We start from the raw sequence: 62,862 nt of genomic DNA on the forward strand, positions 1-62,862 counted from the left end.
TGGATGGTGAAGAGGTTTACCTGTTAAAAGAAGGAAAAGAAATTTTCAAAGCACGTTACGAAATGACTGTTGATGGTACTTTGGTCCACGGTGAAGAGATCAAAGATAATCAGGGGCGCTTTTTCATTGTCAAAGTAATGAAGAAAGCAATGGAATGGGACTCCTTTGATCTTGATACCATGTGTGAAGGAGCTGCTATTTTATGGGAAAAATCTGATATCAAGATTATCTCTGCAAAAAATCAATTGGAATCTGGTACTGAAGCCAAAACACCGACACCTCTTGCACAGAGAAAAAGGAAAAGACAGCCAGAAAACTGGTTGGTGAACAAAAAGAAGAAGGCTGTAAATTCTGGAAAGGAACTTCATTATGAGACTAAAGTTTCTGGGAAAAAGACTTCAAAGATGATCAAAAAAAGAGAGATGAAACCACCATGCAACTGTCGTCTTAAATGCAGTGATACCTTTACAGAGGAAAAGCGAATTCAGATTTTCAATGACTTCTACGCTAGTGGCGATAAGAAAATCCAAACACAACAAATAGCAATGTTAGTTAAAGAAGAGAAGAAAAGCCGTGAACGCAAAACTAAGGATAAAACAAAGAAGAGCAGAACCAGAGACTTTACAAGAACACACTCCTTATTCATTGATGGTGAAAAACGGAAATGCTGCTCTGTAATGTTTCTCAATACTTTAGCAATAAATGACAAGAGGGTTAAATCTGCTTTGAGAAAGAAGACTGCAACAGGAACCCCAGCCGAAGATGGTAGAGGGAGACATGACAACCACAAGAAATGTGAGCAACGTGAAGAGTACGTCAAAGAACACATTAAGCAATTCTTCGTCGTTGAATCTCATTATGTAAGGAAAGATTCTAAATACGAGTATCTCGCCTCCGAGCTAACAGTAGCAGAAATGCACCGCATGTACAATAACTGGCGTATTAAAAAAGGGTATCCACAAGAAAGTTACCCATTTTATCACAGAGTCTTTCATGAATGTTTCAACCTGAAATTCCAACTTGTTAAAAAGGACAGGTGTGACACTTGTGAGACTTTCAAAAATCTTGACAACAGCTTAAAGACAGAGCAAATCCGTGCTGACCAAAAAAGCCATCTTAAAGAAAAAGATACTGTTCGATCATTGTAAAAAAACAGTCTAAAAGAACAAGCAAAAGATGACCCATCGCTATTGGTAGCAGCATTTGACCTACAGAAGGTATTGCTAAGTCCATATGGTCAAACTGGATCGTTTTACTATTCACGTCGTTTAGCAAACCACAACTTCACCATTACAAATGTAGCTGACATGGAAACATTTTGCTATTTCTGGACGGAAGCAGAATGCCAAAAAGGGTCATGCGAGGTTTCTACAAGTCTATTGCGATACATTGCAGAGAAAAGTTCAACCTGTATCAAGAAATTCGAGTTTTTCTGTGATCGTTGCGGTGGCCAAAACGATAACCGCATGGTCTTCATAATGCTGAGCTATGCCTTGAGTGTCTATGACATTGATTCGATTACCCTCACCTTTCTAGTGTCGGGACATTCTCAAAACGAAAATGATAATGCCCATTCTGTTATCGAAAGAATGGTATCCAAGAAAACCATTTACACCCCAGCCGAATGGAAAGCTGTAATCCAATGCGCCTTCAAAACCAACCGATGTGTTTTTACTGTGCTCGAGCATGGCGACATTATTGATTTTAAAAAAGAAAGAGCCTTTCCAGAATTCAGATCTGTGCTACAAGATAAAACGGAGGAAATCATGACAGAAGATCAGAAAACAAAACAAAAGCAACACAACATCAACATTGACTTGCCAAAACGCAAGGTGGACAAGATTTTCTGGTCAGAGATTGTCTCCATTAAATTCTGCAAAGAAGAACCAGATGCTGTTTTCTTTAAGTACATCTACACCGAGGAATATCGCAAGGCCATTTTTAAGCAACCCATCCGAGAATTGAGAAAGGGTGATGAAAGTCGAGATGAATTGCTGAAAAAGTATCACGAGCCATGTGGAGTAACTCAGAAGAAGAAAGACGACTTACTTACATTGTGCAAAAAACAACTTATTCCAAGCAGACATCATCGTTACTATGAAACCCTTCCAGTTACCAAGAAATCTGTCCTTAAGTAAGACCTTGATTATATGAAAGATTTCTAGTCCATGTTGATATATTTTATTCAATTATTATTACGACTGTTTTGTTTAGCCTTAACTAAATCTGCATAGATTTTCTTTAGCCTATTTACATTTTGTTATTCTAGCTATTTTTCAGTTTTCTGTATATTAAAACTTATATGATTTCTCAGATAATTTCCTCATAGATTATTGTGTTCAGGTGAAGCTACTTTTTTTAAACTCCTGAGTTACATAAATTTTGAAAGTTGTGATTTTTCAATTTCATTTTTATGAGAAACACTTTACATTCTAATTCATGGGTCTTTGACTTAATTCAGAGGAACCTAAATCATTTTGTATTCAAGTTAAAATTAGTTCATTTTTCTAATATATTTTAAAGGCCATTTTAGTCTTCTTTTAACGTTGTTGTGTTAAAAAACTTTATTCAAGCTTGATTAAAATCGTTTTTCTTTGATTGGTTTGGGTAATTGAGGCAAGTAACATTGAATTAAGACTTTTTATACTCTAATGACAGATTCTACTAATCTCCTGTAATAGTCTACAGACTATGACTGTTCTCATTTTTACTACAAAAGGACAAATCTTCGTCAAATCTTACATAAACTCTGAAAGTCTACCTAGGATGTTAATCACAAGAATCTCAACAAGTTTTGTACTACTTTAATCTAAGCTTTAACTAAACTTCGAAATGAAATTACCTCACAATCTTTTTCAGCACTTTCTTTGCGCTCTGTCAATAACTGCACACAGTTTTGATCTTATCTGGTTGGCAGTTTCAGCCATAAATCTTGGTACTATGTCTCACCAGCAGTCGAGCAGCAAAGTGAGGGGTTAGACCCCTCAGCATTCCACGCAAAAAGTAGACTTTTTACTAATGATTTTCAGTAACTTTGGGAAATGAGGACCAAGTTCCAAAATTGGGCTCTTCTAGAAAAAAATTGCTTATAGGAGGTGGAGGATATAACAATTTTTAGTCATTTTTACCCCCCGGACAAGGTGACTTTTGACCCCCGGCCAACAAGTTTTAACCCCCGGACAAGCATCAACTGACCCCCCGGACATCCAAAATTACCCCCAGACAGAGCAAATCTACCCCCCAGACAAGGCAAATTTTGAGGATTTTTTGCTACCCCCGGACAATATCCTCCACCCGGGGTGTAGGAAGATTTTTCTAGAAGCGCCCATTACATAGTTCTTAATAAAATGGAGATAAGCCCAACATCTTCATTGCGGTTTTCGAAGTAAAAAAGACTTAAGTCCAATTTCCTTAATAACTCAAGAACGGTATAAGCAATAAAATTGAAAATTTATATATTGAAAGATCTTTATTCAGTTATACTCATATCAAAAAAACAGCTAGCTAGACCAACATGGTCAAAAATGGCAGCCATTACAAACCTTTAAACTCGATTTTCTCAAAACTACAAAAATGGAGTTAAGGGTTTTTTATTTTGATGCGACGATATATCTTCTTGTATCATAGTTCTTCTATTGTATAAATATTATATAGCTAGGCTATCATTTTATATATTAAAATGTTTGTTTACATTTGACATCCCTTCATGGTGACTCACGAGTATTTTGCAGAACAGATCAGTGTCTATCAGTTAGAGTCACCATGCCCCTTTGTTGAGTGTTCTGTGTTTTGTCTTTGATGCCCATGCTCTTTGGGGCCTGGTAACGAGTTTGACCTTTCTGACCAGGCTCAATAAGAGCATGTGGATATCACAGAGTTCTGGTTGAAGACCATACATGCTGTACCATTGTTAGAGCAGAAAATATATTTAGTTTATGTCATTTTGTAAATGACTTGTGTTCTCAATTTCTTCTGTCCAGTACCATCCACCAAACGTTTTCAGTAGCTTTCGGGTTACTACATTTGATGGCAGAGGGCGGTTTGGTACATTTGGTACAGTCATGTAAAACAGCACGGATGGCGTCAACAACATACCCATGCTGATCTCTGCTTATTGGGCATTATCTGGTGGTATCAGTGCAATCCGGGGCAAACATCATGGAATCCGTCGTATATGAAGTCTTGAGAGGTGTGGCTGAGGCAGATGTGGAGACATTGTGGTCCATCGCCATAGCACTGGACATCAAGTTCACTGAAAGGGAAGGAATAAGAATTACGACGTTTTGTTTTACGATATTTGAACTCTGAAGTTTTGGAAAGTCAACAGGATGGGGGGAGGCAGAGTTTCTACGAGCCAAAAAGATCCTGAAGGGGAGACCTGACCCACTGGCTGACATCCCAGTTGAAGATTTCGAGGACCCATTTGAATCGATTGACCCCTTTGCAACACCTATATTTTCGTCCAAGCCACGACAGTCCTCCATGGCTAAAGTATTGGACCCCTTAAACGGACCCAACGTGAACAACACAAACCCTTTTGAGCCAGCACCACGAAGATCCCTTAATCGCTTTACGCCTGGGCGTTCGAGGCTTGGGAATGACACCGGGAATTCTGCCAGGTCTGATGAGTTTGAAGAGATGAGAAAAGTGTTTATGCGAGAATTCAAAATCATTGGGAAGCTGGGACGTTATGGGGAGAAAGACTGTATATCATACAGCAGTTTGTTGTACCAAATTGAAAGTGCCATTAAGAAGGGATAATTAATGCTGTAATCAAATCTGCAACACCGGATAATTATTTGAGGTCGTACCTTGAATCTCGACCAACAATGAGGATTAATGATCTTTATGTTGTACTTCGATCACACTTCCGGAAACAGGATGCCAATTCTTTGTTCTCTGCGTTGGGGGCTGAAAAACAAAAAGTAGGGGAATCTGCTTACGAATTTGTTATGAGACTGATGGCCATGCGACAAAAAGTCAACTCTGCCTCCCCCCATCCTGTTGACTTTCCAAAATTTCAGAGTTCAAATATCGTAAAACAAAACGTCGTAATTCTTATTCCTTCCCTTTCAGTGAACTTGATGTCCAGTGCTATGGCGATGGACCACAATGTCTCCACATCTGCTTCAGCCACACCTGTCAAGACTTCATATACGACGGATTCCATGATGTTTGCCCCGGATTGCACTGATACCACCAGATAATGCCCAATAAGCAGAGATCAGTATGGGTATGTTGTTGACGCCATCCGTGCTGTTTTACATGACTGTACCAAATGTACCAAACCACCCTCTGCCACCAAATGTAGTAACCCGAAAGCTACTGAAAACGTTTGGTGGATGGTACTGGGCAGAAGAAATTGAGAACACAAGTCATTTAAAAAATGACATAAACTAAATATACTTTCTGCTCTAACAATGGTACAGCATGTATGGTCTTCAACCAGAACTCTGTGATATCCACATGCTCTTATTGAGCCTGGTCAGAAAGGTCAAACTCGTTACCAGGCCCCAAAGAGCATGGGCATCAAAGACAAAACACAGAACACTCAACAAAGGGGCATATGGTGACTCTAACTCATAGACACTGATCTGTTCTGCAAAATACTCGTGAGTCACCATGAAGGGATGTCAAATGTAAACAAACATTTTAATATATAAAATGATAGCCTAGCTATATAATATTTATACAATAGAAGAACTATGATACAAGAAGATATATCGTCGCATCAAATACAAAAAGCCTTACTCCATTTTTTTAGTTTGAGAAATCGGTTAAAGTTTGTAATGGCTGCCATTTTTGACCATGTTGGTCTAGCTCTTTTTTTTTTTTATATGAGTATACTGAATAAAGATCTTTCAACATATAAAATTTTCAATTTATTGCTTATACCGTTCTGAGTTATTAAGGGAATTGGACTTAAGTCTTTTTTACTCGAAACGCAATGAATGTTGGGCTTATCTCCATTTATAAGAATCGTAATGGGCGCTTCCAGAAAAATCTTCCTACACCCCGGGGTGGGGGATATTGTCCGGGGTAGGCAAAAATCCCTCAAAATTGCCTTGTCTGGGGGGTAGATTTGCTCTGTCTGGGGGTAATTTTGGCTGTCCGGGGGTCGTTGATGCTTGTCCGGGGGTTAAAACTTGTTGGCCGGGGGGTCAAAGTCACCTTGTCCGGGGGGTAAAAATGACTACAAGATTTTATATCCTCCACCTCCTATAACAATTTTTTCTAGAAGAGCCCAATTTTGGAATTTGGTCCTCATTTCCCAAAGTTACTGAAAATCCTTAGTAAAAAGTCTACTTTTTGGTGGAAGCTGAGGGGTCTAACCCCTCCACTTGCTGCTCGACTGCTGGTGAGACATAGTACCAGATTATGGCTGAAACTGCCAACCAATAAGATCAAAATGTGTGCAGTTATGACAGAGCGCAAAGAAAGTGTGAAAAAGATGTGAGGTAATTTCATTTCGAAGTTTAGTTAAAGCTGATAAAGTAGTACAAAACTGTTGAGATTCTTGTGATTAACATCCTAGGTAGACTTTCAGCGTTTATGTAAGATTTGACAAAAGAATTGATACAATGTCCCTTTGTAGTAAAAATGAGAACAGTCATAGTCTGTGGACTATTACAGGAGATTAGTAGAATCTGTCATTAGAGTATAAAAAGTCTGATTCAATGTTACTTGCCTCAATTACCCAAACCAATCAAAGAAAAACGATTTTAATCAAGCTTGAATAAAGTTTTTTAACACAACAACGTTACAAGAAGACTAAAATGGCCTTTAAAATATATTAGAAAAATGAACTAATTTTAACTTGAATACAAAATGATTTAGGTTCCTCTGAATTAAGTCAAAGACCCATGATAGTGTTTCTCATAAAAATGAAATTGAAAAATCACAACTTTCAAAATTTATGTAACTCAGGAGGTTAAAAAAAGTAGCTTCACCTGAACACAATAATGTATGAGGAAATTATCTGAGAAATCATATAAGTTTTAATATACCGAAAACTGAAAAATAGCTAGAATAACAAAATGTAAATAGGCTAAAGAAAATCTATGCAGATTTAGTTAAGGCTAAACAAAACAGTCGTAATAATAATTGAATAAAAAAAAATCAACATGGACTAGAAATCTTTCATATAATCAAGGTCTTACTTAAGGACAGAGTTCTTGGTAACTGGAAGGGTTTCATAGTAACGATGATGTCTGCTTGGAATAAGTTGTTTTTTGCACAATGTAAGTAAGTCGTCTTTCTTCTTCTGAGTTACTCCACATGGCTCGTGATACTTTTTCAGCAATTCATCTCGACTTCATCACCCTTTTCTCAATTCTCGGATGGGTTGCTGAAAATGGCCTGCGATATTCTCGGGTAGATGTACTTAAAGAAAAGCATCTGGTTCTTTTTTGAAGAATTTAATGGAGACAATCTCTGACCAGAAATCTTGTCACCTTGCGTTTTGGCAATCAAGGTTGATGTTGTGTGCTTTTGTTTTTTTTCTGATCTTTGTATGATTTCTCGTTATTTGTAGCACAAGATCTGAATTCTGGAAAGGCTCTTTTTTTTAAAGGAATGGTTCGGTAATAAATTATTTTCTATTAGCTGTCTATCGGATTCTCCTTTTAAAAAGACACACAGATAAACTTTNGGCATTATCATTTTCGTTTTGAGAATGTCCCGACACTAGAAAGGTGAGGGTAATCGAATCAATGTCATAGACACTCAAGGCATAGCTCAGCATTATGAAGACCATGCGGTTATCGTTTTGGCCACCGCAACGATCACAGAAAAACTCGAATTTCTTGATACCGGTTGAACTTTTCTCTGCAATGTATCGCAATAGACTTGTAGAAACCTCGCATGACCCTTTTTGGCATTCTGCTTCCGTCCAGAAATAGCAAAATGTTTCCATGTCAGCTACATTTGTAATGGTGAAGTTGTGGTTTGCTAAACGACGTGAATAGTAAAACGATCCAGTTTGACCATATGGACTTAGCAATACCTTCTGTAGGTCAAATGCTGCTACCAATAGCGATGGGTCATCTTTTGCTTGTTCTTTTAGACTGTTTTTCAATGCTCGAACAGTATCTTTTTCTTTAAGATGGCTTTTTTGGTCAGCACGGATTTGCTCTGTCTTTAAGCTGTTGTCAAGATTTTTGAAAGTCTCACAAGTGTCACACCTGTCCTTTTTGACAAGTTGGAATTTCAGGTTGAAACATTCATGAAAGACTCTGTGATAAAATGGGTAACTTTCTTGTGGATACCCTTTTTTAATACGCCAGTTATTGTACATGCGGTGCATTTCTGCTACTGTTAGCTCGGAGGGGAGATACTCGTATTTAGAATCTTTCCTTACATAATGAGATTCAACGACGAAGAATTGCTTAATGTGTTCTTTGACGTACTCTTCACGTTGCTCACATTTCTTGTGGTTGTCATGTCTCCCTCTACCATCTTCGGCTGGGGTTCCTGTTGCAGTCTTCTTTCTCAAAGCAGATTTAACCCTCTTGTCATTTATTGCTAAAGTATTGAGAAACATTACAGAGCAGCATTTCCGTTTTTCACCATCAATGAATAAGGAGTGTGTTCTTGTAAAGTCTCTGGTTCTGCTCTTCTTTGTTTTATCCTTAGTTTTGCGTTCACGGCTTTTCTTCTCTTCTTTAACTAACATTGCTATTTGTTGTGTTTGGATTTTCTTATCGCCACTAGCGTAGAAGTCATTGAAAATCTGAATTCGCTTTTCCTCTGTAAAGGTATCACTGCATTTAAGACGACAGTTGCATGGTGGTTTCATCTCTCTTTTTTGATCATCTTTGAAGTTTTTTCCAGAAACTTTAGTCTCATAATGAAGTTCCTTTCCGGAATTTACAGCCTTCTTCTTTTTGTTCACCAACCAGTTTTTGGCTGTCTTTCCTTTTCTCTGTGCAAGAGGTCGGTGTTTGGCTTCAGTACCAGATTCCAATTGATTTTTTGCAGAGATAATCTTGATATCAGATTTTTCCCATAAAATAGCAGCTCCTTCACACATGGTATCAAGATCAAAGGAGTCCCATTCCATTGCTTTTTTCATTACTTTGACAATGAAAAAGCGCCCCTGATTATCTTTGATCTCTTCACCGTGGACCAAAGTACCATCAACATCAGTTCGTAACGTGCTTTGAAAATTTCTTTTCCTTCTTTTAACAGGTAAACCTCTTCACCATCAACAAGAGAATTTTCAGAGTTTCCATCATCCTCAGATGAGGATTCATCTGACAGTGATTTGAAGTTAGGAACATGTCGACTAAACTTTCTCTTTGAAACTGTTGGTAGTCCTAGTTTCTTGAGCACATCATTATGTTCAGCTATATTTTTCTGTTGTAGAAGTTCGATTGAGCTAATATCCTGCACGACCTATGGAAAGAAAAATTTTAGAAAAAAAAAGTTTACATATTGCAATTCTATTTTCCAAAATTTTTTTGTGCTCTAAGTTCTTCTGTCTCAGAAATCGAAAGGCTCAATTATAAACAAAACTTTTACTTGGAACACTACTTTTACAGACTTTGAAACGAGAGGCTCAATAGACTGCTTGCTTTAAGCCTAAAATACTACTGTATTAATTTCACTGTGACTGGTAACAAGCTTATGAATCTCAATCAAAAAACATTGCTTAATAATGGCTACTTTTTTACCTCACTAACAGTATTTGACTCAGATTCTGACTCTGAAGAAGTGAAGGAGATTTCATCATCAGCTAAGATAAAAACAAGCAAAATGTTACCTTCTACCTAATTTATTGTAACAGGGTTTAATAAAAGTGCAAGAAGGGTCTTGTGGAGAATATCCACAAAATGGGGGTCACGACTGGTAACAAAGTTGAGCTCTTAAATTGTTTTGTTGATTGTTGAATTGATTTTCTCTACGCCAATGAAGGTTTTTGATACTTAATTTGCACATTATAATGAAATGAAGATTTTACCAACTACTTTTTAATGAAAGTCTTACCATTTCCAACTGCAATTCCTTTTTCTGGGTCTCGAGCTTTAGCTATTTCATCTTGATCTGCGTTAGAATCTAGAACAAATCAAAAATGTTTTTGTTTAAAATTTACATTGTGTGATTAGCCTAATTTCAATCGTAATTTTCATTAACTTAGGGATTTGAGAACTACCATTTTCCAGCTTTCTGGTAATTACCCCCCTATTCTCCTAATCGTTTGATAAATTTTACACAATTATTGGCCTGTCAATTATTTTGAACCCCCGCTTATAACGAGCACCTGAAAATAGATGATAGTGTTTGAAATGTACAAACCGTCTGTCTGCAACCTTACCATTAACAGTAGAAGGGTTCATATTAGAAGGATCAGTAGCACCAGAGGAATTATCAAGTCTAGAAGGACCAGCAACATTAGAAGGATCAGTAAAATCTTCAGGATTAGAGGTGTAGTCGATGGAACATGAGATATCCTTCATGGAAGCAGGAAGATTGGATGAAAGAGTTGAATCGTTTGCTGCATTTTCTAGAAAAGAATAATCTAATGATTTCAAGGGGTAAGAAAAATTAAGACATGCTAAAAAAAGAATCAAAGCAAGATAAAAGAGCAGAGAAAGACTAATTTGGTCAACTATTCACAATTAGATTACGTTGTAAAGAGAAAAGTGAAACAGAAGGAAAATATTAATCGACATAAGTTACATACCTCTTTAAATAAGCAATCGATCTCAAAAGCAATAGTTTCTCCATCAATGTCCCATTGACATCAAATTTTTGGCCAGATCTACCTATCACTGTACCAAAAACACGCGCATCTGGCCATTTTTCACCGAATTAGAGAAAGACCAACGATCTTCAGCTCTAAGGCATTTAGCATTATCAAACCCGCCAAGCTTCTGTTGATACCCTGCTACCGATTCTAATTCTTTTCATTCTGTGTCTTTTCTTTTATTTCACTAAAAAAATAAAAAACTTTGTAAAACTTTGAAAATAATGTTTACAAACAACCAGAACCAACTATAATACTTTGCTTAACTCTTTGAAGATCTGAGCAGGAAAACTACTATTCCACTCTCTCTTGTCTTTCGTTTTGTTTATGTCCTATGGAAGCCATTGCAGTGTCAAAAAAGGCAGGAATGGACAAGCCTGGGCAGCTTTGTACAAACCTATTTTTTTCCTTAAATCCTGAAAAAACATAGAATATTACATAAATATTTGAAATATTTTTGTGTTAAAAAAGCCTTAAGTCCAAAATTGTTTCCACATTGGACTTAAGGCTTTTTTGCTCTAAACTGATGTGACTTAAGGCTTTTTTACCCTGAAAATAAAATGAAAAGTAAAATTCTTATTTTTCAAAAAACTTGAAATTAGGCCACTTTAGGTTGGTTTTTGATGGATTTAAGCCAAAAATTCGATAAAAAATGGGGTGTAGAGCATCGGTATGGTCATAACTCAATTTTCCAAAAAATGGAGTTAAGGCTTTTTTATTTTGATGCGACGACATGTACTTTATTCTTCTGAGTGCAAGGACGTAGCCTTCATGGTCATTTCTGAAGCCTTGGATCGACCTCTTGACTTCCCCTCGTACAGCTTGATGTAGATAGATGCATTTCTGAAGCGTGGTCAAATATCCTTGGTTGTGGACAAGATCTCTAAAACTGGTTATGAATTCTACGTAGCTTGATGGAGTGCCATCAAACCATGGTATTCTGATCCTTGGTAGACCTTGCTGTACAAACCATGTGGCGAGTGTATCTTCCATTTTATTACCAGCCAGTTGATACGGTGGTTTGTTGATGTCGAGCTCATCTATCCATGCATCGACCTTGTTAGAGTTGGTTGGTATAGATGAGTGATCTGTAGTTGTTTGATTCTTCGGTACTGCATCCTTTGCCGCATGTTCTTTTGGGGTGCTGATAATCTGGAAAGGTGATGGATCCACTCTGCTACGTTGTGGTTGAACATACGTCGATTTGTCGAATGCATTGGAAAATGTTGTGCAAGTAGGAGCTATGGTAGTCACGAATGGATTAACCATAGTTGTTAGTGGCAATGTTGGATTGGATTGAAATCCTGGCGCAGCTACGTTTAGTGTGCTTGCTGGTAGTGTTGTGATTGGAGCCAAATTCTCAAGCTCCTTGGTGATTTCCTTTTGTGCTTCGTCCATTCGGAGGAATTTCCCAAGTAGCCAATCTGATCCACCAGCTTCCGAAGGGGGATTATCTTTTAGCAGTTCAAGATAATCATCGATCTTTGATTTGATGTTGTCGGTTTGAAACTTCATGTCATCCATCCATCCTTCTGTATCATCACCAAGATCTTCAAGTTTTTGGTTGATGACGTGAGCTTCTTCCAAAACAAGAATCATCGAGTCGTACAATGAGCGAATTCTGGTACGACTGCCATTCATCTTCATGATTTCCTCAATCAAGTTGATTCGTTTGGTTATTGAGCCTTTCTTTCCACCTCGTTTTCTGCGAAGACTCGATATCTTCAGATCCACAGACATCTGGTCTCCAGTTTCACTAGTGACAGACATCGTTTGGTGGTTGAATGTGAGCAGTTGATTTTGTCAGCGACGATCGAAGTTGAAAATGTGAATGGAGCCTGACCAACAAGCTCTCTGTTGATGTGTTGACTTGACAGCTAGAGTCGAAGCAGTTGTACCGACGTGCAAGCAGCGGTCTGTACCAAGGTAACGTTAGCTTGACTCGAACTGAAAACACCAGATTGTTTCCAGTTGTTGACTTGACAGCTCGAAGTTGTGGTGTGAATAGAGCCTAACCAACAAGCTCTCTGTTGATGTGTTGACTTGACAGCTAGAGTCGAAGCAGTTGTACCGACGTGCAAGCAGCGGTCTGTACCAAGGTAACGTTAGCTTGACTCGAACTGAAAACACCAGATTGTTTCCAGTTGTTGACTTGACAGCTCGAAGTTGAAAGTGTGAATAGAGCCTAACCAACAAGCTCTCTGTTGATGTGTTGACTTGACAGCTAGAGTCGAAGCAGTTGTACCGACGTGCAAGCAGCGGTCTGTACCAAGGTAACGTTAGCTTGACTCGGACTGAAAACACCAGATTGTTTCCAGTTGTTGACTTGACAGCTCGAAGTTGAGGGTGTGAACAGAGCCTTGCCAATGAAGCTCAGTTGAGGTTGACGACTTGACGTGGACAGCCAGCGTCGAAGCAGTTGAGTTGACGACGTGACTTTTGATAGACAGCGTCGAAGCAGTTGAGTTGACGATGTGACGTTTGACAGACAGCGTCGAAGCAGTTGGGTTGGCGACGTGACGCTTGTGACAGACAGCGTCGAAGCAGATGAGTTGAACACTTCACAAAAAAAGTTGAAAGTGTGAAAAGAGCCTTACCAATGAAGCTCAGTTGAGGTTGACGACGTGACGTGGATAGACAGCGTCGAAGCAGTTGAGTTGACGACGTGACTTTTGACAGACAACGTCGAAGCAGATGAGTTGAACACTTCACAAACAAAGTTAAAGTGTGAAAAGAGCCTTACCAACGAAGCTCAGTTGAGTTGACGATGCGACGTGGATAGACAGCGTCGAAGCAGTTGAGTTGTTTTTTTTTTTTTTTTTTTTTTTTTTTTTTTTTTTTTTTTTTTTTTTTTTTTTTTTTTTTTTGACGACGTGACGTTTGACAGACAGCGCCGAAGCAGTTGAGTTGTCGACGTGACGTGTGACAGACAGCGTCGAAGCAGATGTGTTGAACACTTCACAAAATAAAGTCAAAGTGTGAAAAGAGCCTTACCAATGAAGCTCAGTTGAGGTTGACGACGTGACGTGGATAGACAGCGTCGAAGCAGTTGAGTTGACGACGTGACTTTTGACAGACAGCGTCGAAGCAGATGAGTTGAACACTTCACAAACAAAGTTAAAGTGTGAAAAGAGCCTTACCAACGAAGCTCAGTTGAGTTGACGACGTGACGTGGATAGACAGCGTCGAAGCAGTTGAGTTGACGACGTGACGTGTGACAGACAGCGTCGAAGCAGTTGAGTTGACGACGTGACGTTTGACAGACAGCGTCGAAGCAGATGTGTTGAACACTTCACAAAACAAAGTTAAAGTGTGAAAAGAGCCTTACCAATGAAGCTCAGTTGAGGTTGACGACGTGACGTGGATAGACAGCGTCGAAGCAGTTGAGTTGACGACGTGACTTTTGACAGACAGCGTCGAAGCAGATGAGTTGAACACTTCACAAACAAAGTTAAAGTGTGAAAAGAGCCTTACCAACGAAGCTCAGTTGAGTTGACGATGCGACGTGGATAGACAGCGTCGAAGCAGTTGAGTTGACGACGTGACGTTTGACAGACAGCGTCGAAGCAGTTGAGTTGTCGACGTGACGTGTGACAGACAGCGTCGAAGCAGATGTGTTGAACACTTCACAAAATAAAGTTAAAGTGTGAAAAGAGCCTTACCAATGAAGCTCAGTTGAGGTTGACGACGTGACGTGGATAGACAGCGTCGAAGCAGTTGAGTTGACGACGTGACTTTTGACAGACAGCGTCGAAGCAGATGAGTTGAACACTTCACAAACAAAGTTAAAGTGTGAAAAGAGCCTTACCAACGAAGCTCAGTTGAGTTGACGACGTGACGTTTGATAGACAGCGTCGAAGCAGTTGAGTTGACGACGTGACGTTTGACAGACAGCGTCGAAGCAGATGAGTTGAACACTTCACAAAATAAAGTTGAAAGTGTGAAAAGAGCCTTACCAATGAAGCTCAGTTGAGGTTGACGACGTGACGTGGATAGACAGCGTCGAAGCAGTTGAGTTGACGACGTGACGTTTGATAGACAGCGTCGAAGCAGTTGAGTTGACGACGTGACGTTTGATAGACAGCGTCGAAGCAGATGAGTTGAACACTTCACAAAACAAAGTTGAAAGTGTGAAAAGAGCCTTACCAATGAAGCTCAGTTGAGGTTGACGACGTGACTTAGATAGACAGCGTCGAAGCAGTTGAGTTGACGACGTGACGTTCGACAGACAGCGTCGAAGCAGTTGAGTTGAACACTTCACAAAACAAGTTGAAAGTGTGAACAGAGCCTTACCAACGAAGCTCAGTTGAGGTTGACGACGTGACGTTTGATAGACAGCGTCGAAGCAGTTGAGTTTTTGCAGTTAGAGTCGAAGCAGTTGTACCGACGTGCAAGCAGCGGTCTGTACCAAGGTAGCGTGGCTTGACTCAAACTGAAAACACCAGGTTGTCCTCAGTCGCAAAACTTGAAGCAGATTTCAAAGGAATTCGGATGTAGTTAGAGTCTTACTGTTGCAATCGAAGTCTTTGCAGATAGAGTCGAAGCAGTTGTACCGACGTGCAAGCAGCGGTCTGTACCAAGGTAGCGTGGCTTGACTCGAACTGGAAACACCAGGTTGTCCTCAGTCGCAAAACTTGAAGCAGACTTCAAAGGAATTTGGATGTAGATAGAGTCTTACTGTTGCAATTGAAGTCTTTGCAGATAGAGTCAAAGCAGTTGTACCGACGTGCAAGCAGCGGTCTGTACCAAGGTAGCGTGGCTTGACTCAAATCCAACCAATCTCCGTTGACCAAACCAGCAATCACCTCAATCCACCAGCCAGCTATCCCCTCGATCCACCAGCCAGCAATCCCCTCGATCCACCAGCCAGCAATCTCCGTTGATCCAACAACCAGATCTCCTTTGATCCAAACCAAGAGTCGAAGCAGTTGTCCCGACGTGCAAGCAGCGGTCTGGACCAAGGTAACGTGGCTTGACTCGAACCAACCAAGAATAAGAAAATATGATCTTACTCTTTAACAAGAAAGCAGCATTCTTCTTTCATCATTATGCAGCTACTAATTTTGAAATCTTTATGTAGAGAATGAGTGTTGTGAGGTTGTTCAATGATTTGATATAAGTTTCTTCTGTTAAAAAACCATTTCAAAATGTGGCGTGAGCTACCCTCACAACCTTCTCTGATTAAATGAAAATTTCCACAGCTTTTATAGCATATCAACTTGTCAAAATATCTAACAATGTCATTAGGGAATACAATCATACAAAAGAAATAAGAGGGATTTCTAGATAAGCTAGAAATCCCTAATGACTAGATAAATTACAAACAAATTCTTGTAAGTCATTTGGGAATTAATACGTGTATCAAATAAACTATTCATTTTAAATGTAAACAAAATTCCACATGTCATTTGGGAAAATGACGTCAGTTCAGCAGCAATTAAACACAAAGAAAAGCTTCTTTGGTGGAGCGTGCATCGAAGTCAGTAATAATACGTACAAACAAGGATAAGGAACAAAACATCACATAAGAAGTTGAACAGTTTTTTTCGGTGCTTTTGGCCCTTTTCTGCTAAAAACTCGAATATCTCAAAATCTAGCCATGGAGACCCTATAACTATACCTCTACCTAATAGTATTCTTTGAGGCACATCTGTTGTTTTAGAATAAAGATTTGCATTTTTTGAAGTTGTATAGCCCATTTCCAAGGGACCTTGTCAACTATGTGAGACAAATGACCCCACAATACATGTGATGTAGGACAAAAAGTACTTTTATGTCAGACATAAATGTTTGGTGTTCCATTACAGGAATTCTAGACACTGAAAATTTGTGGTCAGTGCCTAAAACGAAAGTATTAACACCTGACACCATACAACGAAGGACTCGAAAAAATGTTTCATTTGGGTTGGAAAAATCAAATCTTTGATTGGAAATTTTTACCTCCTCTTTATTATTGTGAATGGTCCACTTTCTCTGCAGTTCTTCAACTGATTGCTTTTAAACCCGGGGGGGGGGGGGGGGGGGCACTGGGTTTGCGGACTGACGGTATGTGCGAGCCAAAAATTGGCTTTTAAAATTGCACCCTTACAGTGCAGCAAAAATCAGTGAAAATCATACCCTTAGAGTGTATTTTCTCCCAAATTTTCGATCCCTTTCGTGCAAAAAATGGTCAAAATTCTAGCATTTTTAGTCAAAATATCTAGGTTTTTCAAGAATTTTCTGAAATTTCTACCCTTACAGTGCATCTCTAGTTTTTCCGACCCTTACAGTGCATTTTAAACATATTGGAAAAGGTACCCTTAGGACCCGCACATACCTGTCGGTCCTTTTGCCCAGCTGCCCCCCCCCCCGGGCTTTTAAAGTAAATAATATTCAGATATCAAATATACTATTTGCATTTCAGAACATAAACACTTACAAATTGAGATAGTCTAGAGATCCTCGACAAAAAACTTTCAAATTCTTTATCGGCATTCGGCCGATAAGGGGGTGGGGGGGGGTTCAACTACATACCGGTAAAAAATTTTATCAAGTATTGGGTGTTAATGTCTGTCTCTCTTATAGAACAACTGATAATAGTAATGCCGCTGGGGCTTAGTTGCATGTAATAACCTTTGTGGATCAATTCAATTGGTGGTATTGATCATCTATTACAGTGACATTGTGTTTATATTCAACTTATGTTTATATTGGACGTTCGTTCGCTCCTTCGTTATCTTGTGTTCACCTGATCGTTACAGTGGTTCAAATATATCTTGTGTTGGTTCAAGTTTGTCATCACTTAAATATCGTTTGGTGAATGTATCTACTTATAAAAGTTAGCACATAATTTGGCATTGGGATGGGAATCTTTTCAGCCAATTTCTGATTTCATCCACAAACTCCACTGAAAGCATACAATTTCACTTACTTTCACCTTCGCGCACAAATTTGCAACTTTAAAATAAAAGTACAGTTTTGAATTAGCTTTGATAAAAAAACTGTTTTTTCATTGGCTAAGTATGCTGCCGTTTCCTTCGAAATGTTGCAACTTCATTGCGTCTTTTTAACTTTTGTTTTGATTATCAATATCAATGCGGGTATGAACAAACTCAATGTTGATGCAAATAGACAAAAATTCAACGATTACAGGTGGGAGATCAATGCAATGGCGGACATGATTGGAGAAAAATATGTTTTTCGAAGATGTAAAAACTGGCTTTGAAAAGTTTTGGCCGATAACTGGGGGGAGGAGGTCTGAAGCTTATCAGCCCAATGCTGATAAAAAATTTGGAAGTTTTTTGTTGAGGATCCCTTATCATTGTAACACCCGGCGTATATGGATCATTGTGGAGGCAAAATAAGGTGGAACTATGTAGTGCCTTAGCCTGGGTATCCAGACTCAAAAGTCTGGTGCAACTAAAATAGTCTGGTACAGTTTGTTTGATACTGTATATGAGTGAACCCTTGCTGACAGAATCTCAAAACTTTGGAAACCCAGGCAGACACACATTACTTACCATGAAACCTCTTTTACAAACTAAAAAAACTTTCAAAACTACTGTAAACTACATCAAAACACGGTTTGTGTAATTTACAATGCACGATCCAACAATTCACGATGCACGATTCGAATAATTAACATAATATATGCATGGATCGTGCATCGCGCATCGTGAATCGTTGGATCGCGCATCGTAAATTACACAAACCGATCAAAACATCAGCCACATTTATGAAGGCCTTTTTTCCATCGGCCATTTTGTTTGGAAATGAGCTTGTGTTTTCATTTTCATTTGTTTATCTCTATTTTTCAGTGTTGCAACTAGGCTTTGTGAATATGGACGGAAAACTTAGGATTAGATGGTCATTTGAACCAAAAACCCTCTTATTGGCAAGACCGAAATGATATATTTGTATCTCAACTGGACGGGAAATGTTGCAACACTGATTTTTGCAATGTCAGTTTTTTCCATAAATTATGCGCGCACAAAGAAAGATATCGAAAACCCCGCGAAAATCCTGCTCAGTGACTTGGTGCAAATCAACCAATCACATGTACTTGCATATGCAGGGACAAATATCCCTGCAGACCAGTTAGTTGGACCAGACCGTAAACCAGACAAGATCTTAAAAAAACTAGAAATGAAATATGAAGTAGTAAAATGAAATGTAAAATAGTTTACGGTCTGGATATCCAGGCTAAGTAGGGCCCTCAGCCATGATTGCTGCCTCATCTCTATTCACCCGCGCGAGAACACGAGCTAATCATTTTTTTTCTCCCGGACTAAAGGGGAAAATGAAAGTGAGCGATATTTTTCGGAGAAAGAACGTATTTTGTTGTTGAGAATCGATCCTGTGAAGATGAAAACATTTCTGCAATGCGTTTTTTTTGGAACGCTGAAAAACTCTAATTTCGATCTTCCTCAATGTAACATGGCTCCGACTGGGGTTCTAGGTCCTCCTGCCAAATTTAGGTCCCCCCTGAGAGCAAGGTCCCCCCTGAGAACAAGGTCCCCCCAGCCTGATAAAATTTTAGGTCCCAGTATAGGGGAAAAATTTTATGGCATTCACAAAGCTCTATTTACATGTGTGTACACTTTTAGAGAATGCAATAGATGTCTTCATTTTTGCATTTTAACCCTTTAAGTGCCACGGTCATTTTTTTGCTAAGTTTTTTAAAGAAAATCGCTAGTTCAAACTTTAAAGGCTTATATCTCCAAATCTAGAAGGAGTTATAAGCTCGTTTATAGTCCGTTGGATAGCTTAGAGTCTCCTCTTTCTTTTAGGCCGCCCGATTTAGGCACGGACCTGACTGAATGATAGAAAGGTGCCGAGTGGTAAAACTTCAAACTGTTCGCTGGAGGACAGAATCAAGTTTCTCAGGGCCAAATTTGGCTTCGCCCTCCTACATAGCCCATATCTGATATATACGACATTGGCACTTAAAGGGTTCACACTTTGCATGAAAACATAAAGATTTAGAGAAATTAAAAACCAACAGTAAAGAAAAATATTTAGGAAGTGTTATTTAGCCCCCAGAATTACATAAACTAATGCAGGTCCCCCCCAAGATAGAGCTCCCCACGCCTGTCAGGAAAAACAAGAAGCTCCCACCTCTTATATGGCAAATTTTAGGTGTAGCTCCCCTGCTCAGGCGGAGGGGGGGTGCGAGCCATGTGTAAAGAGGTTGCGAGATTTGGGCAAAAGTCGCTAAATTAAGCTGGTAAAATCATAAACCTCATAATTTCTTCAAGAGTGCGGTTATGATATTTTTCTTTTAAAGCGGTTGCCAAACAGTATAGACCTAACTCTTCATACATACAAAAATTACGGGAAAGGCGTATTTGGACTTTGTACCCTATGCTGCACGCAACTTACTTAACTTACTTACTTTTACTGCCGGACAAAAATAAATTTTTTGAAGTTTGCAAAAAAACGCCACATAGAAAATCTTTCAAATTCAGCAGTATGTGAATAGAGCAGTAAAAAATACAACTTTTCTATTTTTCCTTTTTTTGCAAAAGTTCTGAATGAAAATAAAGGGATACTATAATGATAATTGAATACTACTGTATCCACTGAAGATCCGCGGCACTATTGAAAGCTACAATTGCTTCGCGTCTCTTTGCTTGAAAAAATGATTGACAGATTAAAGTTTTTTACCCGTGCAGGAGCTAGCGGGCGTTCTGTGAGCGTTCTCGGCTCAATCCTCAGACAGCGCTAAAAATGGTAGACACAGCTGTGACAGATCATTTTGAAGAAAGTTGTTGTCGAATGTTTATAAGACAGAAAATCCTTTGTTTTATTGTCAATGATGAAGTGCTGTTATTAATTTTGTTAGATCTGACATATTGATGTTTGTAAGGGGTCACTCACATAGCGATTTTTCCCACAACTAACGTCAAATTGACGCTAATTTGAAACCCCCCACCCCACCCCCACCTCTTAACGTCAAAGTTTAAAAATTATCAAAAATAGATGAAACTCTCTCCTTCACTTTCATCGTTGTTTCGTCAGCAGCCATCTTTAATTTCGGTACGGCTTGCTCAGTTTACATTTTAAAAATAATGGAGATAATTTCTTTTTTCGGCAAGTTGCTGGAACATAGTGGCCCCCCCTTTAAAAAGCCTTGGAATTTTGGTGAAAACTTTTTTGCCCTCGGAAATCCGGGTTGGTGTAATTTAAGATGCACGATCTAACGATTTACGATTCACGATGCACGATCCATGCATAAAGTATGCTGATTATTCCTAATAATTATCATAAAACTTAAATTATATAACATAATTCTTAAACAATGGCATAATCTTTTCTCACTTTTGTCTACCACGACAAATTTATGCAACAAAAAAGAAATAAGTAAGCAGCGAATAATTACGACTGTTAAATTATGAAAAAAACTAACTTACATAATGTTGATAATGAAAACTACCTTGTGAACATAATTACAATAGACAGAGGGTGAAAGTAAACAATGAACAAGAAATATTTTTGCTCGCAGTTTTAACAATCATAATCAATAGGAATTTCTTTCTTAAAGCAAATAAAAGAATTGGCTAACAATATGTTTTGCGGACCGTAATGTACGAAGCAAAAAAACGGGTGCTCTATTGTGAGAAAGAATTTTCTTTCGGTAAACAATTCCCCTATATTGATTCAAGTTATGAAAAAGGGCATACCGGATAAGTGGGATGGGGGAACCTGGGAACCTAAAGTGGGAACCTAAATGAACACCTGAAAAGTGGGATGGGGAACCTAAAGTGGGAACCTAAATGAACACCTGAAAAGTGGGATGGGGGAACCTAAAGTGGGAACCTAAATGAAGACCTGAAAAGTGGGATGGGGGAACCTAAGTGGGAACCTAAATGAACAACGGAAAAGTGGGATGGGGGAACCTAAGTGGGAACCTAAACGACTACCGGAAAAGTGGGATGGGGGAACCTAAGTGGGAACCTAAGTTGTTTAATTATTAATAGAATTGAAATATTTTTCTTTAAAAACAAATACATAAAGAGTGCGGTCACACCAAATGATTTACCTCCGCTTATATAGCTGTTGTCATAACAACAAATATTTTTATCTATTTTTTGATGTGACCACTCGAAAAAATGGAAGAAAAAATTATGTTTAAATAAATAGGTCTATTGAAAATGGCGATTTGTGTTTACTTTTCAAATTTTGAAAATTTTGAAAAGATGTGCCCATATTTTTTACCTGAAAAGTGGGATGGGGGAACCCGGGAACCTAAAGTGGGAACCTAAGTTGTTTAATTATTAATAGAATTGGAATATTTTTCTTTAAAAACAAATACATAAAGATAAGAAAGATATTATATGCAATGAAAGAAAAAACCTTTTATCATAATAAGAACACCAGTTATTTACTTTTTACATTACGGTTCGCAAACAATAATGTTGAAAATAAAACAAAGGGAATTTATTTATTCAATTAGCTCAAAAAAGCATGTTTATTTATCAGCAGTTTTATAGTGCATCTTTTTGAAAGGTTCTTTTTAGTAAATTGACTTAATTGACTTAATTGACTTTAAACTTTAAACTTTAAACTTTAAACCGTCATATCTTCAAATCTAGAAGGAATTAGAAGTTCGTTCATAGCTCGATGGATAACTTAGAGCCTCTTCTTTCTTTTGCTTGAATACAGAATCTAGTAAAACATTATTTACGATCTAGTTTTTGTTCACTCTTGATGCAATACACATTGTTTTTTATTAGCAGCTCCAATTTTCGGGTCAGGGCTGGGGTCGCTTAGTATTTAACGGATTCTAGCTCGTTTTTCTTTCTGTACCAACCAAACAGTACAGCGTGTGAATACACTTCATTAATTAAAAATGTTTGATAGTAAAATAGAACATATTGCACGGCTTGCCACGTTTCAATACACATAGGCATAGATCCACGGGGGGGGGGGGGGGGGGGGGGGGGCACTCAAGGTAAACGACCTACCGTACGTGCGGCCCTTTTTTCCAAGCTTCCCAAAGTACACTGTAAGGGTGGAAATGAGCAAAAATGAGAATAAGTTCACTCTAAGGGTTTAAAATTTGGTCAAAGGACTGGCTTTTAGAATTTCATCCGAACAAGTGTCATGTTTTAACACTGGGTAAATTTTGGAACATCAAATATGTCCATCCCTATACCATAGCAGAGGCCCCCCCAGTCGACCCTCAATTCACGTATTCACGTGCAAATTTTTGCCAATTCACGTATTCACGCGCGAAAAAAACCATTTTCACGTTCACGCGGTAATTTTGCTTTTAATTCTTTTGTTAAACGATTGTGAACTTATTGGGCGAAATATGACCTTTTATGGCCTCTTTTAAAGCTGTTTGACCTATTCTTATACCGACAATTTTCATCAAAATGAAGTTTTCTGCAGTTTGTGATTTTATTCTCGATAGCGTCGACCCTTTAGGGAAATGTTAAGGGTGGCAAATGCAATGTTAAGGCTTAGCTTTAAGGATTTCCCTCCGATTTTCTTCGTCGCAGACCCGTATTAAAATCTATTAAGGATAAATTTTAAATGGAGGCTTGGCCTAAAACCATGGACTGGAAAGTCTTAGGCTTCAAAGAGGTGGTGCAACTAAAAGTCGTGTAAATTGACCTTCGTCTCCTAGAAGGAAATTCTTGGAAAAGAAGAACGCGAGGGAAGCGAGCGGGAAAAATTTTCGACAATTTTTCTTCTTTTATTCCTGAGAAAACGGTCTTAACACGCTATTGTTACCCAAGTATGCCTTCTTGGTCACACAATTCATTCAAAATCTTTCATTACATTCAACACTGACCATTTACTGGCAAAAACCTGGTACGGCGTAACTGCCCTAAATTTTCTCTAAGACTCTTTCGTTTTGGCTCAAAACACTACCGTTGGATGCAGTATTTGAATCACAAAAGTATTCATTAAATGTTACAAAATGCGTCCTCAGAAAAATAAGGAAAAGTATTTGTTTATCTTTAAATTTTATAAAGTTTTGATTATTGTGAATAACTTTACAATAACATTACGTCAGTATGATTTCCAAGATTATATGCGAGCGAAGCGAGCAAGAAAATTTTTCAGATTTAGGTTTATTTAATTTTGTTCTAGACAATAATTCGCTTTTCACGTTCACGCTCAAAATCTCGATTGACGAATTCACGCTGGAAAAATATTATTTTCACGTTCACGTTGATATCTCAATTCACGTATTCACGCGCCGAAAAAGTCCAATTCACGTATTCACGACAGAAAAAAGGGTCATTCACGTGTCACGCCAGCCCCTGGGGGAGCCCCATAGCAGGATCTGTTCTAGAACATGTTGACCAAGAAAAAGATCTAGGAGTGATAATCGATAGTGACCTGACCGTTGAAGCCCATATATTCAGTAAAATCAAGAAAGCTAACTCTATCGTTGGCTTGATTAGCAGGAGCTTCGAATTTCTCTCACCAGATATGTTTCGAACGCTTTTCATTGCATTTGTCAGACCCCATTTGGAATATGCACATGTAGTATGGTCTCCAAGGCTAATCAAACATATCAAAGCAATTGAGGGCGTCCAACGAAGAGCTACAAGGCTAGTTAGTTGCTATAGAAACTACTCATACGAAGATCGGCTACGACTCATCAATCTACCTAGCCTAAAGACCAGGCGGCAAGTTGGTGATATGGTGGAAGTTTTCAAGAACCTCCACATTTATGACGAGTCTATAAGATCAGAGAAATTTACTCCTCGAACACGACCACGACGTCAGCATGATTACGAGCTTCAAAGGAACTTTGCTAATGACGGTATGAGAGGCTACCAAAGCAAATCTCTTTTTCACAGAAGTGTGAAACCTTGGAATGATCTAGAAGAAGATATTGTTGAAGCACCATCCTTACAAGTCTTCAAAGAGCGTTTGATAAAAGAAAGGGAGAAAAAACTTTATAAAATGTAAAATCAAAAGTTCTGTTTCATAGAGGTCAATAGACCTGCGAAATATATTGCTATAAAAAAAATAATAATAATAAAAAAAAATAATAATAATAAAAATAAAAAATTTAGGTTCCCACTTTAGGTTCCCGGGTTCCCCCATCCCACTTTTCAGGTGTTCATTTACGTTCCCACTTAGGTTCCCCCATCGCACTTTTCAGGTCTTCATTTAGGTTCCCACTTTAGGTTCCCCCATCCCACTTTTCCGGTGTTCATTTAGGTTCCCACTTAGGTTTTAGGTCCCCCCATCCCACTTTTCCGGTGTTCATTTATAGGTTCCCACTTCAGGTTCCCCCATCCCACTTTTCCGGTGTTCATTTAGGTTCCCACTTAGGTTCCCCCATCCCACTTTTCCGGTGTTCATTTAGGTTCCCACTTAGGTTCCCCCATCCCACTTTTCCGGTGTTCATTTAGGTTCCCACTTAGGTTCCCCCATCCCACTTTTCAGGTGTTCATTTAGGTTCCTACTTTAGGTTCCCGGGTTCCCCCATCCCACTTATCCGGTATGCCATGAAAAAGAGAGAGTCAAGAAGGTAAATGCACGTGGCCTTCACTTTCTTTTGATCTTTAACTAAATTTAAATTGAAAGGAGAATAATTTGTATAATCTTACATAAATGATGTTTTTAAAAATAATTGAGTTTCAGCGAATGAACGTTTGTAAATTGTCTAAATATTTCATCATGATTAGCATGATTACGCATGAATTAACATATTTTATGCACGGATCGCGAATCGTGCATCGTAAACCGTTAGATCGTGCATCTTAAATTACACCAACCCCGGAAATCCTGTGTCTTCCGCCCCCACCCGGCTGTTACAGACAAATTCTGGAATGACCCTTTAGAGCTAGCCTGCCAAATGTTCCTAACTGAAAGAACACGAAAAAGGAAGGGCAAATATTACTGATTGAAACGAGTTTTCACCATTGTGAATACTTCAATCTTCCAAAGATAAGAATGTACAGTATCTTGGGATTATTGGATTATTGCACAGTTCTCAAATTTTCACAAAAAAAAACTGAGAGTCCATCAAGTGATTGGATTGTCAGGCGATGGTAAAAAGTTTTCTTGTTCACATACCAATTGACGTCTGCACCTGAACTGAAAACCGTCAAAAACCGTGAAATTTCAAAAAAGAAAATTAAAAATCTAAAAAATAAAACACAAACTTTAAGTAGACACAGAGTTCAGCAATTTCTGATCTAAAAAAACCTATAATATTGAAATTAAATTTGCACGTAGATAACGAACTATACCAAAGTGTATGAACAGGAATATGGATTCAAAAGTCTCTTTCTTCGGTTGTTCGGTGTGCGAAAAAGTTGTACGCCATGTTGCCTTCTTTTCTCTGTTGTTGTTTCAGATGGCGGTAAATAGTCAACCGCCCGAATTGCCGCCAAATACGCCCTTAATGACGCCCACATTTAAACCTTTATTTTTTCTCAAATTTTCGCGCGCCGTACAAACTTTTTCGAGAGCAAAAACTTTCGTGTAGGCAACGTCATATCTTCCTTCGTCGTTCGTTGCGCACTCTGAGGTTTTGATGATACAATAGAGAGTTTCGAAACATAAGCCAATCAGCTGGAGTTTTAAACACTCTTTTTTAATTGAGATCTCTATGTCCGCAACCGCAGTGTGCTCAAGAGTAAGGCCTAAAAGCCTGGAGCTGTTGTGTGTTTAGTCTACATAATAGACAGCTCCAGGCTTTTAGGCCGTAGGAGCTTTACGCTCAAAACGAAGGAAGATATGACGTAGCCTATTGTGTGTTATATAGATAGACTAAAACAATGTCAAAATGTATTTGAAAATATTTGAAAACGCGCAAATCGCAAAACGTTTCTGCTCGCGAAAAAAAAATCTGAAAAGAATAAATTTATTCGAATTTTCTCTTTTGATGGTCAATGATAACAACCAGAACTACCAGGATGGAATTTATTTAGTGTACTTTAGTACGTTTCAAACTGGTTATGAATGATAAGATGTATCTGGTTTCAAAGGAGTTTCAAAGCCGTCTCAGAAAGACGTTTCTAAGTCGTCTTTTTCTCGTTTTCGTAAGACAAGTTTCGACTGGTTCAAGCACGTCTCCGTATAGACGATGCTATCGTCCGTATAATATGTTATTATGATATAACATAGTTTGTATATTATAAAACGTAATATGTTTCGCGGCGGATAGAGTCTGTGTTTAAGACAACAGCTACTCCCGTAAAAATTCCCGTCTTCACGTTTGTTCCTCTTAGATGAAACTCGTCTTAGACTATAGCATAGTCTAGTCTCCGTAAGACGTTCTAAGGACGTGTTGTTTTGGTTTTCAATGGACGAGCGAAATGTTGTTCACAGGTTGTCTTAGAAAGACGTCTGCAAGTCGGCTTTTTCTTGTCTCGTGAAGACAACATTTTGCTCGTTCAAAATGCAGATCCTATTGAGACGTTTTGAAAACTTATTTTATGGGCTGCAGAAATGATCATATCAAAACCGCCTCATTTAAAATATATAAATATAACCTCCTTAACTGTTAGTTTTTATCCCTTTTTGTCTTTAACTTGATTGACTTCTCTTTGTCTGGTTTTTAAAAACAAGACCAAACTTGATCGACTCTCCCTTTAGATAATCTTCTTTAATTCGGGAAACCCCTCCCCTTCTCGAAATCGAGATTATTTGGTACACGTTTTTCATGCAACCTTTTGCCTAAAACACAACAAGCTAAGTTAAAACTATAATGGCTTGATTTGATTAAAATATAACAATAGTATAGTTAGTAACAATATTGGTCGTCGATCAAGTCTTTAAAAAATTTGGTCGGGGGAAAAGTGACGAATTTGAAATTTTGGTCGGGGGAAAGTAGTGACGAAAATGCCTCTAGCGTCTACTAGGTGACGAAATTTTTCCCCGACGAAAAAAAAATTTCCGACCAAACAAAACTCCGACAATTTTTTCCCCGATAAGGTATTACTAGTAGAAAATTTTTGGGGCATAAAACAAGTATTTTGGATCATTCAAATGTGCAACCCATTGAGTTTAAAGCCCCCCAAAGGAGGGCTAGAGGTAAATCTTTAAACTTTCTTAAGCAAGAAAAAGTGAAGCCTTAAAAAATGCGCCGTATTTTTGACGACAGTTTGAATCTAGCAATTCCTTTATTTACGATTTTACTTTGTTTTTTTCGAAACTTAGCGGTAAATTTTAGTTTCATTCAATCTGTCATTTGTGTAAAACCAGGCGAGCCGCTCAAGGCCGCGCAACTTTAGTAGGATTTGTTGGCTTCAAATCCTACCAAAGAGATTGACTTCTAGCCTTCGGCTTCTACTTCATTGGTGCAACCTCGTCCCCGTTTATTTCATCCTTATCTGATATTCCGATGGTGTATTGGCGGCCGCCCACGCTAAAGCTCTGAAGGAGCGGGCCAATATTAAAATTTTCCCGACCTTCAGAGCTTTAGCGTGGAGTTTGGAAACTATTCTAGTCGCGAGTTGGGGAGTTGCTAGTTTCGAGTTGGGAAGTTGAAAAATTACCGGCTACCGAAAAAGAATAACATACATCAAAAGTACGATTTTGAAAGTAAATGTAATACTAGCAATTAGCTTTCGCTATGATGCTCCCGATGACAGGCATTTGACAGTGATTGATCGAAATTCAGAAAAGGCGAAATGCCGTGTTTATTTTTGTCAGAAATACAGTGATATTGCAAAGTATTCAATTTTTCTCAGCCATAGCTTGCACTAAACATGCCCCCTTTAATAGATACCTTATAAAGCTTGAATTAAAAAGCTTTTCATGTTTTATAGGCAGGGTCTTGGAATAATCTTCAGGAAATATTTAGATAGAATGACTTTCTTCTCAAAAGCATTTTCTTTGAAACAACAATAACAAAAATAAAAATAACAAACATATTAAAACATGAATTTATAATTTCCAAGAGTATATTTTGACAATGATATACCTTAAGGGAAGAAATTTTCGCGGAATTTAATTTCGCGAATCAGAGTTTCAAAATGGCAAATTTCACGGGATCTAATTTCGCGGTTGAGGGAATTATTTGTCTACGAAAAGCCCTATTTTGCCCTAAAAAGACCAATTTTAGGGGTGATTTTTTTAATTGTGAGAATATTTGTGTTTTGCGGAATTTAATTTCGCGGTTTAGCCATTTTGGTGTGTTTCGCGGAATTTAATTTCGCGAATTATGCCCAAATTCGCGAAATTAAATTCCGCGAAAATTTCTTCCGCGAAAATTTCTTCCCTTAAGGTAATTTTCAGCTAAGTTGTTGTCTATATTGTAATGTAATATTGTTTTGTAAAGAATACTGTGGATACAGAAGCATTCCAAAACCAAAATGATTCAAAATACAACCAAACAACAGGAACATAACATGAAATATCCTTCAGGAATTTCTCCAACAAAAGGAGTGTTAATGTCAAGTTTGTGTATAGACTGTCAACTGCTCTAAAATGCCATTACTTGAGATAACATGGGACATACTGCCTTCTGGTCAGCTTTTTCTCTCTATCGTCACATCCTCTTCAACAACAAACAGATCCATGTTTCTTGGACAGTACAAAAAAGATGATTCTGTGGAGGTTCGGTTAAAATAGTTGCTGTTTTGGTGTCCCAATGCACAAACATTGCACAGCTCCATTAAAAACGCAGACAATTCATTCCAATTCTTGTTCAACATTTTGAAGTCAAAACTCTCTTGTCATTAAAATGTTATGTTAAAATGAAGTTTGATGATTGGTTGAACAATTGCTATCTTTGTCCCTTTGTGCAGCGATTCAGACCTTGTAAAAACATATAATGTCAATCTGGCTTTAAAGCAGTTGACGGTACATCCAACGTGTAAAAAACTACTTTAATGGTTAATATGGTATTTGTCATGGTGAATGAACGAAGGCTGGAAGGCAAAACCATAAAGCTGAAATAGGAATAGAGAAGAAGAAACTGTCAATAGATAATTTGTAATAAATATCCAGGTGATGTCAATCAGACTGTTTGATTACCGTGAAAAAAGGTAATCACTGGAAGGAAACTGGTATCGCCTCCAAATAGTAGAGCTTTCTGGTAATAAAATTGTAAAAATTCAAAAGTCAAAAACATACAATTTACATTTTAGCTTAGACAAAGTGCAGACCAAGAAAGGTCTGCAGTTTGGAGGCAATGTAAAGTTTCCCGCAAATGATGCAAATTACCCTTTTCACGGGTACCAATCTAATCTAACATTTTATCAAACGATAGGTGTTAGATTAGCGCAACCAAATCGAACAGTCACGAAACTAAAAGATTCTGGTAAAGTTGAATTATGTTCGAACGACCCTGCCGATTCCCCGGACTCCAGGGGTATTTTTGTTGCGTGTCCGAGGATTTTAACATTACTTTTTGAGACTTACCCCAGACTGACAACTGAACGCGTGGTCTGCGAGACGTACTTAAACAATTGGGCGATCACACATGGGCGTCAATTTCACCATCCCTATTCTGCCTGCTTTCATGCGAACTTAGTCGACCGAACGTTAACTCGTGACAACACGTTCACTTATCCAGCCGCATGGTTCACTTATCTGGCAGCGCAATTTGTTTGTCTGGGGATAGAAATATTTCTTTCGTTCGACAGGGTCGTCTTCGATCAGGTTCAGTAACCAAACACCTATCTGTATATATAGTTTGATTCTGTTTGATAAAATTTGATAGTTCAATTACGAAAATTTGGATCAATTGAATTCAATTGACATCGCCTGGAGATAAACAGAAGGTTCGTTAATGGTGGTATGCAAAGTTTTTTCCAATTTTTGATAATAATTACCCAAAAGTAACAGTAAAGTAAACGACCCTGCCGGTGCACCCGACAGTCGGGTGCTGTCGGGTGTTTTGTCGGGTGCTGAAATTTCTAAATTTGCGAAAACACCCGACAATTAGTGCACCCGACAATCGGGTGCTTAAATTCTTAACTTAGTGAGAACACCCGACGATCAACACCCGACACCGCCTGATTTACATTTTTGGCGACTTTAACGCCCGATACTGTTTACCGCCATCTTCGCCGATGCCGTGGTGGGCGTCAGCCAAATTATATGTACCTCATCGGCCCTTATAGGCGCTATGTTTTCGTCACTGCTGGCGTAAAGAGGCCGGCGTAAATCGGATCAGCAATCGGAACTATCTGGGTTTTTTTAGAAGTTGGGTTGACTTTAGCAGACGATTTATGATTCTGGGAGCTCTCTTATCCATGAAGCAATTGTATCCCGTCCATCAGTAAAGTTAAATAGTGCGAATGCATGTGACTCTGGGAACGAGTTTGGGCGCAACCTCGTCCCGTGTATCCTAGGTTTTTTTACGTTTGTGATCGATAGAAACGCCATTTACCTGACATTAACCCTTTACCTTCGGGAGCCAACCACTCATGTCAACTAAATATCTATCATCATTCTTTTTATTTAGAGTCAAAACAGAGAACGAATCAAATAGCGAAACAGGTAATCAATTAGATATTTACATTTTAGTGTGGTGAACTGTAATTGATATTCTTAAATTCGAGCCTGCATTCGATGGTCAATCTATTTCTCCGTGTTTAGGTTTGAGGCATATGACATTCCGCTCGCTTTTTCTCTCTTCTTTTTTTTCGTTTTAGTCTTACATTCTGATGACAAAACACGCTGACGTGTTGGTTTAGCCAGGTAAGACGTATATTACCTTTAATATCATAATATAAATGGCTCAATCTCATCTGATATTTAGTTTCATGAATGACGTAATTTCCATGGCGCTCTTAATGGTCTGTGTAGATACGTGATTCTGCATTAAAAGCTAGTTGTAAGTTTACTAACGACGTACGTAAGTGCGTGGAGACAGGAATGACTTTTTTCAAATTGGTTAATCTAAGGATATTTTTAAGAATATTTTATCGGGATTTTATAATCTCAGACATAATGGATGCTACAGCTGTGGATAGACAAGAGATTTAAAATAGAGGGCGGTAGTCTATTAGTTAATCTTTCTACTTTCTATCTCCTTCTCAGGAAGAAAACAGGGGAAATGAATTGTTGGATCTATTGATGATCAAATGGCCTTATAAATTATTATTTTACATATTTTTAATTGTATGTATTTCAAAGATTGTTTGTAAGACCATGTTCAGACGTTACGGTTCCGTATTGTTCCGAAAAGAAACGGTTCTGTGTGAGCGTGTGAACGCCAAAATTTGAAGACGTTACATACAAAGCAAAACAGATCGAAACGGTTTTGTTCCACTATTTTCATCGGAACGGAACTGCTCCATTTTCTTGCTCCGAAACGTTTCGAAACCAATATGAACACGGAAACTATACCGGAACGATATGACATGAAACTGTAACGTCTGAACTGGTTTGAACATGGTCTAAATTATTGTTAATCAATAAAAAAAGGTTGTTCCAGTTTCTTCTTTTGAGCAACACGCACGTTGTCCCCAGCCATCCAAACATTTTGTATGTACGCAATGGTTACTTGTACAAGAATGGTGGTGGTACACTAAATAGATTGAACAAAAAATTCGACATATAGTGTATCATTACAAAACGAAAACCCAGGTAATATATAGCGTCCAGTTGACAAAGTTACTCACTCAGCTCAGACAAATTGAACGTTACTTAAAAAATTTAAAGACACACGATTTTCAGGTAGGTAAAAGTGGGAAAACCTACCTAGGTACCTAGATAACTTTAATACCCCAGAGCAGAATAGTTTTCTACTGGGCACTTTGAAAGCCTACCTTAATGAAGTTTGCGTTGATAGTGAATCATTGATGAAACATCTCTATTTGTCTTCGTCGTTTCGTCGTTTTACCGTCGTTTATCACCCATAAATAAAAAGAAAAGAAAAGCGTTAATCCGTTAACTTCTCCCAAGAACATCAAAGCCCGAGAACCGGAACTCACATTGTTTGACCCGCCACCAAAGAATTGGTTTGACGAGAAAGGTCGGTCTCCACTTGCATGCGTTTCTCGATCGCACTTTTTCGAGTGTGCGTTACATTTTTATGACGTAATCTTTTTTCCAAGCCAAAACGATTGAAGCTAAAAAATATGCGATCGCAGCGCGCGGAAGTGGAGGCTGACCTTGAGAGAGTAATTAGAGTATTTCGTCAAAAATGCCGTGCACCCAGCTACAGGCAGGGCGTCGGGCGGTAGCAAAAAGAACCCGTTTTTCCGCCCTCGGGAAATCGCCCGCCCGCCCGCCCGCCCGCCCGCCCGTTACATGTCGGGTGTTGTTAAGAGCGCCCAAGATATAGCACCCGACAAAGTGCACCCGACTGTCGGGTGTTGAAATTTCTAACTTCGAACACCCGACAACAGCACCCGACTGTCGGGTGTCGGGTGCACCGGCAGGGTCGTTAAAGTAACTGATGAAGCCTGATTATACAACAAGAATACAAAGCAAAAGGAAATTCTTTAAAATAATTTTCAATCATACGTCCTATCTGAAACATTACTTTTCCTATCTGAAACATTACTTTTGATAAAATAGTATTATACTTACTATCAAAGTTGCAGAACAGTCTATGGGATTATACCTTCTACTTTCTGAAACCAACTGGTCCCAAGTTGCTTCGTTGATTTTTGTTGTATTTTCCAAGCTATGACATTGGAGCGCTAAAGACGCTAAATTTCTGTTCACGCGGTGTTGTTGTATTCCAAGCTATGACTTTGGAGCGCCAAAAAATATCTGATCGCGCGGTCGAGCTACTGTAGCTTAAAAGCTCACCACGGCAATCTTTTAGATGCTGCGGTCACTAGGTTACATCGTCCCGTTCTTGAACAATTTTTCGCCAGCTCGATCCCCAGCACGGCCTCGTGAAGCAACATAGGCTCCCTTCGGGAGCAATGACATGAGAGTAATATATAACACATCTAATTAATACGTATAATACAGATACATACCACCTGTGATATGCTTATTTGCCTTAAACACGTGCGCTGAGAGCATGGAAAGCTATTTTCTACTGTCAATTCATATCAATATATATTTACTGCATCACATTGAATATAAATATAATTCTTGATTAAAGTGACTTTAGAACCATTGTATTTTATAATAATGTGATCAAAATTTTTATTAAAAAGTGTCAATTCCAATGATAAAATGACAAAAGAAAGTGTCATTATTTTTCGAGCTCTATAAGCTATCTCTACGAATTTTTTGAGGCTAAGATGACTGTCAACTTATATCCTTTTTTATACAATAAGCATCACTTGCAGTATGATCAATATTTTTTGGGGAATTTGTTTGACAATTATTGTATTTAAAGATTTTGTCAATATTTTTACAAGAACGTGTCATGTTGTCAGCATTATGACAATTACATAACAGTACTAAGTATTTTGGCTTTGCTAGCCAGCACCTTACCATATTTTTATGATCTTAAAGTCAATAATATGTTTGGTACATTAGTTTAAAATTAGAGAATTTTCGGTCGCCATAAAGTTTTACGAACTCCCCAACTCGAAACTAGCAACTCCCCAACTCCCCAACTCACCAACTAGAACATTACCTAGACTCTTTAGCGTGTCGGAAGAAAATTTCTACATCGAGTACCAGATAAATTTCATCCATACATCCGTCCGTACACGGCGGTCATTTTTGAGCGAGAAATAGATTAGTATCTTTTTCCCGCCATTTTTTAAATTTCCGTGACCGAGCTAGCCACGTAAAGTTGAGAGCTGATCAAAATCAAAACAAAGTTTTCAAAATGGCGACGAAACGTGATGGAAATTTTTTTGAATCTTCTTTCAAAATCATCGTATAGTTATAGGCTTGGGGTATAATATTATTTTTCTGTTTTTTGAAATTGAATAATTCTGTATGTTTTTGATCAAATTTTTCTTTTTTTCAAATTTGTTGATCAGAGTTTTTACATTTTTTGTTGTCAAAATTTTTTGAAAAGAGTTTTTTGCCGACCGTCAAACTTTTCTTATCGTAATAGTTTTTAAAATTGATGTTATGTAGGTTTTTCCATATATTTTCTAGCTTTAGGTAGCTATCATTATGACCTTTTCCTCTTGTATTTTTAGCTATTTTAACTTGCGCTAATTTTAGTTTTTACTTTTAGGCAGTTACATCAATATGCCAAAAACATTTTGTTCAACCACCTTCACTTCAAGATAGGCCACCATAGAATAAACTTCCTTTTATAGGATGAACCATATTCATGTGGCTTTCAACCTTGCACTCCATCACAGAGGCTAATCAATTTTAATGACTTTTTTACTAATGTGTAATGATCAAATTACAATGTATAGCAATGTGCCCTCCCGGTTATTACCATAATGGCTTTATGGCAACTCCTGAACTTGGGCACAGGATGTACGGTAATGATCAAATTAAACTTTTTTAATGTTTTTATATTTGAGTATTAAAAAGGCATGCATTCAAATAATAAAGGTTTAAAATTTTTCTCTGGGCTAGTTAGTAAAATATCTCAAATAGGCTCTGCGATGGAGTGCAAGGCTGAAAGCCACATGAATATGGTTCATCCTATAAAAGGAAGTTCATTCTATGGTGGCCTATCTTGAAGTGAAGGTGGTTGAACAAAATGTTTTTGGCATATTGATGTAACTGTTAGGCGGCAATCACAAATATCTTCGTTTCGCGTCGCCCGACCGACTCTCGAAAATTGAGTAGAATTGAGTCGGTGTGTCGGTAAGTTTGTCAAACTTTTTCTGTCAATGACCTTTCCTTCGTTCAAAAATTTTATTATTGCAGATTTTTTGCAAGTGATTTCTAGCGCATTCGCAGCATTTTGACTTTTTTATCATTACATGCGCCATTTTGGGGTCGGATGTCACAGTGTTCAAAGGTCATAATTTTAAACCACATATTACACGCGGTTGTTTTGGCTGCTGGCTGGCTGGCAGTTTCCTCCAAGAATGCACTCCAAAAATGGATGGAAAAATGGAAACCCGAAAATTTTTACGACCGACCGACCGCCTCACTTTTTAGACCCAAGGAGGACGCAAAATTAAAATATTTGTGATTGCCGCCTTACTCAGTGCGAAAAAAGGACCCCTCGCTTAAAAATGATAACACGACACTCACTTCATAATCATATGAAAAGTAACTTCCAAAAGTATTAGCATTCAAAATTATAAGTTTTGATGTTCACTCAACTTTCAGAAATTTCAACTGGCTTCTGCCTGAAGGCTTTCAAATTTTCACCCGCTCTTGTCGTACCAAGTTGTCAACACAAATGCGCTGGAAAATTACATTACGAGTGTAGAGGGCAGCTTGGTAAAATCTGTGTGTTTTGCTTTTGATACAAATAAGCTCTCACATTCTTTTTACGCCCCCTGACAGCTGACAATCAGGCTAGGCTATACTTACCTCTTTTTTATTCACAATAAAATGCTTACATAGTTGACACATAATACACATTGACAGAAGTATTCCCTGTGCAATTTTTCTATTGAAATCTGCAATAAAAACGTGGTGTCTTCTTCTCAGTTGCTCTGTATTTTGCTCCATCAGAGTGTCTTTTTTAAATTTCAACCAACGAGATTGCCGTGTATGATGAAGGTTAATGACTGGCCCTACTCTTTCAAGGCACTAATGGCTTTTCGGCGCCTTGGATAACGAGTAGTCATTTAACTTTATTTGTTTCAATCGTTGATTCTAAGGGATGAATTTTTTCTTATCTTTACAGGTGGTTGCACCCCAAAATCACGCAGTACCCCAAAACCCACAATTTCATAAAATGCAGTGTCAGTTATACTCCTTATGGGAAACTAAGTGTTAATATGCATATATCTGTAGTTCTCAAACGAAAGCGGGAATTTGATGCAAGCGTTATTTTTTCAAAGAATCCTTTCTGATTGGATGAAAGTGCTTTACCTTCATTTGATTGGATACTTCTTTTTAAACAATCGTACTGCAATTTTTTCATCGGACAAAATAAAACAATCGATATCGCCGTGATTGAATAATAAAATATTTGGCACTTTCACAAGTGTTTGCGATTGAACAAAATAAAACAATCTAAATATTTTCCAGGGGGTGAATTTTTAGTTTTTCTTCTATTTCTTCATGTTTGCCAATCCGGGGAGTCTTCATGTATATATATACCACAGGAAAACGCATGAAACCTGCCAGGTTAATTTTGAGTTTGGGACATCCCCCAAATTAACCAGCTTATTTTTTATCTTTCTCCTCTTTCATCTTCAATGAAGCACTCAAAGTCTAATACTGACATTTAAGCACATAATATATTCTGATAATTATTCATATTCATTGAAACACCGTTCGTCGGGCGCTGCACAGTGGAGTTGATGTAACTCGCGTGGTAACTAACAATATAGCCCTAATTGTTAATTTTAAAGTTATATACAAGAAATGTATTGGACTTTGTATCCAATGCTGCAAAAATCAGTTTTTTGAAGTTTGCACCTGCGCGGGAGCTTGCGGGCATTCTGCCAGCGTTCTCAGCTCAATCCTCGGATCGCGCGCTTAGGGCTGCAAATAAGCGTCAGTCATCAGTCAATGTCCGACTGAAAAAGCCATTTGACCGACTGAAAATCTTTTGTGTCGGTCATGATGTCCGAATGAAAAAAGTAATAAACCATTAACTTGAGAGTTGAAAATAAATCTCTTACACCCCTGTCTCTTACTTAGCCTATTCTTTTAATAATCGCTTCCTTTGTAGCTTTCAGGGTGTTTCTAAGTTAACTTTTATCGACTCGCTTTCTTCGTAATTTTCAAGAGTGTTTTTAAGACCACTTTTATCAACTTGCTTACTTCATAACTTTCAAGAGTGTTTCTAAGATCACTTTTACCGGCTTGCTTACTTCATAACTTTCAAGAGTGTTTCTAAGATCACTTTTATCGGCTTGCTTACTTCATAACTTTCAAGAGTGTTTCTAAGATCACTTTTATCGGCTTGCTTACTTCATAACTTTCAAGAGTGTTACCAAGATCACTTTTATTAACTTGCTTTCTTCGTAACTTCCAAGGGTGTTTCTAAGATCACTATCGAATCAATTCATCTGTTACAGTAACAAACTGTTCCAAGGTAACTTTTATTTTACCTACTCGCTTTATCCGTAACTTTCAAGACTGCATAATTTTAGAAAAAATATACACTAAATGACCTACAGGATTTTGAGTTTGACCAACAGGATTTCATTTCTGTCGGACATGATGTCCAATTGACTAAAAATATTTATTGTTTTGGCCTCTGGCTTTGGCAATGTTTTTGGTCGTTTTCGATGGAAAATGGTAATAAACTTAATGCTATCCCTAAGACGGGCGTTGGGAATTAACGTGAGAGATGTCAATATATGTAGATATACTGGTCAAAATTTCAAGTTCATAGCACTTTTCAGAGGGGTCTTAAGCGTCCCTTCAAAGAGGCTTCCTCTCAGATGCTTTTCAATCAGTTAATACAGTTTTTTTACATTTAGACAATGTGTTTTTCTACCAAGAAGAAAGACCATTACTTGGTTTCAAATATAATGATTTGTATTTGTAGATGAATCTCCAAAAGTCATATTGATTGATTTCTCCGCAGGGCTCGAAATAACGGTCGGACATCGGACATTGTCCGACCCAATTGCTGAAATGTCCGACCCAAATCGGTTCTAGTCGGACATCATGTCCGACCCAATTACTTTCAGTGCCTTCAAAAAATTTGTCAGAGGCGTTGTGAAATTTCCAAAAGAAATTACAATTTACATAGAATCAGTAACTTCTTTATTTACACAAAAAAACTCTCAAAGTTGCGATCATTAGTGTTAGATATTCATTTTGTGTGATGCTTTTTCTCAACAAATTAGTCTAGCAAGCTAGACGACTAATTCATACACAGTAGAAATAAAGCAAAAAGTAATAAAGGGAACAATTTTAGTCGTCTAGAAACCTTTGTGCACTAACTCCAAATAAAAGAAAAGTGTCAATATTTGCAATTATAATTTTTTTCCCGCTCAAAATAATTCTTGAGAAAAACATGTGTGTGGATTTGTGTATTGAAAGTTTTTCATTTGAGTTGATTTTGTTTTGAGAGTTTGTTATTGCTTGATAAATTGTTTTCGCGCTACGCAAGTTTCTGCGTAGCTAGCCCCTGTATCTATAAGGCTGGAACACCGGATTCTTCCAGTCGTTTATACAAACTAAATCCCGTTTTATTATTAGTAGTATTGGTATTATTAGTATTACACGCATTATAAACGACTCAGTCTATCAACAAATGAAAGCATTCTTCAAGTAAAAATCATGGGCTTCTGACCATTAATTGGCATTTGTTTAGCTTCTTCGTGATCAATCAGAAGCTTTTATTAGACTTGAAGTACATATAGATTTGGAAGTACATAATTGTCAATAGAAAAATGCGGTAAGATGACAAAAATCGGTAAACACAAAACTGAATTACCATTTAATAGGTAACACCTTTTAAAAGAAAATGGTTTAGAAAGAAAAAAATTGAAGTGGCTCCACGCACTTTCGGAAAAACAAAATAAGGCACCTGCTTTTTTCCTATTCACTCAAATAAATCGCGATCGTTTGTTTTGATTTTCCTTATAAGGAAATTTAGTATTTCAAGCATTCTTGAGTATTTATATGATCACGATCATGGTTTTTGGAGATAGAGGCTTAAAATTAATTAATTAAATTCAATTATGTCTGAATTGATTCATTGTACTAGCTACGTACAGAAACCTTTTGCTTTTAAGTTGAAAGACGAATGTCCGACCCCACATAAAAATCAATCGGACATGTCCGACCCATTTTACTTTAAAAGCCTTAGGACATGTCCGACCCAAATCAATTTTTGATCGGACAATGTGTCCGACCACCTAAATATTGTTATTTCGAGCCCTGTCTCCGTACCAGAGTAATAAATTTTCAAAGTATGTAGTAATTGGTGTCAGTCTTATTCTGTAAGGAAAAACTTACTCAAAATTATCAAAGCGTTTTCAGGTCTTTAAAAATTTTCTTTTCTAACTAGGCAAATTATTTTTTCCTATTTTTTTCACAGAAAAATATATTCATTTTCAAAAAAAGAACAAAAAAGTAAGAACAATATGGATTACTTTTCAAGAGGATTTAAGTCAGTTCTAGGAGGACCAGAAGAAGGACAAGAAGGCCCCTCTGGAGCAGAAACAGTAAGAACCTTTTCGGCATTCTTAATAATAATAGTTGCCATGATGTCTGATTAATTTTTTATTTATTGATAAATTACTTAAATCTATCATGATAAGTAAATATGATGATTGTGGGTATTCAGAAGGTCTTAGAGCAAATAGTGGAGAAAAGATCCTCCACTTTGCCCGATGAATGGACTTCAGTGTCCATCACCTGACGTATTGACTGATTTTACGTCACTTATAACCAATCAGCTGTTGGGTCCATGAAACCTTCCAATGGTGCATATCATACTTTTAATGCTTTATTTTCTTTGTTTGATTTTCAGATTGACAGGCTTTGTGACAGAGTTTCATCTGCAACTCTATTGGAAGATAGAAGGGATGCTGTCAGGGCAATTAAATCATTATCCAAGGTTTTTATCATTAAACTTCTCTTATTCGTTATGTTTTTAAATCATTGACAGTTTCATTATTACATACCCGGCGGAACAACCTTAAAAGTGGGGAGGCTGAAGGCTCAAATGGGGGATAAAATTCTCTGGAATTTGTGAACAAAATCTCATTTTCTCAAAAGTGGGGAGGCTGAAGTTTCTGCTGGGCCTGTAACCACCTAAAAGCCTGACACAGCTTTACTTTTCCAATCCATCTCTAACTCTTTGCATTTTCCTGGGATGATGTCAGTTTTAATTTTGAAGAAATCCCAGGGGGTAGAGTAGTGGGTAGAGTAGTAAAGACTAGTTTCATTAATTACACCTATCAAATCGTGTACTATAAGAAGACTTGGATAAAATTAAACCCCAGTAAAATTCAATTGCTGCAAGAAAAAAAGTTATATTTTGATAATGGCTGAATATTTGAATTTATGGTAAGCTTGAAAATTATTTTATTATTTTCTTTCTAAATCAATTTTTCTCTAGAATCAAAATTTTATGCATGACAACAGTCTCAGTCTCTCAGATATTTAATATACTATTTTGTTTCAGAAATTTCGACTTGAAGTTGGTACAACTGGGATGACTATACTGTTATCTGTTCTCGAAAAAGACAGGTATATCGAAATTAATCAAGTTTTTAGTTTAAGTACCTTAAAGGATTTAGCCAAAATTCACAAATTAACTTCCCGCCATGGTGTTCTAATTTAACTTAGTAGTTTCCCGCAAAGACTTTTCTGCCATCTTCTCTTTCTATCCATTCTTCCAAGATGCATCCCGTCAATTTTTTTTCCTTCAAAGACAATTGACAAATAAGTGTACTTTGTGAATCAGCAATTTTGTTATGTTCTTCCTCGGACTTCCTCGTTAGTTAAGTAAATTTTGACTTAGATAAACTGATCACATACAAAAACTCTACTCGTATTGGGTGACCCACAAAAAACTTAAAATACAAAAAATTTTTTAACATATGAGGCCGAGAAAATACTTTGACGAGCTTCGATATATTTAATATTTGGAAAGTTGATATCTTTGAAATAAGTATATAAATAATTAGATTTCTGATATTTGTTATAAATTTGTCCAATGTTTCCCAATTTATGAGATTGGTTTAGTCTCAAGATGTCAAAAGCTGTCCAATATTTTTCATGGTTTACTCACCTGGTAAATAGATACTATTTTGGGGAAACTCGCTAACTGTTGTGATAATATACTGTGGTACTTTTCATTATTGTAAAGGAATGATGCAGAAATATGTGGATTAGCACTGGAAGCACTCGTAAATATAATGACAACTTCAGAAGAAACGACAGGTCCAACTCAAGATGATGAGCTTGCATTGCAGTTTGCTGAAATATTTCTTAAAAACACTGAAAATATTCCAACTCTGTTAGCATTACTAGAAGTAAGGGAGAAGATTTTTTCCTACCTTCATTTTTTAAAAAACATTGTAGATTCTAGATTCTAAATATTTTGTTAGATTTTTCATATCTCAGTATAAAAGCTTTATAATCCATTTCGCCAATCTTAATCATTTATTGACCAGTTAGACTAATGTCTGAAGAAAGCATATTTTTTCTCGTAAAGTGATTGTAGACGTACCACAAGAACATGAAAATACACTTATGTTCCGTAATTTTTTTTATCTTGATTGTTTTGCAGGAGTATGATTTCCGTGTTCGTTGGCCAACAGTGCGGCTTTTATCATTACTTCTGGAAAGCAGGGCGTTACAAATACAACAAATTGTTCTTGTTAGTCCTTTGGGTGAGCTAAATTTATCATCTTCGATTAATCATCTACATTGATGACCCTCCCTTTTTTCTCATATTTTTTAAATACTCTCTGGTACCTAATAAGCATCCCCCTAATCAATTTTTTGAAAATTTTCAACCCCCCTGCTTATTAATTTATTAATATATATAAATTAAAACATTTTTGAAAGTTCCTTCTTTTGTCCTAATTCTGCTGTATCAAAAATTTTCCACCCAAGACATTTTTATTCCAACATCATTAAGTTTTGAGATTTTTTCGACCCCCCCCCGCTTATTCCAAACGCCCCCCCCCCCGGCTATTAGGTACCCGAGAGTAGAGTAAATTCTTTAGGATTCAATATTCAATAACATTAAATGATGTCACTATCTCTAAAAATGGATTCGTGCCACTGGATATATCTAGAATGATTCATTCCATCTCTGATTATTTTCTTTGTAAAAAGTTACCATTTTGCATCTCTTTATTGGAAGTGCGATAATAAGGAATTATTAAACCATACTATATCTGATGGTTCTTTAAAAAGTATACTGTTAAAATGAGCTGTAAATTCTTATCATTCAGGTGTGTCACGATTAATGGATTTACTCTCAGATACAAGGGAAGTCATCCGAAATGATGTATGTACTTTATTATTATTAGTGTCAAAAACAATCATCTGTTCTGCATCACACTCTGCTCTGGATGATGATTTGATTTGGTTGTTCTTCCAAAACAAACAAATCCACACTGCTTATTGAAAAAAACGAAAGCAAAAGCCGGTATAGAAGCCGGGGGGAGGCACTTAGGCAAAATTGGGCACAGGCACGTGCCATTAGTCAGGGTCCCTTTTTTAGATTCTGAAGATATCTGACAGGGTCCCAAATTTTCAAGATGTGTATCTCACATGACCCTTTTCTCCAGCAGCTCGTCCCCGTTGGCTGTCAGGTTCAGTGTCCCGTGTTTATGTTCATGATTGACTTTGTTTGTTTTTTTTAACCTGCATTTTCTTGTACGTTTTTCTAAAACAGCTTAGACTAAAATCAATCCACAACCACCCATTTTCAAGTGTTGTAACTTTTCCTTCTCTGAACATTTGAGGTCTCAAGCTAAAATTTCTGTCCGGTTACAAATATCGAAAGCAATGAATTTTGTTACAGTTTGAAGTTATTTCTTCCAAATCGCCACAATTTTATAGTACTCAATTTGTATCCGGTTTTTATCATAGGGACTTCTTTTGCTGATACAATTAACAAAAGGGAATGCTGCTATCCAGGTAGGTAACTAAAATTTCAAAATCTGTGAAATCTTACTTAAAGATGCACAAAATTTTAAATTCGTTTTTTAACTTTGATTCCATTTAATTCGCACCAAAGATTTTTTATAAGCTTTGAGAAAAGATGTAGGCAACGTTGTATTTAACGGATGGAAACTTTTAAGGAAGATCTAGTGAATGATTCAAAAGAAATCTTTGATTCATAAATTTTTTAATCTTGTGGAATAAAAGAAAGTATAACCATTATTTAGACTAGCTATATGTATGTATGCCTTGCCATTGAGACTTTTTGTGACATTCATTGTCTTTAGATAATTTTTTTCTCTATAATTTTAGAAAATCGTAGCATTCGAAAATGCGTTCGATAAATTGATGGAAGTAATAACAGAAGAAGGCTACAGTGACGGGGGTAAAAACTGCAGATAATTTTCATAAATCACTTGATAGAGTATAGAATCACATGACTCTGTATTTTTTTTAGTTACACACAGGCGTAACAGCTCAAATCTAGTGTTTTCTTCAAAGGGTTTTATTTATTTTAAGAAGTGCGTATGCTTTACAATGGACATGCATGGAGATTCTCGAAAAGATTGTGTAGTTATGATGTCAAAAATTTAATTATTTTCAAAATTGCTACCTTTATATAAGTGGATTGAATTTTGCGTGGATTACTTTTCGCAATTTTTACGAATTTTGACCATTTTCGTGAAAAATTTGTATTCGCGATGAAAGAACTCTTGGAAAATGAAACAATTCAGGTTTCGCAAAATTTTGTCCACGCGAAAATTTTATTGCGAAAGTTAATCCATATAAGGTAAATATTCTCTCTTTTTATATCTAGGTATTGTCGTTGAAGATTGTTTACAGTTGATGACCAATCTCTTTAATCCATCTAACATCAATTTCTTCCGAGAGGGAAGGTAGGTCCATTATCCTTTGTTATGCTATCACAGTGATCTATTAGCCCTAAAACTGAAACAATCAGATCATCACTGCGGAAAAGAAAGTTATTTGAAATAATTTTGTCTTTGATGACGCCATAAGCAGAACGATTTTTTTTGTGAAAGAAAATATATCATGTTATACACCAATCAAAGCGTTTTCTATTGTATTTTGGGAAAAAGATCAATAACTGAAGAGAAAACTGAACCTGAATGTGAAAGCTAAAACGGTTTTGAATTTTGATGTCGTTGTAAATTACATTACAAATTACAAATTGCATTTTATACCATAATCTGGTTGACGGGACCCATGGTTTGGTTCGATTCAATTATTTGTAATTACAGAAATATTCGAATCACAGAAGCTCGAATTAGAGAGAGTTGACCATTTATCCACTAAAAAGCTTTCTATATTAACATTTCAGAGCTTTCGACTGGTGGTATAAGATTAATTTTAACAAGTTTGAAATTTCAGATTTTTGTTGTTTTGGACAGGTGAAAGTGACTTTTCGGACGTTCAAAAAACCTGTCGTATTTTTCTTAAAGACATCTTACTGTAAACTAAAAGAACTTCGTATTTTTTGTCTATCACGGTAATAACGCAAAATAGTAGTAAATCTGTGGTTAGTTCGGGGAATATTTTGACATTAAAAGAAGTTTCCTGAATTGGGCTCTTCCAGAAAAAATTCGTACATGGGGGGTGGAGGATATTTTGTCCGGGGGGTAGCATAAAATCATCAAAATTTGCCTTGTCCAGGGGGTAAATATGCTCTGTCCGGGGGTAATTTGGGGTGTCCGGGGGGTCAGCAGATGCCTGTCCGGGGGGTAAAACCTATTGTCCGGGGGGGGGGGGCAGAAGTCACCCTGTTCGGGGGGTAAATCACTAAAAATTGTTATATCCTCCACCCCCATGTACAATTTTTTTCTGGAAGAGCCCATTGGAAACCCTTGTTGTTTTGTATTTGCTGTTCCATTAATAATCCATACAGGGGATGGATGAGCCTTTACAAGTAAAAAAAAAACAGATTCTTATAAACGTGTAGATGGGTGTTTACTTTCTTTAAAACTAAAATATTATTATTACTGTTTTCATTTCTACAGTTATATCCAAAGGATGGTGCCATTCTTCGATTTCTCCGAATACTCTTCAGGTAATAAATACACTCAATTCTATGCCCCCCCCGAAATGTTGTCAAATTTTAGAGCCGCCTAAATTTTCTCAAAATCTTATTGACCCTAAATTTTTTTTGTAGTGTTAAAAGTTCTTCCGATGAATTGAAGTATGTAAAGAGGGTTGTCCGTCTCAAAATTCTGATATTACATTATTAAGAATATGTGCTCATTTGGGCCCGGACTTTTGAACAACCGGGCCTTGATGTGTAAAATCCATTTTCCGTCTAAGATTGCTTTGGCCGCTCTTTTGGAGGAACATTTATCAGATTCATCTAACTGTTTTTTCATTATTTGTTTCATATATTTTTTTTTAGCTGGACGACAATGGACAGAAGAAAAAGTGAAAAATGTTCTTCTGATGCTTAAGGTATAACATAAGTCACAGTGACACTCTCTTTTTGGGACACACTGAATGGCTGTTATACAGTAGCGTGGTGGGTGGGCAAAAATTCGGGCAAACTGGGGAGACAATTTCAGAACATTTTTGATTTTGGCGCCCCCTATTGAAAGTAAATATCTTTGTAAAAACTATGGGAGCGAAGCGAGCACGAAAATATATGGGTATTTTCTCTCTTTTTGGTTGATAACTGTCAATTTTAAGGTGCAAAAAAGCAAAGGGGCGCCGAAATTAGTAATAAGAGACGTTTTTTTTCGCCCTTTGTATTTCGGCGCCCCCAAAAAAATCGGACGCTGGGGGCACTATTGATTTGAAGAATCTCGAACACTACTACGAAGAGTGTTTTTGGATTATGATTGTTCTAATGTCTATCTCAAATAATCTTTCGTATGACCTTGAAGGATAATATCGGGTTTGTAATCGTTGAAAAGATATTTATAAAAAAAAATCATAAAAAGCTAGATCTTGGTCTCATACGTCATACGTACTAAGGCTGAAATTCCTCTTAACTTTTTCTTATCTTTAAATTTATAGCTCGTCCGTCTGTTGGTGTCACCAAACAACCCTCCACAATCCACACTCAGCTCACAAAAAATACTTCATAGTTGCAGTAAGTCTGTTGTTATCTTTTGAACAGTTTAATCTGGGAGTGATATGATGCTAAAATAGGTAGGAAAATAGGTACACAATACTTACCTTGAAAATCTGTCTCAAAGGCCAATTTACTTTCTTGAAGGATGCCCAAAATCACGAAAATAAAAAATTTAAACTTTTTAAGGGTCACGATTTCTAAAGAAATTGTTAGCAAAGATTTTGCGATAGTTATTGTTCTTTCCACCACATAATCAATTATGAAAAAAATAGAGATCAGGATAATCAGATGGTTTGAGATGTTTGGCATGTGGATTCTTTCTATTGTCATGAGCAAAACCTCAAAATATTTTGCGTAACCGTTTTCTCAAGTTACGATATATAAGTTATATATACAAGTTTTTGACTTTAAGCTACAAAGTAATCGAATTTTGACGTAACAACTGTTTAAATAGAAGCCATTTTTAGAAATTTCTAATCAATATCTCTTCCTTTTTGTAGATTTATTAAAGATACTTTGCGACATTCTAATGACGATTGGTATTCCAGCCGAAATTTTGACAGAGGTCAGTGATCATCAGAGAGTTTTTCGGCTGGAGTTTTTTATAATCCGTATAATAATAAGACCTCTTTGTTGTTGGAGATAAAATATTTTATGCTGGAAGTTTTTATAATCCGTGTGATACAAGAATCCTTTCCCTTTCGCGTTGGAAATAAAACGTTTAGTGTTTATGCAGATCAATAAACAACTTTAAATTATTAGTATTGTTTAGGGGTCTTTGATTTTGCTGACGAACAAAATACGATATGAAACATTTCGAATTGACCGAATCACTGGTCAGTACTTTGAAACTTCCTCATCAGCATTTTATTTGTTTCCTTACTTAGACTGTGAACACGGTCGGAGGAATTATACGCGGAAACCAGACTAATCAAGCTTTCTTTTCGGTTGTTGATGCTCCATATAATCCTCCAAAGTAAGTATGGTGGTAGACTGATCTCTCCAAAACTGAGTCTCTCATGGCACCCATGTAACAATGGTTTACTTCCATTTTGTTTTTTACTTGCCTGAAGTTTTGAAAAATCAAACTTTGTCAAACTAGTTATAATATTAGTAAGTCTGCGATTACAGTTGGAGGCCAACAGGAGGCTCTACCCTTGATACATCTATTTAAGTAATTGTTGTGCACGAAGAAAAAAGGCATCAAGTATGATTTTGGTACTAAGTTCGAAGTCTTTGGCTCTAGTTCATACCCACTACGTTGCGCTCTATCTTTGCACTATGCAGTTCTGTACTCAATCTCCACGATATCTGACTAGCAGTAAAATTTTTATTCATTTAATAACATCTTCTCTTTTTTTCAGACCAGCAATAGTAGTTCTATTGATGTCAATGATAAGTGATAAACAACCCTTCACTTTGAGGTGTGCTGTGCTATACTGCTTCCAGGTAAGTGTTTGATGTCTACTGTAGGAGGAGGCGCTCGGACTCTTGGTTTTCAAGAGCCAGATTCCATCAACCCCTACCATAGTTCGGACCCCCCTTTCTTAAGGGGAGAGGGGGTGACACTTTCTGAAAAATGAAGGGGGGGGCGGTCAGAATTTTCATGAAAAAGGGAGGATAGCAAGAAAGGTGGAATGCTTTAAGAAGGAGGGACTTACATATATATTGTAGATTATTTTCAAGCACTGTTATGAAATTTGGTCTTCATGAAAGGAAGTTTTGTGAGTTGTCTGAGTCAAAAAGAAGAAAGAAGTTTATTATTTCGTTTGCTCTCTCTAAAGATATTTCACATATATTTGTTAGCTATTTTTGTTCAAAATCATGGGGGATTTGCATTTTTAAAGCTAGAGGAGGGGGGTGCCAAGACCTGTTTACTTTATCATCAAAAATCTTTTGTCTTTTGACGTAATATAGAGGATTTCGCGGAAAATGAAACTTTCTCGAGAATTCTAATTTTAAACCAGTTTTCAGCGTCTGGTTTCTAATCTGAGAACAATTGATTACGCACGGAGCGAGCGTTAGCGAGCGGAGTGCGACTCTTTTGGCAAACGCATGCGCGTAAGCAAAATTTACAAAATTTCAATGATATGCGGGTACTAAAAATGGAAATTCACCTTTTTTTTCGTCTAGCCGCTATTCCAACATGTTTAGCCTCTGGAATGGTTCAACTTTGAAAATTTCGTGAAAATTAGCGTTTTTAAGAGAAGGCGTTGCAGTGTCAATCTTTCGCAAATTTAAAAACCCACTTTCCCTTGGAAAAAATTGACGTTTTTTGGTTTTTTGGGACCCTTGGGGCATAAGGTACCTGTTGACCGCAAAAATTCCAAAATTCGCGAATTGACCGTTAATAACATTAGGGGTAAAGGGACCCAGCCAATGACGTCACGGGTTTGGGAAAAACTTCAAAATGCGATATCTCGAGTTTGAAGAGGAGTTGGGAGGTCGTTGACCCCTCATTCTATCGAGAAATTTATGGGGAACGAGATGGGAGGATTTATGAGACTTGAAAAGGACTTTCAAATTTGGCTGAATTTTTAGCCATTTTTAGTTGTGATGACGTCATCAAAACATAAAAATACGATAACTCGAGATTGGAAAGGAGTTCTGAAATGGCTAATCCCTCTTTGGATAGGAAAATTTATCGAGAATGCAATGAGAGAGGGGTGTTATATGGCTTTAGGACGATTTTAAATAGAAATTAGCTAACATTTGGGTAAGCGGTGTGAGAAAATCAAAACAAAACAGCGGAAAAGAACTGAACTCTCGGAATAAATAATGATATTCCAAAAAGTCAGTGAAATTAAATCTGATGAAATATAAAGAAATTATTACAAAACTACTCGACACACACGTGACACAACCCAAAGCAGATAAATTCAGCTTTTGGCACTTTCGTTCGTTCGTGAAAACCAAACAGTTTTTTTTATCAATACAATAATAAATTCATAAAAACTTGAAATTCTCTAATACTTGTCAAGAATATTTTCCATAACAAAACAAGGAAAATTCAATGTCTTTGATTAAACCATGTAACGAGGGATTTTTGTAAAAGGTCTCTCGTGTATCTCCCAGCCAATTCTCCACAAAACTGTGTCTTTGACTTTTCAGCATCAATTCTTCAACAATTTCGAAAATTCGACACGTTTACAGCTTGACAATAAAGTTGAAAGTCGAGAAGTTCCCCATTTAGTTTTTGTTGCAAAAATGTTGTTTCAGACCATTTATATATAGCTATTTAAAACCAGTCCAGTATGCAAATTTCTCTCATCCATGCATCGAAACAAAAACATCGAAAAGTGTTATCAATCTTATAGAAAAACGCAATGATGAAGAATTTCTTCTCAATCGAAAAAATACAATACATCTTCGTTTTCTGTGTATAATCAATTCCTTGGTATAATGTATAATAATTTCACATCTCTGAAAAAGGTGCTGCATTTATTTTGAAGCTTCTGGATCGAAAAATTTTTTCTTTATTTTGATATGCATAATTTTGGTGGGAATTTGTCGAATCTTTTTGTTCGAATCTAACATTCGAATCTAACAAGATTTTCGAACAAAAACATTCGAAATTATAGAGACCCGGAAGTTATTTTTCATTTTTTAACTTTGGTTTGGAATTTTTGCTTCCTTTAGCTTTCCGAGTTATTTTTGATTTTCTAAATCGGGAGATTGTGCTTCCTTTAACTATCCGAGTTATTTTTCCTTTTTTAACTCAGGAATTTTTGCTTCCTTTAACTTTCTGTAAATAGATTTATGTTACACTGGTCAATTAAAAAGGCTCGCCTCGTAAAATTTCTGGTGACGGCATTTAGTGCCAAAATAACGTCATCATCACAACATTCGCAGTATTTTGAGTTTTGATCCGTTTGAAGTTGTAATTTTTAGATTTATGGGATTTTAGATTTTCGGAATTTCTTTGAGATCTGGGATTTTCGAAAAAAAAAAGTATGATATTCTTTTGAGCAGCGGATTGATAGCCTCCGCCTCTTCTTACATAACTAATGCAGTGGGCTCTCTCTTTGAATCCCTTTCGCTTTGCGAACACGAGACTCGTTCTCCGTGCGTAACCCCTTTTACGATTGATATTCTATAATTCGAATCTTTCTCTAATTCGAAGAAAATTCTTGGTTCCTTGAAGATCGAATTAGAGGATGTACTGTCAATGTTTTTCTTTGTTTTTCAGTGTTATTTATACAAGAACACACAAGGTCAACAACGAATTATTTCAACTCTACTGCCATCGTCGGCTGAAGGTATTTCAGGTGTTTCAAACTTCCTAAATTACTTGATGATTAAAACGATTAACTGTGACGAAGTGATTCGACATAATGATTTTAGAGGCTTAAAACTTTTTCACGTGTGCAATCATTTTTGTTACTATCTAGAAAACGTGTCAGCGTAATTAGACTTACTTCTCGTGAGTGGTATACTGCTTAAGATTTAGTCCTAGCGTAAGGGTACTTAAACTTTGTAGCTGAACGTGTTTTGATCATTCTCTTTTTTCAGATTTATCAATACTTTCCCATTTTTCACTTGTTTTTCTCATTATCTTTTTTTCTAGCGAGTAATGTAACAGCCGGACAATTATTATGTGGTGGTTTGTTCAGGTAAGGTCAACTTTTTATTTTTCCCAAAATGTTTCCAAATGAATTCACTTACATTCTAAAATTAAACAATTACATGGTACAAAATTTAAATAAAGATGATATGGACCCTGACTATTTTTAGTTATTTATTAGTTTTCTTTTTTTTTCTTCTTTTTTTTAGCCCGGATCCTTTTTCAAATTGGTGTGCAGCTATTGCATTGTCGCATGCGTTACTTGGCAATAAAGAATTAAAAGAGCAATTATTACGTGTCCAACTAGCCACCGGCGTTAGTAAGTATTTGTATGTTGTATGCACTGGCCTTTATAAACCCTAGACTAAGCTAAATCCGCCATCTTTGATCGAATTTTTTTCAAGTGGTATCCGCAAAGAAGCGATTGTGTTTGCTCCAGCGCATGATTGCCTGATATACTAAAGAGCATAATATTTTCTCTATTTTTAGGCAATCAACCAGTTTCTCTTTTACAGCAATGCTGCAATATTCTTTCAAACGTAAGTGTCTTATTATTCTGACGTATTCCCGATACACGTCGTTTAATATCTGTCTAACGTTGTTTGAACGTCATAGATGTTGAAGAGACATTGAGGTGTGTCATTGACATGGTACTATAGCCCAAGTTATTCAAATATGTTTTAGGCTCTAAAGAACTTTGTTTTAGGTTGGAGTTAAAATTAACGGACTTAAACTCCATGGGAATTGACATTCCCATGTTTTCTACGGCTGAGGATTGGAATTTCATTGCTCTCAATTCAGGAAATTCAGTTAGGATGGAAAAATTAGCACAATAGTGTGCAGTAAGGATTTGTTTATTTGATTATTTTCAGCGGGGACGAAAATTTGAGTGTAATTTCCCACGAGGGACGATATTCTGGCAAATCTTTCCAGTTGGACGGGGTCACACCAGGCCTGTAGGATGTATTTTCATCATTTGATGGCACGTGAAAGAGCGAAAGATGTTTTCATAGCATTTTGGTAAAATTTACAATATCGCAATTTTAGTTTTATTTTTGATCTTAGGGTGGATCAACAGTTCAAACGCGAGCGGCAGTTTTATCCCTGCTTTGCAGTTGGACGTCAAATTGTCCTGTGGCTGTGTCTCATTTGTTAAGCAATGGTGCTATCATCCCTTACGTATCCTTTTCGTTGAAAATTCCCATAGTTTAATTACACTATGGTTTCGTGGTTTACTTGAATATGTAATAATTGGAAAAAACGCAGGGCACTTTTGCAGTAATATAAAGTGACGTTAGATTGCTGCTACCGCTACAATGCAACAACATCTTTTCGTCAATTTATATTTTGTACATGTAAAATACAAGATATATTGTACTCTTTTTAACCAATCAGATTGCTGATATTTTTTGGATCGCCGATAAAATAAAGATTCGTCGCTCGAAAGGTCGACATTGCATGCGTGGATATCCCAGTAAACTATGTCTTTGAAAAGTCTGTAGTTTTAGTTTTAGTTTTATCAATTTGGTATAATAAAGTCTCAACTCGATATTGTATGTGGACATTTCGATAATAAATGTTAATAAATGACTTTGAGAAGTCTTTCGACTTTTGCAGACTCTCTTATCTTCAGATATTCAGAAATCAGAAAGCGATTTTATTATCCTTTACTAAATCTCCTCATAAACCAATCAGTTGATCGCATGTGTTGAGCAACCATGTGACACACACGAAGCAGTCATTCAAGGTTTATCCGCCATCTTGATTGGTGTCTGTATTGTTTACAATGGCAACGATGTTGAGGCATTTTCTGTGTAAGAGATTTTTCATATTTTATCCAAACTATTTTGATCCTTCCTTGTACAGTTTTAATACGTACGAACTTCGCAACTAGAAGAATTATCATAAGACCCCTTCTCTAAGGTCCCGTTTATTAAATATAATAAACGGGGGGGACCTATTTGGAAATTGTACCTCTAAAAACCGCAAAATTAGATCATTATAGACAAAAACCTGGCTATTTAAGCAATCCAACTTTTGATAGATGTAAATATTAAAAAAAATTGGGTCCTAATAACAAAGGGGGGAATGGTCCGAAACATTTTTGAAAATAATGAAAGGGTTGGGACGTTTATTCAGGACCTTAAAGCAAATTAAAATATTTATATTTATCTTTTGACAGAGATGCCATCAAACGTTTGATCACCACACGTCTCGATCCTGAACATTTCTTGGCGAAAATCAACGATGTCTCTAAAACGGAACCTTTCACAAACGCAGCTAAACATACACAGGTTGGATTTAAAATATTTCTTGGCATGGTGTAGAAATTGATCTTTCAACAAATATCTCCCTTTACGGCATACTTTTCCTCGACACTGGAATCTGTCACATTCATTCATCCATCCACTTACAATTCACAATCCGGTAGGGGGGTGGCACTCAATTAAAAACATCTGTGTGTACCACTGATCTTTATATACCCTGGACCAAGCTTCTCAATCCCGGCCAAGCAAAATTTTTGATCGGGTTTTTTAATATGGTACCCTAATGGCGGCACTACTCAATAGAGGTGTAAATGCATCGAGAGCGCTAGATCTACTTTCCCTCAGAAACTTTTGATGATGTAGCGCCGTTAGACATTAATTTGGATAATTTAACAGTTGGATATGCTTTCAGCTGACACAATTAACACGTTTTAAGGTGGGCCAACTGGAAAAAATAAGTTCGTCACGAATTTTTTTGTCGCAAAAAATGTCTGGAATTATTTTTGTAAACATGTATTTGCGACAAACATGTTTTTTTCAGTGGACACCTAGCTTTCAGAATTTTTTTACTTAAAAATAAAAAATCTAAAATCGACTTAATATTCCACACTTTCTTTCATAGATCTCGGAAACAAAAGTTGAAGATGTCTTATTCGATCACGAATTCACGCGACAATTTAAAAAGCTGGAAGGTAAGAAGAAAGACACATTTTCTCTGTCTTGTTAGCACAACAGTTGACGTGCTCTGTTATTCGATTTTCACGAGAAAATCGAATAAAATGGCGTCTCGAATAGTAAAGAGTCGTACCAGCTGAAGTTGACAACAAAGTCGAGCGAAGGTTGAAAAAGAATCCTAAGAAATTGAATGTTTCCGAGTTCCGCTTGTTGATTTTTGATTTTTTTTCTAGAAATGTATTTAACATTTACAGTATCACACTGACGGTGCTTTTGTTGTGAAGCGAAATATTAGTTTTTTTTACAAAAACAATTATAAAGTCTTTTTCGGAAGACTAAACTTTCCCCTGGTTTCCACTTTCAGTGAACATCAGCAAAGTGATTTTCTAGAAATTCTTAACACATATAGAAACCATGCCCCTCTGAACCTCAGAAAACACAACTAAAAAATTTCACCTGGTTTCCACTTTCAGTGAACATCAGCAAAGTGATTTTCTAGAAATTCTTAACACATATAGAAACCATGCCCCTCTGAACCTCAGAAAACACAACTAAAAAATTTCACCTGGTTTCCACTTTTAGTGAACATCAGCAAAGTGATTTTCTAGAAATTCTTTTCACACATAGAAACCATACCCTTTAAGCCTGAGAAAAATACTTCTAAAACACCTTCACCTGGTTTCCACTTTAAGTGAATATCAGCAAAGTGATTTTCTAGAAATTCTTTTCACACATATAAACCATACCCTTTAAGCCTGAGAAAAATACTTCTAAAACACCTTCACCTGGTTTCCACTTTCAGTGAACATCAGCAAAGTGATTTTGGAAGATGAAGATGACGAGGACGGTAGCAATTCTAAAGAATCGAACAGTGCGCTTATCGTGCAATATAAAACAATGATTAGAGAGCAGGTAAGGAGAAGACATTGTTGCTCCCCTCATTCGACCAACTCCGAGTTGATTACTGTCTTCCAGTTACTACTGCACTAATAAATAATTCAACTCCATTGGAGTAAAGGATCTGGTTTTAAAGGACGCTTTTGCATTGTTTTTTTGTGAAATAGTAATTTTAACCTTATTGTCAGTGTGAAACGATTGAAACGTACTTTGTAAAGACTATGTAGCACCTCGGATAGTGATTTGGCCTGTTTATTATGACCTTTGACATGGGCACTTACTTATGAGAAAATGTTTGAATGGAAAATTGAAAATAAATATTCGTGTCTATTTTACAGGACGACAGACTTCGAGCTGCAAATACATCATATAAACAACTACACGATTCTTTTCAAATTGTAAGTCAACTTTTTCTGTAAAAACATTAAAGACAATCGGGAAAAACTTGGAAAGGCCAGTCAGTAGAGCATCTCTATCCAATTTAGAACCACTGTCAATTCATTAAATGGTTATTCTAGTTTTGGTGGTAAATGACTTGGAGCTGATGCCATTTTTCACTCATGTCGAAGTCAAATAAATTATAGATTACCTTAATTCTGGCTCCGCTTAAAGCTCAAACGCATCACAGCCTTACTTATTAGCGAGTTTATATATGTGTGTTTTTCTGCGACGGAGACGGTTACCTCTTGATTTGTCTAGATCCTCATTTAATACAGCACTTTTACCGTCCTCAATTTTGCGGGTTAGAACTGCGGGTTATTCCAAATCGCTTCAGTTTCTCCGCCGTGTTCAAAACTGCAAATACATAGATTCGCTGCTAACTCATCTCAGCAATTACCTTTATTAGTAATCGGTACGAAATGATCAATCATTATTCAAAAGCCCTATAATCTTTTTAAGTTCTGAAGTTTAACTTTCATTTTTTTCACCATTTTACAGTCGCAACATGACTTGGAACGTCAAGCAATTGAACTCGTACAGTTACGTAATCAAGTCGGCATCATGAAAGGTAAACCAAAATCCGGGAGACTTCAAGGGACTCTTAAATTAGTTTGAACTACACATAAGCATTCGTCTGCATTTTTAGAACGATTTTCTACGAATGTACAAAAACATTGTTTGCTTACTTTTCAAATTATATTACATGGTGTGCGGAAATTTTGTGGCTCGATGATTTGAATATATTACCCACCCATTTGGGAATACAAAGTATCGATAAATTTGTACTAATATTATTCAAGCCTCGAATTTGAAAGTTTGTTCATTCTACTACAGCTATCTACATTTACGAAAAGAATATGAGTGAAATGAATTGTGTTTGATACGTTCACGTTTTAGCGAATTCATTACGTAATGTTTGTTATACCCCAGTTTTTGCCAGGAGAGTCAAATTTCAGATGTAGAAAAATTGTTTAAAATTTTCTACTACTGACAAAACCGTGATGTTTCAGTAGAAAACCTTACGTTATGAATATCATGAATCAGAGTTTATTCGGCTGATTTTTTTCTTGTAAATTCCACGTTAATCAAGAAGATTTGATTTGTGAAATGTGGCAAATCTTATCTCCTTACCAGAACAAAGTCCAGTGAACACGCCGACAGACCAATTGGAACGGTTTCAAGCGCAAGTCGCTTCGTTACAAGAACAACTGAAAGAACGCGATCAAACCATACAAGACTTGGTATGCTTTATTTTAGATATTCTGTATCTTAACTTTCAATTATCAATTCTACTTTATCGATCTCCTGTTCGTAGAGTCGAACGATTGGGAGTGAATTGAACCATAATGCCCATGTCTTGGTTGGTTGAACTTTTATTTGTATTTGACGATGTCGCCATTTTGAATGCAAAGGCTGAAATCCAAATAACAGTGTGCTCCAAAAAGAAATTTGACTGGAAATTAAACTGAATGACCTCTCTTTGTGCAAGGTTTTCTTTGTGTCGCCACCTGAGACAATGAGTGAAACTGATAGTCTATTATATCTCTTCACTTTGACCGATCATTCGTTTCCCCTTTTCAGCAAGCAAAAGAGCTTTCATCGACCAACCTCAACGGAGAAGTGCACAGTGAGAGCGGATACAATTCACAAGACCTCGAATCTCCCTCCTCCGTGGAGAGCGAAACACTTCTTCTACAAGTGGAGAGCCTCAAAGAACAAAATATTAACCTGACACAAGAGCTCGAAAAAACGGTAAGATATATATTCATTACTGCCGCTCTCTACCTGATTACCTTTGGGGATGTCCTTTGGTTGTCGAAAGTGAACTATCAGGGCATAGCTACTGTATAAATAACTTTACCCCTAAAATCACTGGGGGAACGTACCAGGGGATGGGGGTTCTTACTCAAAAAGGGAACTGAGTCTCTCTAAGTAGACTTTCTAAGGATTGGAAAAGTCAAGATTTTTAGTTACGAGGGGAGAATTGTGAAAATCTCCCTTGAATCTCCCAAATTCGATCTCTCTAAGGTTCGGTTGTGGTACATACCCGATATTCTCGGTTCACTCTACTTCACTCTAGTCCAGTCTAGTTCACCCCCTCCCCGAGCAGATGAATGACGAAAACGTTTTTTTCGTGAAAATTTATGTACATGGTTTTTAGCCAAGCCATTTAAACGTCGCTTGGAGTCATCAAATCAATTAAAAGGAATTTTCAATTACCCTTTCTATATGACATAATGATATCAATACGATATTCACTCTTCTTTTCCTTACAGAAAGCCAGTTTAACAGTTACTCAAGCCTCTCTTGAAGTCATTACAACAAATAAAATGGAAGACAGCGAAACAAATCGGTTATCACAAGAAGAAATAGAGGAACTTCAATCGTTGCGTTTAAAAGTTACTTCATTGCAAACAGAAAATACACGTCTAAAGGAGCAAGTTCGGGTGAGTTTTATGTGTGTTTATAGGTTTTATTTTACATAAGTGTTCCCGTTTTATATCCGACACATATTTCATATCAGGACGGTGTCTTCCTATTGTTATATTATGCTGATATAAACAAAAAATGTTCTTTTCCTCTTTCTGACCAATCCTGCTGTAAATCAAAATTGATGAATAAGCAATGGTGATAATACCGAAATATAAGTATCGTTTGATTGTTTTTTACAAAAATTTAACCTTGAAAAATGGCTTCAAATTATAAGATTTTCTTCGTCTATTTTTTGAGAAAATGTAAACTATTCGCTAAACTTTTTCCATTCGTCCATGTCCTTTTGTCTACGTTTGTCCATGAGAATTTTTAGCCTCTTAGAATCTGTCCGATCGGTCATTGAGAAGAACGCAGTGCCGTAGAAAGCATTTTCTTATTGGGGGGCTGGACCATGGTTTGGCCCGAGGGGGGGGGGGATTTTGAAAATTTAAGCTCGAGATTGCTTGAATATGCACTCAAAACAAAATGCTTTCAAGAAAAAACAAGAAAAACTTTGCATTATGCAAAATAACCATTTTTGAAAAAACTACTGGGGGGGGCATAGCCCCCCCCCCAGTTGCTACGTCACTGGAACGTAAACGTAAACGTAAAAACATCGTCATTACATCTATCCGGTCGTTTTTTGAGGGGAATGGTAATGAATAAACAAGGGAATGAAATCACAACTTAGAGAACGCCAATGAAACGACTTCACACATTTTGACGTCATTCCTCCCTGGTAAACTAGAACCGAGTCCCCTCACGCTTTAAAGGTTGACAAAGTGTATGATATTCGTCAAACAACAACGTCACACGTTCAAACAAGTCTACTTTGGTCATTTTCTATGATTTTTTTCGTAGACGCCAGAGAAAAATTTGGAACGCATCTCGCAATTAGAACAAGAGGTTGAATTAAAGAATATCGAACAAACACAACAACGACAGGACTATGAAGATCTTTTGGTTTTGTTGGAAGATCAAGATTCCAAAATCAAGAAATTTAAAGTAAGGGGGTGATAATTTTCATTTATCCACACTTCCAAAACTGAGCAAATATTATTATTCAACACATTTTGAGGTTCAATTTCTTATGAACAAGTCATACACTTTCTTTAAAACATTTTCTATATGCCCTCATAAACCGGAAACCCGCCACAACGTACAGTATTTTGGCCTATTTTGTTTTCCCAGGAGGCATATTAAACGTCTTTCTTTGAAGACTCTGAAGGGTTTTTACCGAAAAAAGACCCTGTCATTGTCATTTATGATTTTTTTTAAATTTTTGGTTTCAATCAAATGAGCTGAACTTTTTATCGTTTTTAGACTCGACTACGTGAATTGGGTGAAGTTGTTCCAAGTGATTCTGCTGACGATGATTCTGCCGAGGAAGATTAATATACTTCCCTGATTGGTCCATTTTATGCAAAGACCTTCCCCTGATTGGTCCATTTGATACAAAGTCACTCCCTGATTGGTTCCTTTGATACAAAGATCTTCTCTGATTGGTCCATTTGATGCAAAGATCTTCTCTGATTGGTCCTTTTGATGCAAAGGTCTTCCCTGATTGGTCCCTTTGATGCAAAGATCTTCGCTGATTGGTTACTTTGATGCAAAGATCTTCCCTGATTGGTCCCTTTGATACAAAGTCACTCCCTGATTGGTTACTTTGATGCAAAGATTCTCTACGATTGGTCCCTTTGATGCAAATACTCTCTCTGATTGGTTCAGTACAAATGGGGGGATTGGCTCCATTTTGTTGTATCATTTTGTACAAAGACATTTTTAAATTTGTTCTTTTGATCAATTGATGCAAACCTTCATGGGGTTGTCTATGTCGCTTACGTTTTACATTTTGGATAGAGTACAGGTGCGTCAGGAAAAAATCGGAAAAACTAATCAGCCCTTAGCTGGATAATTTCATTTTAAAAATTCATATCTCGTTAACCCTTTCAGTCCCATATCTTTGCACTTTTGGAATACACGCTTTTTTTATAAGGATATACTTTATAAGAATGTTTATGATGAAATTGGCCAAAAAATTAAGAATATGGTAAGAATATCACCATCATGTAATTTGGTAACTGAACCTAAGAATGTCAATTTTAGAGCATTTTACGATTAAATTGCCACTTATTACTCAGCAATGCTAAAAGGTACGACAAAAATGCTAAATTTTTGCTTTAAGTATGTATAACATGCTGGATTTTGGCTTAGATTGGATCCTAACCTAAGAATACCGTAAGAATATTTTAGGATGATTTTCCCCAAAAAAGTTAAGAATATTAATGTGATGATTTGGAAATACACCATTCTTATAAAAAAAAGCGTGTAGAATTTTCAATAAAGTGGAAAGGCTGTAGCTCAAAACCAGCCTATTTTCATTAAAATTTCAGTATTCTTTCAAACGGTAGCTAAGAGAGCTCCGGAAACTTCTTCGGTTTAGGCCGTCAAAAATCTGACCCTTAGGAGACCTCTTAGTGTCTTCATGAGACTGAAAGGGTTAATAATTAAATAAACTAGTCTTATTCTCCCTTAGACTTAGGAATCCAGATCATTAACTCCTCAAGCAACCAAATGTCACATAAATACGGTAACTTTTTTTACCTAGATTATTTAGTTCAACATAATTTCCAATTTCCTATTATACAAAATGAAATATTTTTAGTACAATTTATTATTGTGATAGAAATTTATTTATTATAAATTGTAGTCATTACTTTTTATTACTATATAATAATTATAACATTTACCGAAATCCAACTCGTAAAGCTCCTTTGATCCAAATTTCAAGGTTTTCCCTATGTAGTTTTTAATTTATGTATAATTTTTTTCCAAAGAGGCCTTTCTTTTTATTATTGGAACTAATTTTCGCGGGAACTAATTTTCGCGGTCGAAAAAAAAAATCCGAAAAATTGCATTTCGCGGGTTTTAATTTTCGCGGTTTTTTCCATTCTAGAAATTTCGAAGGTTTTAAAATTTTCGCGGTTTTGCCCTTTTTTGGACAAATCTATATATTAATAGCCGTAGTCTGTATGTGTGTTTGTTTTTTGTGTGTTTGTTTTTTGTGTGTTTGTTTTTTGTGTGTCACTTTCGTTTTCGCAAGCAATGTTTTGTTCTTTTAAAAGATGACTTTTGCTTCTTCCTCCACAAATGTGTTAAATCAGATCAAGGACACTTGTATAGCGTAGCTGGACTGAGTACAACGGCTATTTCTCTTTCTCTTTTTAACACATGTCTGTCGTAGCGAATCCACGAACCCCTGTCAGCGGTTGAGAATATTTTTTTCAAATTAATTGAAATAATTAGTTGTTGCAAAGTTTATTAGTTTTCATAAGGGACTTTTTTGCAAGATTTTATATTTGACTTTATCTTTAATGAAGATTTTTTAAATAAAATATAAGTTTGATCAATTTATAAGCCAAAAACCTTGAAAAAAAGGGTCCTTCGAAAAAGTTAAATTGTAAATTACGTAAGTTATTTCAAGGTGTAACAAATATTTTAAACAACTCTTAGAAGGTTGAAGTTGAAAATGACGAAGAAAAAATTAGTAAAAAATAGCCTAAACTCGCCTAAACTTTCACCAAAGTACCCAAATCTTATAATGGCTATAGCAAGATGTCGAACAAGGAATGGAATACATCATACTACAGCTGCTAAAAGCAAAATCTAAACATCATTCATGAGAAAGAAAATTTTCTCTTTTTTAATGATTTGATCGTATAATGGTGTGATAAAACTCATTATAAAGTAATTGTTCGATTGTTGTTTTCTTGTTATTGCAATCATGTCAAAGGAATTTCATAAAATATCTTTAGCAACAAACTTTCCGTGCAAAATCCATCTGTCTGACGATGGTTTTTCATTGTTTAGTACTTTTAATAAAAAGTATTTCTGATTGGATGAAAAAACATGAGGAACGACCTCTTATTGGTCAAAGAAAGACAATATCTATTATTACGACGACACACATGGTTCAAAGGAAATAAATTTGTGCTCAGTCCAGCTACGCTATACAAGTGTCCTTGATCAGATTCGCGCCGTTTTATAAAGACTTTGTTTTGATTGATAGATTAGACTTTTTTCTCTTTTTTTTTCTTTCTTTTCTTTTGTTTTATGTTTTCGAATGTAATTAACGACCTTATTTGATTTGAGACATTCGAATTCTTTTCAAAACAAAAGAAAATCTTTTAAACAGAATCTTAAAGAAAAGAACAAATATAAAATAAAACATAAGAATCACAAGACAAGTTTGTAGAAGAACAGCAACATTAAAAATACATTCAAAAAGGCGGTAAAAACTAGAGTTCTTTCTTCGTAAAAAGGGACTTTTAAACATCTATGTCGATAATTATTTTGCTGTAAATCTAAGTCATTGTTGAATTTGAAAAGTTATCGAAGTTATGACGAAGTTATTTTATAAAAAGCAACATAAAATTGCGCAATCACGCTTTTTTGTCTGCGTGTCCTAGCTGCCTTCCGGGGGGACTATGGTTGCGAGCTGACTTTCGGCCCTGCCCCTCGGACCCTTAGCAGAATAAAGAGGAGAAGAAACAAGGGAAATTGTGTGCATTTCAATTCACTTTTTGGAACTAATTTGACCAAATTTCTATCTTTCTGGGGGCAAAAAGTTGAAATTTTCCTATTTTTCCGATTCTTAGTGGGACTGAAGTTTGATTTTCCGATTTTTCAAACTGCCATGTTTCAAAAGAGGCACCCTTAAGGCCGGCACATACCCATACCCTTCTCTTGCCTAAGTACCCCCCCCCCCGGGGCTGCCTTTTTTTCGACGAATCTCGTGTCATGTCTATTATTTCACTCCGCTTATCTTGACATCAAAAACCGGCGTGCGACGCCGGGTACCGGCTAGTTTCTTTTATTTTCCTAGGGATTTTTCAAATTTTTCGATAAAATTGGAAAAATTTGTTTTTCGCGGGAATTAATTTTCGCGGTTTTCAACTCTCAAAATTTTTCGCTGGATCAAATTTTCGCGATTTTGACGAAAAACCGCGAAAAACGCTAAAATTAAAACCCGCGAAAATTAGTTCCAATAAGGTAATTTCTGTACAAGTTTTTCCAAAGAGAATCCCCTTGTTTACAAGTTTTTTCAAAGAGAGTTCCCTTGTTTTCAATTTCTGTACAAGTTTTTCCAAAGAGGATTCCCTTGTTTCAATTTCTGTACAAGTTTTTTCCAAAG

General features: G+C 36.8%; 2 protein-coding genes across 2 annotated transcripts; both read left to right on the forward strand.

The window, feature by feature from the left end:
- The first annotated feature begins 9 nt into the window (after positions 1-9).
- On the forward strand, positions 10-1,148 carry LOC136809676 (uncharacterized). Its single transcript, XM_067066220.1, has one exon. The coding sequence runs from the start codon at positions 63-65 to the stop codon at positions 1,146-1,148; it is 1,086 nt and encodes a 361-aa protein (XP_066922321.1). The 5' UTR covers positions 10-62.
- A 38,539-nt stretch (positions 1,149-39,687) lies between these two features.
- On the forward strand, positions 39,688-59,735 carry LOC136809643 (general vesicular transport factor p115-like). The gene is made up of 31 exons (XM_067066189.1): positions 39,688-39,810; positions 40,119-40,205; positions 40,776-40,840; positions 41,463-41,628; positions 41,886-41,988; positions 42,559-42,614; positions 43,202-43,249; positions 43,586-43,658; positions 44,091-44,169; positions 45,292-45,341; positions 45,678-45,730; positions 46,295-46,370; positions 46,853-46,917; positions 47,240-47,328; positions 47,717-47,801; positions 50,542-50,611; positions 50,920-50,965; positions 51,126-51,235; positions 51,406-51,455; positions 51,982-52,095; positions 52,612-52,730; positions 53,099-53,210; positions 53,806-53,875; positions 54,661-54,770; positions 55,094-55,153; positions 55,695-55,764; positions 56,331-56,437; positions 56,778-56,948; positions 57,473-57,643; positions 58,530-58,673; positions 58,992-59,735. The coding sequence occupies exons 1-31, from the start codon at positions 39,730-39,732 to the stop codon at positions 59,061-59,063; spliced, it is 2,772 nt and encodes a 923-aa protein (XP_066922290.1). The 5' UTR covers positions 39,688-39,729; the 3' UTR covers positions 59,064-59,735.
- Positions 59,736-62,862: the final 3,127 nt, after the last annotated feature.

The sequence above is a fragment of the Clytia hemisphaerica genome, unplaced genomic scaffold (genome assembly GCF_902728285.1).
Source record: "Clytia hemisphaerica strain Z4C2 unplaced genomic scaffold, Clytia hemisphaerica genome assembly, whole genome shotgun sequence".
Taxonomy (NCBI): domain Eukaryota; kingdom Metazoa; phylum Cnidaria; class Hydrozoa; order Leptothecata; family Clytiidae; genus Clytia; species Clytia hemisphaerica.

Bases quoted from the DNA above. Each gene is read 5' to 3' on its own strand.
- LOC136809643 (XM_067066189.1), top strand. From the start codon at position 39,730: ATGGATTACTTTTCAAGAGGATTTAAGTCAGTTCTAGGAGGACCAGAA. The intron at 40,841-41,462 runs GTATATCGAAAT...ATTATTGTAAAG, and splicing joins TCTGTTCTCGAAAAAGACAG to GAATGATGCAGAAATATGTG. The intron at 41,629-41,885 runs GTAAGGGAGAAG...ATTGTTTTGCAG, and splicing joins CTCTGTTAGCATTACTAGAA to GAGTATGATTTCCGTGTTCG.
- LOC136809676 (XM_067066220.1), top strand. From the start codon at position 63: ATGACTGTTGATGGTACTTTGGTCCACGGTGAAGAGATCAAAGATAAT.